General features: G+C 45.5%; 2 protein-coding genes and 2 long non-coding RNA genes across 8 annotated transcripts; 3 read left to right on the top strand and 1 right to left on the bottom strand.

The window, feature by feature from the left end:
- The first annotated feature begins 4,635 nt into the window (after positions 1-4,635).
- SLC10A1 (solute carrier family 10 member 1) lies at positions 4,636-23,808 on the top strand. The gene is made up of 5 exons (XM_060620157.3): positions 4,636-5,014; positions 13,754-13,964; positions 19,810-19,988; positions 21,562-21,758; positions 23,696-23,808. Exons 1-5 carry the CDS (start codon positions 4,659-4,661, stop codon positions 23,800-23,802), a joined length of 1,050 nt encoding a protein of 349 aa, XP_060476140.1. The 5' UTR covers positions 4,636-4,658; the 3' UTR covers positions 23,803-23,808.
- Positions 23,809-26,899: 3,091 nt separating this feature from the next.
- Positions 26,900-31,857, bottom strand: SRSF5 (serine and arginine rich splicing factor 5). Of its 5 annotated transcripts, XM_078448084.2 has the most exons (9): positions 31,695-31,856; positions 30,901-31,088; positions 30,657-30,801; positions 30,284-30,354; positions 30,059-30,157; positions 29,686-29,755; positions 28,370-28,443; positions 27,806-27,916; positions 26,900-27,718 (listed from the first exon to the last, which is right to left on the bottom strand). In XM_078448084.2, the coding sequence occupies exons 3-9, from the start codon at positions 30,780-30,782 to the stop codon at positions 27,451-27,453; spliced, it is 819 nt and encodes a 272-aa protein (XP_078304210.1). In that variant the 5' UTR covers positions 30,783-30,801; positions 30,901-31,088; positions 31,695-31,856; the 3' UTR covers positions 26,900-27,450. The 5 variants fall into 5 exon arrangements, with proteins under 5 accessions (XP_078304210.1, XP_078304211.1, XP_060476143.1 ...); XM_078448085.2 differs by lacking the exon at positions 30,901-31,088 and having other exon boundaries at positions 26,900-27,715; positions 31,695-31,857; XM_060620160.3 differs by lacking the exon at positions 30,901-31,088 and having other exon boundaries at positions 31,570-31,856.
- A 9,763-nt stretch (positions 31,858-41,620) lies between these two features.
- On the top strand, positions 41,621-52,954 carry LOC144616638 (uncharacterized). The gene is made up of 2 exons (XR_013556040.1): positions 41,621-41,675; positions 52,764-52,954. It is a non-coding gene; the product is annotated as an uncharacterized LOC144616638 (long non-coding RNA).
- Positions 52,955-54,268: 1,314 nt separating this feature from the next.
- LOC132670044 (uncharacterized) lies at positions 54,269-55,260 on the top strand. Its single transcript, XR_009606395.3, has 2 exons — positions 54,269-54,483; positions 55,022-55,260. It is a non-coding gene; the product is annotated as an uncharacterized LOC132670044 (long non-coding RNA).
- Positions 55,261-59,371: the final 4,111 nt, after the last annotated feature.

Below are 59,371 nucleotides of genomic sequence, written 5' to 3'. Positions count from 1 at the left end.
CAACGTTCTTGTCTGACGGACAGGCACACTCTGGGCAGTTACAGCAGACAATTTATCTGCTAGCGGGCAAGTCCCTCCCCTGCTTCCTCATTGGCTGAGTACTACAGAGGTTACAGCCTTACCCGGAAGTGCCTATGCCCATGTAAGGCAAAAACTACTCTGATTAGAACAAAAAGTAGTCTAAGGTGACACAGAGACTTTCAGTCCCTCTTTTGTTCTTTGGCGCATGCTTCTTGCAAAGCCCGTGAAAATAAGCCCACAAAGGGAGAGGGGAAGATCCAGGAAGTGAAGTGTCTAAAGGTTTGGGACTCCATTGAGGGGGTGAGGGGTGTTCATACATATTTCCAGTAGGATGGAAACCTGCTGTTAACTAGACAGCACAGCTTTTACTGTAACAGCAAATACTTGGTGCCCAGAAAGAGACAAGTAACATGCACTTGAGGAATCAAGAACGACCATTTATTTCGCACCAGTGCCGGCCCAGCAGTCACCTCCAAAGACTGAGCCCTGAGCCCTGGTGTCCGCCTCTTTCTATGGGTGGGATTGCAGGGGCTTGAGGGAAGAAAAAAGAAAGAAAGAAAAAGGTGGGGGCACTTATTGGTTGTGCTATGTGGGCAGCAGCGGATGCAGGAGGCAAACAAGATTACAGAAGCCAAAAGCATGCAACAGGAGTATCTGGCCTGGGACCTCTGGCTGGCCCCTTTTATCTGCTTTTACCAGCTTTCCTTCTCATTATTTGGTATTTCTGAAAAAGGAATCATCTCCCTTACTTCTCACGCTATGAACACTCAGACTCTCAATCCTGGGTGGGCACACGCATCCCACTCACAGCAATGCAAACTGGGCTGATTGCTTAACCTCTCTGAGCCTGACTTTCCTAATCCGTGAAAGGGTAGTGACAGTACCTCACATGCACAGTGACTTCTGGCTATCATTAATGTAACACAAAAAATCCTTCTGTCCCCCAAATTTTATGGCATCAGCATAGGTTCAAAGAAGACATGGAGAAAAGGTTGTCAGTTTCCTAAACGAGATTTTTTTCCTTTTCCGTGCAAAGCCACTTTGCTGGGGGCAAACAGACTAGATGAGAGGGGGTGGGTGAAGAGCGGGGAGGGAGGGCATAGCCAGGGCAAGAAAGTGTGTTTTCCCAAAGGGAAAAGTCCACAGTAGGAGGTAGAACCTCGGGTTTCTGAGAAGAGGTGAGGAGCTGGTGAATTAGTGTCCAGTTTACAGTGTTAAGGGGAGCTCTTGTTCTTTCTATGTGCACAACCTGATCAATAGATACATGTCCAGACTCTGGGTTGCTTTTAACAGATCTTTTAACAGATACTGATTGATTATGCCTCACCCTCCTTGGACATCAGACAACTGTGTAAAAAATAATATCTTTTTTTTTTTGGGGGGGGGGGGTGCTTCAGTGTCCCAAGTATGGTTGCACATGTTAAAAAAAAAGAATATTGGGTGCTTAGGTGGCTTAGTCAGTTAAGCGTCTGACTTCAGCCCAGGACATGATCTCCTGGTTTGTGAGTTCGAGCCCCACGTTGGGCTCTACACTGACAGTGCAGAGCCTGCCTGGGATTCTTGCTCTGTCTCTCTCTCTCTTTCTCTCTCTCCCTCTCAAAATAAATAAACTTTAAAAATGTTTGGAAGATCTAGGGGTGCCTGGGTGGCTCAGTCGGTTAAGCGTCCGACTTCAGCTCAGGTCACGATCTCGCGGTGGTCCGTGAGTTCGAGCCCCGCGACGGGCTCTGGGCTGATGGCTCAGAGCCTGGAGCCTGCTTCCGATTCTGTCTCCCTCTCTCTGCCCCTCCCCCGTTCATGTCTGTCTCTCTCTGTCTCAAAAATAAATAAACGTTAAAAATGTTTGGAATATCTAATTGGGTTTATTAAGTGATTCTCTACTTGCTCCATGTAGCAAGCAGAGAACTTGTATAAAATGGAAGGTTTTTATTGGAAGGAGGTGAGGCAGGAAAGTTATTAGCAAAAGAAAAGAAAGGATTGTTTCAGGCAAGATTACGTTTCCCTCAGGGAAAGGGCACTGGGATCTTATTATGCAGATATCTTCCTTTGCCTTTAGGGGCTATGGGGAGATGTAGAAGGCCCATGTGACAGATTACCTCATTGATGCTTACCAGAAAATTCCTGACTGATCATTTAAGACTACATTTCTGGGGGAGGTTGAAAACTGCAATTAGGTTAGGTAGGAAGTCCCGCTTTGGTGACTTGGCCTGGCCCAAGTGACATTTTGGGCCTGTGGTTTTCTTTTTATTACTCAGGATGTCTATGTGGGTGATAATCCTAGTCTTGTGCAGTGCACAGCCTGCACAACTGCACATTGAACTCCTGCATGAACTCAACCTTCTAGTGCTTCTCCTTTGCGTTGTTACCACCCATGGTCCCATATGGACTATAAAGTCCCTGAGGAAAGGAACATAGAGTTTTTTATACTCATACAGTACCTGGCATTTAGTTGATGATCAATCATTCTCCCCTAGTACTCTGTTAGGGGGCCTCTTCCGATCAGCTCCAGGGAGAGAAAGCACCGTCTTTCGGGCTGCTCCTGACCCTCCAGGTACACCCAATCCAAGTTGCACACACACACCCCATCAGCCTCCAGTACCCAACATTATGCCTGCCCTCCCCTTGAGACCAGATTAACTCGAACACCAGGAAATCGTTACTATCAGAGACTCACAGAGGGAAAGGGGCTTTGTAGCTGGGGCGCAGGGGTGCAAAAGCACCCGGCTCCAGGGGTCCCACACAGGCCAGGTTTGGCCACTGGCCACTGACAAAACCCAAAGGCTTTACCACCACCACGAGTGGTGGTAAAACAAGAAAGAAATTTCAGCAAGGCCAGCGCTGGGAAGACAGTGCACTGGCATCTCAAAACTGTCTCCAAAGGGCCAAAAATACTTTCAGGTTTCTATAGGAAAACGTTGGGCGAGGCCCGAAGGGTAGATGCAGGATAATCAGGTCAGTCATTGCCTTGGGGTCAGTTATACAGGGGCTTGCTGGCTCTAGGCAGCCCTTTATTGCTCTCAAGGGGGGTAGTTTCAAAGGGGGTGGTTTCAATTCCCTTCAGGGGATGTTTGGCCCTCAGGGTCTTTTGTCTGAGTTAAGAGATAGCTTGAAAAGAAGAACTTGATCAGTTAGAAAGTTTGAGGTCAGAATGGAGGTAGTTGAAGTTCTCATTCAGCCTCACGGTTCTGTGGCCCATGGTTGCGGTATTCAGTGCTTCTCAACCCCAGGAAGCAGCTTTCTCACGCAGGTGGTGGGAAAGGTGTGGATCTGGTCACCTAGCCTTTGTCTATGCAGGATTCCAGAGGCCCCAGGGGCCATTGTTGGAGAGAGCTCATTTTTAGGTGGTTCCTCATTCCAAACCCAAATCTGCCCCCCGCCCCCCAGCCTCCAGCCCTTCACACCCTGGTCCCTGGTCTGCCCTCTGCAGTCCCACACAAAAAGCCTAATCTCCTCTTTCAGTAAAAAAGAAACTACGAGACCCCCCTCCCCCCCGCGCCCCCCCCCCCCCCCCCCCCCCCCCCCCCGCCCCGTGGTTCCAACCCAGAAGAGGTGATTGTTCTTCAGAGGACTGCTCCTTTGTCCCACACCTGCGCTAGGATGGGGGAGGAAGGCTCAGGAGGCGCCTGAGGTGTTGGCCTCAGGTGCTTGCCTCTTTCTACATCCGGGCCCAGAGCCTGGCTCCCAGCCAGAGACACACAGGCACAGAGCGAAAGTAGAGCGGTCTGGAAATCAAAAAGGAAAGCCTGTGCATTCCTGCTTCCTTCTCAGCAAGTTGCCCAAGCAACGAGGCCACTGAGGCTGCTGGCTGGGACATCGGAGCACAAACAAATCTCCTCAGCCAGGATTCCCTGAGAGCTGCCTTTTAGGAAAAAAGCCCCCCAGGCTTCTTGAGAGCCCCTCACCATCCCAGCAGGCTCTGCCCCCTTGCACCTGTTCTGTCTGGGTTTGGGAATAAGATACGGGCTTCCCCGGGCACCTGTCAGCTTCCAGGAGAAGATCCAGGGACTTATCTCCTTCTGGAAGCCAGCAGCACACCTGCCCCTACCTTGTCCCACAGCGCCTTGAGATAGGCTACCTATGTCCGGGAAGGAAATGCAACACCCGACAGTTTCACTACATGGGTTTGGGGGCAGATGGAGGGGACCCGCTGGGCATGGGGAGGGCGTCTTCCCCGAATGAGGATCAAGGCATCAGAGACTGAACAGAGAACAAGAAGGGCCTGGCCTGGATCAGTGCTGGCCGTGGACGGGTCTCCAGAGACGGAATGCTTGTGGCACATGCTCGGTGGGCAGTGAAGGACAGAAATGGCCCTCTTGTCCCAGAGGCAGCCAAGTGTTAAAGGGGGGGGGGGGGGGTGAGTGACATCCAGGAAGGGTGCAGAGGTACAGAAGCTGGAAGAAGCAGGGAAGTCCAGGCAGATAAGGCTCTGGGTTCTCTCCCCTTTGGGGCCACAGCCAGAGGACAGAACAGCCAGTTGCATAATCCTTCTATTTGCCCAGAGCCACATTTTGTCCTGAAGCTTGCTGCCCTGGGAGGTGACGGAAGAAGGCACCCAGCAAAGACTGGGCAGGGAAGGGAGTCGGCAGCAAACGAGGGGTGTGCCGGGTGCCCCTGGCCTTCCGCCGCCACACAGGAGAATGGAGCCCCACAATGTGACTGCCACGCTCAACTTCACCCTCCCACCCAACTTCGGCAAGCGCCCCACCGACAAGGCATTGAGCGTCATCCTGGTGTTCCTGCTCCTTATCATCATGCTCTCGCTGGGCTGCACCATGGAGTTCAGCAAGATCAAGGCTCACTTCTGGAAGCCTAAGGGGCTGGCCATCGCCCTGATAGCACAGTACGGCATCATGCCCCTCACTGCCTTTGCACTGGGCAAGGTCTTCCAGCTCAACAACATTGAGGCGCTGGCCATCCTTGTCTGCGGCTGCTCACCCGGGGGGACCCTGTCCAACATCTTCAGTCTGGCCATGAAGGGGGACATGAACCTCAGGTAGGACTGGAGGTGAGGAGGGAGCAGGCTGGGCATGGGAGCTGCATTGGAGATGTCAGAGTGTAGGGGGAAAGCTGGGCTAAAGCCAGGATGAGGCGTGAGCGGGGACCAGGTGGATGCTAGGGCAGGGGGTGGTGGGCATTGTCGTCCAGAGTCTATGCAGGGCTGGAGGTAGGATCTGGGGTAGACCTTGGCTTAAACACCAAGTCAAAGGGGCCCACCTGGTCCAGGGGCCCCCTGAAGACTCCCTCACAGGTGGCCCACAAGGACTGTCTTGAAGGAGTAGTGATTTAAACCCGAGGGGCCTCTGGGAAACTCTGCCCACTTACCATGGTGGGCAAGTGGTCTGCTTTGAGACCAGAGGTCCAAAAGGGAGTGCAGATGGTCCAAGCCACCCTGGAACCACAGAGCACTTCCAATCCCTGCAGAATAGGCAAGACGTTCCAAAGATCCTTCCAACTATCCAGGCAGTGAGGGGTTCTTTTAACTTTCCCTGTGGGCCCATCTGGCACAGGAACGCATCTGTGCAAACACACAACCAGGCAGATCCTCGAGTTTCCCAACACTGGCACAGGCCATGCTGGGCCACACCTCAGCCCAACTGGGAGGGAAAACACCAGCAGTGTCCTCTCACCCAAAGCATCCGAGCAGAAGTTGGCAAAGGCTCATTTCCGCAGGGGCCAGCTGAACACCTGTCCTTCCAAACAGGTGGGACTCTGATCTAGAACACCTGCCAGAATGAGGCCATTTCAGTCCGGGGCTCCAGCCCCAGCAGCAGCCCACGCTGGCTGAGGGAAACTCATCAGCGAAAGCTCTTGCCTTTCTGTGAGGCTCAGTCCCCAGCCTGCCTCCTCTGACGTTCAGTCCTCAGTGGAGACCTTCTTCCATCCATGCCTGTGTTGGCCAGCACCCTACCAACTCCAGTAAGCAAACCAGACAACTAAGGAAACCCCGCCTGTGATGTAGAGCGAGACCACCGCTCTTTAAATGAAAAAAACAAGAGTGAGCTGGTCCTTCCTGGGACCCACCACCCGAGCTCTGGCCTCTCCACCCACGAGACTCAGCCCTCAGGGAGGTAGCTGATGGGAAGAGAGGCACAAAGAGGGGACTTGGCTCGTACGGTCTTCCCTGGGAACACGTTCAATGTTCAACTACCTGTGAGGAAATTCTTCCCTCTGTCTGATCCGAGTCCTTCCTGCTGCACAGCAAACCGTCAGTCTTCAGTCTGCCCTTTGGACGCGGCTCATTGCAGCCTCTGTGTCCTGAGAAATCCAGACTGTATCTTAATTCCGGTGCAGAAGGGGTGCAGGAAGTCGGGGGTCAGGGAAGGGGTATTCTCAGGGCTCTGTGAACCTGCAGAAACGGCAGAGCAAGGAAGGACCATGTAAAGAACAAGGAGACGTTTTTAAGTGTAAGTGACCAGATGTCCCAGCCTCATCAGCCAATGGGTGCCAGTGAGGTCTCTCCAGTTAGGCCTGCATTTCTGAGGTTCGAGACCCCCCCGGCCCAGCCTCAGTGACTCAGGAACGTGAGCCTTCATGCTCGCCTGCTCAGCCTCCCTGTCTGGGCCCGTGGGGACTCTCACTTCTACCAAGACTCCACAAAGACAATGTTGGGATGGCCACCTCCTGCCATATCGTCCCTGCAAACAGACAAACCTCCCACGCACCTTAAACCATGCCTTAGAGCCCAGTGGTGCAATATGTATCTCATCATCTACCTTCACAGCTGCCAGACTTTAAATTACAATTGGAGTTCATCTGGGACAACATGTTACATGTATTAGACTGAAATGATACCGATAATAAAAAACAGCCAGGCACTGCTCCAAGCACTTTCCATGAAATCCTCATACAGCATCCCGTGAGGAGGTGCTGTAAATAGTCCCATTTTAAAGATGAGGAAATTGAGGGGCGCCTGTGTGGCTCAGTCAGTTGAGCATCTGACTTTGGCTCAGGTCGTGATCTCACGGTTCACGGGTTCAAGCCCCACGTCGGGCTCTGTGCTGAGAGCTCGGAGCCTGGAGCCTGCTTCGGATTCTGTGTCTCCCTCTCTTTCTGCCTCTCCCCTGCTCATGCTCTGTCTCTCTCTCTTTCTCAAAAATGAATAAACATTAAATAATAATAATAATAAATAAAGATGAGGAAACTGAGCCTAAGAAAGGTTAATACATTTGTCCAAGGTCTGGGAGAGTCCAGATCCTGCACTTTTACTCAAATACCTTCATGGGGTGCCTGGGTGGCTCAGCCGGTTGAGTGTCCAACTCTTGATTTCCACTCAGGTCATGATCAGGTGGTGGGATCGAGCCCTGTGTCGGAATCCGTGTTGAGCACGGAGCCTACTTGGGATTCTCTGTCTGTCTGTCTGTCTCTCTCTCATCTCTCTCCCTCTGCCCCTCCCCCTGCTCACTCTCTCTAAAATAAATTTTTTTTTATAAAAAAAGGATTTTTTAAAAATCCTTTCAGGGCCCGGCATGTGTATAGATGAGCCAAGTGGCTGATGGGCCCCCTAAGCAGGGCAGATGCCACACGTCTGCTGTGGGTGTTCTGTGGGAGCCACTGTGACCGATTCAAGAGAAGGCATTTTTAAGTGAATCTCCATTTTTAAGTGAAATCTCCAAATTTTTCAATATCGGCAACTCATTAAAAAATTTTAAAACACCGTGCAAGCCAAAAAAACGTGTGTTCAGGAGCCAGCTGTAGCTCAAAGGCTGCCAGTACGAGACCTCTCTTTAAGTACAAAACGATAATATTTGCCACTGAGAGTTGGGGTGGGGGCGGTTAAGACTCCCATGGCATTTTATAGACGAGGAGCCGAAGTCCAGAGACCTGCCAGAGGTTTCCCAGAATTGGGGGGGAAAGTGTACAGATGTCCAAAAGCAGGGCGTGCGCAGTGCTCTGACAACTTAAGCAGGAAGGAGGAGTAAGGAACTCCACGTGCCCCTTTCCCTCTGGCCCTCCGTCCCCCGAGGGACAACCAGGTCCATGATGTGCCTACGGACCAGGCTCCAGTCTCCGAAATGGAGCCTGGTCAAGTCACCTCCCCTCCCTGTCTCTCAGGGTAAACTGAGGATCGCGACAGTCATAGACACCAGCAAGGTAGGAGGTGCACCCGGCACCTGCACAGCAGTCCCTTGGGGCCTGGTTTCCAAGGCACACCCCGAGGCACACCGCGTCCCAGAGCAAATTCCAGAACTCCTGACACACCAAGCCAAAGTAAGCATGACTCCTCTGCTCAAGGACATCAAAACAAGCACACTAGTTGTGCGTGGCTCTTCTCCTCAGAAGAGATAAATAGTAGCCCTGTAGCCCCTGTGCGCCCCTCCCCAATCTCGTGCCCCCTACCCACCCTGAGGGAGCACAGACCCTTTTATTCTATTGCTGCAGGCAGTACTTGTATATATCCATAGGCAAGATACATTGTTGTCCTTGTACGTTCTTAAAATTTGTATAAACAGTACCATACTGCCCTTATCATTTGCCAGCTTGCTTTTTTGAGATGTAGGCATATGAATAAAATAGCTACTTTGTGCCTCTGGACTGCAGTGTCCTTTGCTTGAATGTATCTGTTCTAGTGGCAGACGTTTCGGGGGATTTCTCGTTCTGCTGCTGTGAACAGTCTTGTACCCTATGCCCCTGCGCTGCCATGTGAGAGTGTATATAATAAAAACAGCACTTCTAGGTCGTAGGGTTCACACATCCACAAATGAGTCTCCAGAGTAGTCATTCCGGGTCACACTTTCCCGAGCAGTGTAGATAGATCCTTCTTCCTCCTTGTCTTCGCTGTACTCGGAGTTGTCAGACTCTGATAGTTTTCGCCACCTGGTAAGAGTGAAATGGGTCACAGCAGTGTTAAATGTGATCTCAAGAGAGGCTTAGCACATTGTCATAGGTTTATTGACCATTTGGCGGGAGACTGGTTCACCATTGGTCTTCCAGAAATAAGTCTTTGCCTATTTCTCTAATGAACTGTTGTGTTTTTCTCTTTGATTTGTAGTTATTTGTTGTTTTGACGCGTTGCAGTGGTCTACTCACAGTTTGGGGCTGGCCTTTATATTTTGATAATGATGTCTCATAACACAGAGTGCTTATTTTAATTTAGTTGAATTTACCAATATTTTTTCTTAGTTTGTGTTTGGTGGGGGGGTCCTTTAGGAAATCATTTACTACACTCAAGGTCATGAAGATATTCCCCTACGTTTTCTTTGACAAGTTTCAAAGTTATGCTTTTCACATGGAGATTTGCAATCAACCTAGTGCTTATTTTTACGTATGGTGTCATCTAGTTTTATCTTTTCCATATGAATAGAGAAAATTCCCAGTACCACTGAGTGAATTTTTCTCCAGTAAGTTGTACTGCCATCTCTCACATAGATAACATTCACAAATGTGCATGGGTTTGTGTCTGGGATGTCTCCTCTATTGGTCTATGTGGCTCTTTGCACGGGCACCAAATTTTCTTAATTACAATGACTTTATAAGTCTCACCATTTGAAAGGCAAATCCCCACACCATGTTCTTCCTGAAAATTATGTTAGCTATTGTTGGCCCTTAACTCTTCACTTGAATTTGGGGATTAGTTCTCGAGTCTACAAAAATATTTCTGGACTGTTGATTAAATTCATAGATAAATTTAGAGGCCATCTTTATAATATTGGGTCTTCCCATCCATGAAAATGATAGAGCTTTTCTTTTTATTTGGACTTTATTTTATACCTTTCTATGGAGTTTTATAATTTCTTCTATAAAGATCTTGCATATCTCTTTTAGATTTATTTCTAAACATTTTATATTTGTTTCTTTTTTTTTTCTTAATTTTATTTATTTATTTTGAGAAAGAGACAGAGAATGAGCAGGGGACGGGCAGAGAAAGAGAGAGAGAGAATCCTAAGCAGCCTCTGCAGATCCCAACGTGGGGCTTGAACTCACCAACAGTGAGATCATGACTGAGCTGAAGCCCAAGAGTCGGATGCTTAACTGACTGAGCCACCCAGGCGCCTCCTTCATATTGTTAATGTTTTTTAGAAACTCATGGATTCTCTTCCTTACTAGTTATGAATTCACTTGGATTTCCTCTGTTGACAGTCCAATCATTGGCATGTAATGAAAGTCTGGTTACAGTTTCTATTTCTTGTTTTGCTGTGCTAGCAAAGACATATATAGGATGATTTACAATAACTGTGATGGTAATAGATATCATTTGCTTTATCTTTCTTCTTAGAGGAAACTTTTTTTTTTTAATGTTTAGTTTTGAGAGACCAAGAGAGTGTGAGCAGGGCAAGTGCAGCAAGGAGAAGGGGACAGAGAATCCCAGGTTGGTTCCACCCTGACAGCAAAGAGCCCTATGTGGGGCTGGAACCCATGAATCAGGAGACCATGACTTGAGCCAAGGTCAGATGCTTAACCAATCGAGTCACCCAGGCGTGCCCTAAGAGGAAACTTTCTAATTTTTCACCATGAAGTTTACTGTTTGCTGTACTTTTTGATAGACACCCTTTTCAGGTTAAGGAATTCTATTCTGTTGCTAGTGTGCTAATTTTTGTAATGCATGAGCATTGACTTTTGTTGAATGACAATTTTCTGTATCTATCAAATGATACCATTTTTACTTTAATGTGATAATACAGTGATATAGGTCAGTGGATTTAGTCTAATGTTAACCCACTCTTACATTGCTGGGACAAACCCATCTTATTTTTTGTATTATTTTATAAAAGCATTGCTAATCTGCTAATAATGTATTTATGACTTTTCCTTCTTTGTTCACGAGAACGGCCCCTAACTTTCCTCCTTCATGATATCCTTTTGCAGCTTTTGTTCTAAAATTACACTATTCATATACAATAAATTGGGGCATACAATTTACAATACAAAAGGTTTCCCCCTTTTGTATTGTCTGTATAATAGTGAGACCATCTGTACTTTGAACATCTGGCCGAGCTCTGCTATAAAATCATATACATCATGTGGGGTTTGGAGGGTAGGTTTTCACTTCCTTCATATCCTTCAGCAATACTAAGGTTTCAGCTTCATTTTGAATTCGTTTTTGTAGTTTATATTTCCCAGGAAATTGTCCATTCAATCTAAACTGAAAAATGAAAGTACAAAACTGGCCTCAGTTTCTTCTAGAACTCTCTAAAATCTTTAATGTGTCTGCAGTTATGTTCCCTTTTTCATTCCTAATACAATCAATGGTGCCTTCTCCCTTTTTCCTGGGTTGGCATGCCAGAGGAGTCTTTTCTTGGACTTGGCAGAGAAACTACTCTTGGTTTAATTGATCCTCTCATTGTATGTAATTTTTGTACATCATTTCTTTCCTCTATTTTCATGAGTTTCCTTTGTTTTTCTCTAAGTTTCTGGGTAAGATACTTAGCTCGTTTTTACTCTTCTGCTTTCCCTATATAAACATTTAAGGCTCTAAACATTTTCCTCTAAGAATTATTTTAGCTGCTCCCCAGATTTAATTATTTTTTATTGAGCTATAATTCATATACTGCGAAGTTCACTCTCTTAGGGCGTATCATCCAATAGTTTTCCGTGTGCTCGCAAGGCTGTACAACTGTCACCACTATCTACTTCCAGAACATTTAAACATCCCCAAAAGAAACCAGTTAGCAGTCACTACACATTCCTCTCTCACCTGAGCCCCTGGCAACCACTAACCTATTTCATGTCTATCAATTTTATATAAGTGGAATCACACACTATGCAGTCTTTTATGTTTCTCCTTCCTCCACGTAGCACACTGTTGTCAAGGTTCACCCATGTGGTAACACGTAGCAGTACTTAACACATTGCTTTTTGTGGCTGAACAATATTCAGTTGTATGGATACACCGTATTTTGCTTATCCGTTCTTCAGTTGACATTTTTACTGTTTTCCACTTCTTGGCCGTTATGAATAATGCTTCTATGAACATTAGTATACAAGTCTTTGTGTCAACATACGTAACAATGTATGTTTTGATTCTCTTGAGTATGTATCTAGTAGAATTGCTGGGTCGTTCTGTAACTGTCCCATCAACAACACAGGAAGATTCCTGCTTCTTCACATCCTCACCAAACTTATTATCCATCATTTTTATTGTAGCCATACTATTGGGTGTGGTGATCTCCTCATGATTTTGATTTATATTTCTCTAATGACTAATGATGTGGAGCATCTTTTCATGTGCTTATTTGCTTATTTGCCATTGGTATATCTTCCTGGATAGTGTCCTTTGAAACACAAACATTTTTAATTCTGAAGAAGTTAAATATATCTATTTTTTTCTTTGGTTGTTTGTGCTTTAGGTGTCATTTAAAAAAAAATTTTTTTTAAGTTTATAGAAAGGGACAGGGATAGCGTGAGTGTGGTAGGGGCAGAGAGAGAGGGAGACCGGGAATCCCAAGCAGGCTCCGCACTGTCAGCACAGAGTCTGACGTGATGTTCGAATTCATGAAACCGTGAGATCGTGACCCGAGCCAAAATCAAGAGTCGGACACTTACGACTGAGCCAGCCATGTGCCCCTCATTTCTACGAATTATTGTGTAATCCAAGGTCAGCTCCCATGTGTTTTAAAACATGTGTGGCATCATTATGCTTTTCCAAATATTTTTTCCATTATGATTTTATATTTGACATGTGAGATAATTAGATCTTCTCTTTTCCAACAGTTCTTTTATTATGGATATCTCGGTTTCAACTCTCCTTTATAAGCATAAGACCTCAGTTCTGGTCCCTCCCTTGGGCAATAAAACCTAAGCCTCCAGATTCCCAAACACCCCCCTCCCTCCCCACTCCATGCGGTGCAGCTCCAGCCTGACTTCACCCACCAACTCCTTTGCATTCTGTCTCTGGTACCTGGAAACTTCCCTAATTTTCCTACAAGCTCAAATATGTGTTCATAGGTGTTTTAGATGTTCACAGAGGAAGGATTTTCCCATTATTAAGTTCTCAGCATTTTTTCAGGGTCTCTCCTCACCTCTGATGTCTTTTTTTTAAAAAGTCTTATTTAAGTAATCTCTACACCCCACATGGGGCTCCAATTCATGACCCCAAGATCTAGAGTCATATGCTTTTCTGACCGAGCCAGCCACGTGCCTTGCTCTGACATCTTATTCCTAATGATGATACCTCTACCTGTTGCTGTTCTTGATGGCTACATTCTGGCCCCGTTGACCTAGGCCATGCTTGATGTTCAGTTAAGCTATAGTTCACCTCTGTGGAAACAACAAATTAGTGCAGATAGTTAGGGCTGTGGGAGGGGAAACACACACTTAGTGGGGATTTCCTGGGCTCTTGCCAAGCCCTCATGACTAACATGCCCGCAAGAATGGAAACCAGAGTCGTATATTGTCACACGAATATCTGCAAATCCAACAATGTTCCCTAGCAGCTTCATTCTTTCAGGTGGCCTTTCCGGAAGGCCTCTCCCTGTACAGGGTCCTGTGACCAACATGTACTGGATTCCAAATAGAAATGGTAATAGTACAATTAGGATACAAATTAGAGCTGAGAAGATATATTATGACTCCGGCTTTGGAACTCACACTCTGTCGTAAATAAAGATAAAGCAGAAAGTAACAAACATGAGACTATCAACCTGTAGCCTGTATCTCTTAAGCCTACTGGGAAAAAGAAAGGAATTAATGTATGTAAAGTGCTTAGCACGGTGCCTGGCACGTAGCAGGCACTCAACAAATAGTCTATATTAACGGGCGCTGTCTCTTTCTACTCTCCCCTGCTTCTCCCACCCAGTATCGTGATGACCACCTGCTCCACCTTCTGTGCCCTGGGCATGATGCCCCTCCTCCTGTATGTCTACTCCAGGGGGATCTATGCCGGGGATCTGAAGGACAAGGTACCTTATGGAGGCATTGTGATATCACTAATCCTGGTTCTCATTCCCTGTGCCACTGGGATCTTCCTCAATGCCAAACGGCCACAATATGTACCCTATGTCAAGAAGGTAAGAACCTGGGGCCCCGTGCAGGGAACAAGAGCACCACCATCATCTCAATGTGTGGCTTGAACAGAGTCATTTGGGCTTTTTCTGTGTCCGTTTCCTTCCTCGTTGGAGAATGCAAAGGGTCTAGTACTGGTACACTTACCTCGTGGGCTGGTAATGTACATGAGAATCCTTTGGAAAAGTTAGGAGGAAAATTGTCTTTGTAACACATTTCATAACACGATTATCAGACATCATTATTTTAATAACCAAAAGGCTTGTATGATGCACCGCCCAGATGCTAAGTTTTATGCTACACACTCTGAGGCTTGATTGCCATCAAGGAGTCGGGTACTAGCAGAAAGTGGAGGAACACTCCACAGCACATGGGCAGGTGGGTGTGGTTGGATGTAAGAAGGTGGGGTTAGTGAGGAGCAGGGAGTCTAGAAAGGCTTCCTGGAGGGGACAGGCTTGGAAAGGGTAGGATGTGGGTCAGCCTGGGGAGAAGCCTGGATAGAGGACACTCGGGGGGAACGAGGGCAAACTTGGCTGACTTTATGAGAAGCCACAGAAGAGCCCAGGGCAACAGGTGGCGTACGTGCTCGTAGCATTTCAGGTGTGGGGTGGGAGGGAGAGGGGTAGGGCCCCAGAGGGCTGGGGGTGGAGGGGCACTGTGGTCACACTCAGGACATCATGCCACTGCCTTGCCCTCGGAAGAATTACAGACTCTTGGAGCGTCGCCTTGGTCCCTCTACCAACTTTGTGACCCTGGAGCTCAGTCCCAGTCAGTCTCCCCTCCAGCTCACTGCTCACCCCCCAGAGCCCCAGCTCATCCTGGTACTCCTGACACTCCGAGAGCCTGCTTTTGTCTCTGCCCTGGGTCCGATGCCTTGGGCCAACCTACAGGGCATGCTGCCTGGAAGCCCAAGGCTTGGCGGCAGTTTGGGGCTTGGAACAAAGAAGCTGCAAGTCAGGTTCTCAGGACTTTTCAGTTTTCACACTATCACCATCCAGGGTAGTTCTGCCCTTGTCCTGGCACAGTCCCCATACAGTGGCCACAGTGCCCCTTCCCACCCCATTGGAAGACCCGGAAAGGTCATTCCTCCTCCTTTCCGAGTTCGAACACCTCACCTCAGCTCTGGATGGCATCATCCACCCCCCCTACTCTCGCTTCTCAGAGATGTCCTTTCATCGATTATGGCCCCCAACCTCCAAAGCCTCCCCCAACTTCACTCTCATTTCTTAAGTCTCTGCATGTTTTTTCACAATTGGTGTTGACACAGGTTCACTGCTCTCCAATCTTAAAGAAACAAAGCAATCTCTACAGGGCTCCAACACTTCCCTTTCCTCCCCTACCTACACTTCAGGAAACATCCCTCCAGCACACCTTCCCCCCCACCACTCCCGCCAGGGCTGCTCTCACAGGTAACAGGCTCTCAAGTTAGTCTCAGCTACTTGAATCCCTCTTCTCTCCTCCTTGGTCTCCCATCCATTCAGCGTCTCGATGACCACCTGTTCTTTCTTCACCAAATCCAACAGACATTTCTCATCCATCCTTAACGTTTTAGCAACTTTTGGCATGGTTGACCACCGCTTCCCTCTCAGAAGCCTCCTCCCTCAGCTGGGCGCTCCTGCTTTCCTCTCATCTTTCTGGCACGTCTCTTTGTACTCCCTGATGAGTTCCTCTGGTAAAAGTTACTTCTCTGCCTTCGCCCAAGCTTTCTTTTCTTGCCAAATTTCCCAAAGCCCAGGGTCTCTCCACCATAGATCTGGTCCTTCTCAATGACCATCTACAAGCTGATGACTTCCAGAATATCATCTTCAGCCCTCAACCTTTTCCAACTGCAGGATCTACCCACCCATCCATCCATCCATCATTTAAGCAGGCTTCACACCTAGCAGAGTGCAACATGGGGCTTGAAATCACAACACTGAGTTGGAGACCTGAGCTGAGATCAAGAGTTGCATGCTTAACCAACTGAGCCACCTACCCACGTGCCCCCCAGGATCCATTTAACTGTCAAATCTTTCTACCTGAATGTCTCATGCATTTAAAACTCAGTATGTCTTTTTTGTTTCAAGTTACTTAAATTCCACTTAGTTAACATATAGTGTGATACTAGCTTCAGGAGTAGAATTTAGTGATCCATCAGTTCCATATAATACCTGGTGCTCATCACAAGTGCCCTCCCTAATACGCATCACCTACTTAGCCCATACCCTGCCCACCTCCCCTCCAGCAACCCTCATCTTGTTCTCTATAGTTATGGTTTGCCCCTCTCTTTTCCCCTTATGTTCATCTGTTTTGTTTCTTAAATTCCACGAGTGGAATCATGTCTTTTTTTTTTTCTTATTTTTTAATCACATTACACTGTAGTTCCATCCACACCATTGTAAATGGCAAGATTTCATTCTTTTTTATGGCTGAGTAGTATTCCGTGTGTGTGTGTGTGTGTGTGTGTGTGTGTGTATCACAATTTCTTTACCCATTCATCAGTTGATGGACATTTGAGCTCTTCCCATAATTTGGCTATTATTTATTTTTATTTTTAAAAATTTGTAATTTATAATCTGGCTATTGTTGATAGTGCTGCTATAAACATCAGGTGCATGTGCCCCTTCAAATCAGTTTTGTATCCTTTGGGTAAATACCTAGTAGTGCAATTGGTGGGTCCTAGGGTAGCTCTATTTTGAGCTTTTTGAGGAACCTCTGTACTGTTCTCCAGAGTGGCTGCACCAGTTTGCATTCCTGCCAACAGTGTAAGAGGGTTCCCTTTCTCCACATCTTTGCCAACATCCGTTGTTTCCTGAGTTAATTTTAGCCATTCTGACAGGTGTAAGGTGGTATCTTATTGTAGTTTTGATTTGTATTTCCCTGATGAGTGATGAACATCTTTTCATGTGTCTGTTGGCCATCTGTATCTCTTCTTTGGAAAAATGTCTATTTGTGTCTTCTGCCCATTTCTTCACTGGATTATTTGGTTTTTGGGTGTGGAGTTTGAGAAGTTCTTTATAGATTTTGGATACTAATCCTTTATCAGTTATGTCATTTTGCAAATCTCTTCTTTTAGTTTTGTTGTTTCCTTCACTGTGCAAAAGGTTTTTAGCTTGTAGAAGTCATAACAAATGAAAGGTGGTTCAAGATGGTGGCACAGAAAATTCTTGCAGTCACTTCCCACAGACACACCAAACAGACACTTATATATGGTCCGTATGTCTTAAATTAAAGCCATCTCCTCCCCGTTATTATCTCAAAGAATGGCATTCCATGTGCCCAGCTGCCTAAGCCACAAAACCATTTGGTCTTTTTCAATGTCCTCTCCATTCCGTCACATTCACCTGAAGAGGTGATTGGCTTTTCTGCTTTCTGTCGCTCACTTGGATCCATCTATTCCTCTCCACCTGTGACAACACTACCATCACTTGGGCCACTATCCTCTCTCACAACTGAAACGGCCTTCGAACCTGGTTCCTCGATCAGGTTCAACCTGAGGATGGAGACGGAAAGAACAAACTCCGTCACGTCTCTCCACTGCTTCAAACACCTCTCTGGTTCCATACTCTCTGCAGGATAAACTTTCAATCCCCTTATGTAGCCTCCCGGCTCTTCTTGATTTGCTAAAGCCAACCACCCACCCCACCCCCCCTCAAGTGTTAGCTCTTTTCTCTTTGCACATGTCCTTCCCTCTGCCTGGACCACTCCCCACATTAGCAGGGGAAGAAAAACCCAGAAATGTTTGTGTCTATCACTTAATTTTATTCAAGATAGTTTGTGGAGGTACAGGAATACTAAAAAGAAAAAAAATGTGAAGTGACCTCTGATAATCATTTAATCCAACTCTGTTCTTCCTCATCTTATAGGTGAAGAAGCCAAGGACCATAGTTAGTCACAACTAATATAAGAATATATCTCCTTCTTAACTCAGAATAATTTAAAATATTTTTAATATTTATTTTTGAGAGAGGGAGATGGACAGAGAAACAGAGCATGAGCGGGGAGGGGCAGAGAGGGAGACACAGAATCCGGAGTAGGCTCCAGGCTCCAAGCTGTCAGTACAGAGCCTGATGCGGGGCTCAAACCACAAACTGCGAGATCCATGATCTGAGCCAAGTCAGACCGTTAGCCAACTGAGCCACCCAGGCGCCCCCTAGAGACTTTCAAATCAAAATCACCCAATTTCTAACTGGCTCTGGCAAAAGGTATCTGCTTGTAAACACATTACCCAGTGGGAGGTCACATGTAGATAATGCCAAGATACAATTTCTTGGATGCTCTATTTGGAACGGCAATTCAAGTAATACTTTAACTCACCTAGGCAAGGGCTTATTCGAGTCCATGTGGTTAGGTCGATGAACCTCAGCATGACCTGGTCGACAAGCCACTTTTACAAGCCATCCACCTCCCTTAAATAAGGGAGTTACTCGCTGTTTGAGTGACTCAGCCAGTCCACCTATGCTTTTCCCGTAGCTGCTGCTACTGGTGAACTGCCTCACGGCGTCTGCTAACCTGTGGCTTACACTGCTGCCAGGGTGCTGTGTCTTTTAACACTTGCCTCTGCTCCTGCTTCCCTCGCTGTAGTTCCACAAACTCCCTCAACGAGAGGATCTGATTTGTTCGGTCATTCAGCAAGCTGTGGAGGCCACCTTTGTGGGAAGCGCAAGCCAGGTCATCTCCTGGGTCACCGGCAAGCTGATTTGATTGGCTGCCCACGAAATGGACATTCAGCACATGGCTTCAGTTAAGTCAGGTGGTACAAAAAAACGCAGTGACCTATGAAGAAGCAACTACCTATGGCCTCCGGTCTCACCGGCAGGTTGTGGACAAACGGCAAGACTGAAGTTTTTCAACTCTGTACCTCTCTCTACAGAAGGGGCACACCAATAGGGAGATATTAGCTCAGACAAGATGCTCTCCAAAGCCTTCGATCTTGACAATATACAGACCTCAGAAGGGAAATGCCTCAGAGTTCTCCCTCACACCCTTCCTTGGTACTCATGTGGCCTCAACAGTTCCCAATCTAAGCACTTTCCAACGTGGGACAGGACAACCAGGAAAAACCCTTCCTGGCAGCGAGGGACAAAGCCACTTTAGTGGATAAACGGACTCTTGATCAGCGATGTTTCTGAAGAAAGATCTTGATCGAAAGGGAGCAATGTGGGGTGTCTGGGTGGCTCAGTCGGTTAAGCCTCGGACTCTGGCAGGTTATGATCTCACAGTTCGGGAGTTTGAGCCCCCCATCGTTGTCAGCAAGGAGCCTGCTTTGGATTCTCTCCCCCCCCCCCCCTTGCTCTGTGCCTTCCCCATGCACATGCTCACTCAAAATAAACTTAAAAAGGGGGGAACAAACGTGCAAAGAAAATCTCATATGAAATGGAGCCTGGAAGTCTTGAAGGGAAAGCTCTCATACACTACCACTGGCCTAATGGAAAGCTTACTTTACATTCCCCAGCACGAGGAAGTATTTCTCCTTCCCAGCAATAGCCCAGCCAAGGAGAACTGCATGAAACAGACCCTCTCGGCTTCTTTTCCTCTCTAAAAGCAAGTCCCTGTCCCGTGTACTCAGGACTTGCCTATGGTTCGCCTTGGCTTGCTTGTCCCAAACTGAACTTCCTCTATTTCCAAATAAACTCATTTTGCTGGTAAACACCTGGCTTTAAGTCAACAGTAACAAGAATGTTAATTATTAGGTCTCTGTCCTCCAAGAAGCTTCCTAGCTGATTAGGAATTCCAAATAGATGGGAGATAAAAGGTTTTTTTGCACTCCCTTGGTTTCCACCTCTGATACCCACCACCCATGCTCCGTCACTCTGCTCCTCCCCATCCCCCACCACCCTAATTGCCTTTTCTTCCTGTTTTCATTTACAGGGAGGGACCATCACCATGCTTTTGTTAAGTGTGGCCATCATAGCGCTCTCGGTCATCAATGTGGGCAAGAGTATCATGTTTGTCATGACACCACACTTGCTGGCCACCTCCTCCCTGATGCCTTTCATCGGCTTCCTGTTGGGCTACATCCTCTCTGCTCTCTTCCGCCTCAATGGACGGTAAGTATTGTTTTAGACCTCTGTGTTCCATCGGCCTCATTCTTGTCCTGGTCTCCCAGGAAAAGGAGACCCAAAACCTAGGAGGCATTTTCCTGGCAGTATGTGCAAATGCACCCACTGAACCAGGAACCCTGGACTCGGGAGACATATTGGAGAGAAGGTATCGAATGGCTTAGGAACAAGAGCATCTAATACCCCAAAGAGCTCATGACAAAGTGCTCCCTCCAGAGCCTAGGCTCCACCTCCTGCTGAAATCTGGTAGGTAACAACACTGGAGCAGTTCCATGCCATCGTGGTAAGTGTTAATATTCCTCCTTCCCCACTCTTCCGCCCTTTCTGCCTAGGCTTCAGTCTTGACAAGGACACCACTGGGTGACAGCTCTGCTAAGTGACCCTAAGAGTTTTAGTGGTTGTGGACCTCTGCTGAGTCTAATCCAATTTCACAAACTCAGGGGCTACTTGCAGGGACAGTCGGCCTGACAATCTGGTGTGGGATAAAGAAACCCTGTCTAGAGTAGCACATTTCAGGAACTTTGCCTCTTGTCAGCCCTAGACAAATGCTGCTGGAGTCTGAACATTAGTAGCACTCTAGTACACCACCCCCCCCCCCCAAAAAAAAACCACTGCCTTAAAAATACAACTTATAAAGTTACCCATTTTAAAAAACATACTAATAAAAAAATTACTATAGAACATACGTAGCATGTGGTTATACAGTTGAGTCAAAAGGCTGTCAATGACTTACTGTACATTAAGAGTGACAGGTAATAAATGGCCACACAATCAAGGACCATCACAGTAGTCTCGACCCCTAATAAATGTGTTTTCAGAATTTCTGGTAAGACACTGACCACAACTCCATGAATTCAGTATGTATTCATTAGATGTAAACATCCCATCCCGCCTCCCCTTTTTAATGTTTGTTTTAAGAGAGCAAGAGGGACAGGAGGGGCAGGAGAGAGAATCCCAAGCAGGCTCCTCGCTGTGAGCACAGACCCCATGCAGGGCTTGATCCCACGAACCGAGAGTTCATGACGTGAGCCAAAATCAAGAGTCAGATGCTTAACAGACTGAGCCACCCAGGTGCCCGTTCTTTAGTCCATAAAACGAAAGCAAAACCATGAATATGTTCCAAAGATATTGGGGCTGAACCAAGTTTGGTTTTTAATCATTAAGTGTTTTGGACTCAAAGATACCCAAACCAGAAACTAGGGAACTGGACAAGGGGCCCAAGCATTTCAGATCATCTTCTGTATGTTCACACTGCAACTGCCCTGTGTGTAAACCCAACATACAAGCCAATGAATGATAGTGGCTCACATCTTCCCTTCATCCCTCATCATCCAGCCATTCTCCAAATTTTAATCTGGTAGGCCTGCAGAAGCAAGTGGTGAAACCCCCAAGCTGCTCAAAAATTCTCACGAAAACTCCCGGCCACAAAACTACTAGTCACCACTGACTTCCATATTCATTCAATGGGTCTTGGGTGATTTGGGAGGGAGAAGGGCCAGTGTCGCACCCTCCTGTCCCTTCTGAGGGCATATAAGGTTGCTTTGTTTTGAACCTAACACAGGTGCAGGCGCACTGTCAGCATGGAAACTGGATGCCAAAACGTTCAACTTTGTTCTACCATTCTCAATGTGACGTTCCCCCCTCAAGTCATTGGGCCACTTTTCTTCTTCCCTCTCCTCTACATGATTTTCCAGCTTGGAGAAGGGGTTCTTCTCATCTCCATCTTTCGTTGCTATGAGAAAATCAAGCCTTCCAAAGGTGAGTACTGAATCCTTCTCCTTTGAGTTCTCCCATATCCGACCTGATCCTTTCCAGCAAGTGAGTCTCTGGCAGGGACCTTTGCAAGGGGCTTCAACTCCTATCAAGTCACTAGGAACCAGGTAGCACCAAGAAGTACAAAGGGACTTCAAAGAGCCAAGGCTCTTATAACTCCACTCCATCTCTGCCTTCTAGCTAGGAGAATCAACTGTGGACAGACTTTGCACTTCTGGGAGTAAGGCAAAGGGGAGGCCATGGAAGACTCAGGATGAAGAAATGGTCTTGGATATTAAATAGCTATGAGGTGTTAGTTGTGTGAAATGCCCCTATTCACAATCTGGAAAATGCAGTGTTTCCTAGGACTAGGTTCTCCGGTCCTAGAACCAGGTCAGACCACAGTACCACTGGTACTCCTTTATGAAGAAAAACATATTGAAGCAATGCAATCGAATTAGCCAAAATCCAAAAAAAGACTCCCAACTCTGGTTACACAGTAAATAAAACTTAAATATAAGCTTATTAAATAGCTATCACAATAGTTTAATTGATACTTTAAAACCTGATCACTATTGAATTACTTTCTAAACAGCACCTCCTCTAAGATGCTCAGAGCATTTTGCATTCTCTTTAAACTATAATAAACCTCCAGGAAACCCACTAAGTCCCTTCCTTTAAGTGGATCGTTAATGTCTTTTTTTTTTTTTTCAAGTCAGGAAACTTTATTTGGAATGACATTTTCAGTATTTTATAATTCTAAACGTATTATATTCATATTATAAAGTATATTCTTAACCACTCAAATCCTTCATTTCCCATGAACTTGAGGGCTCCTTCAAGATGTTTTCTACACCCTGGGGATAGACTTAGACCATAGGAGACAATTTCCCCTGGTGATTATCTTCTGGTAGTAAAAGCAAACAAACAATTAGCATATAACCATATCAAGCAGCCAAAAAGAAACCAGTAAGTAGCTGAGCATACTTCAGAACTTTGTTCAAAACTACAGTGTTGTGGAAAAGAATCCCCTCTAATGCTCACCTGAAAGTGACTCAAATCTGTTGCCCCTGAAGTCTGAAATCTCCACCCTCTTGCAAAAGCAGTGAGAAGTGGAATTTTCTAAACTAACCAACAATGTTCCCAAGTTTGCAGGGCTACAACACACTTAAGACCCTCTTCAGAGCCAGTGCACTGTAAGGGTTGATGCGGCTGTGCTGAGGGGGGAGATGCACAACTTTTCATGCTTCTGAGCCCTGTATCTACTACAAAAATGGGGACAAGATAGGTGAATCCCGACTCCTATGACCACGACTCCTCACCACCTCCATACAGGCAGAAAGAGGGCTAGGCCAAATACAATGAGGGGGCCATGGAAACTCCACACTTAGAAGACCTCTTAAAGCTATCTCCTCCCTGCGCTTCCTTGCAGAACGCAAGTCCGTTCTGCTGAACGTAAACTCTCCCACTGCACTGTCTGTGCCAAGAAGTTGGAGAGGAAGTGATTTAAGAGTCAATAATTTATTAGATTGATAGGTAGTATTACCATTAGGAACGTTCAAGGGAAAGCAAAATTAAGTCATGGGAGGGAGCACCTGGGTGGCTCAGTCAGTTAAGTGTCCGATTCTTGATTTTGGCTCAGGTCATGATCTCTAGATTTTTGAGTCTGAGGCCCCCATCAGGCTGTGTGTGGATAGTGCAGAGCCTGCTTGGAATCCTCTCTCCGCCCTTCCCCTGCTCATGCTCTCAAAATAAACAAAACTTAAAAAAAAAAAATTAAAGTAATGGAAGGATGCATGGTAAAAGAGATGGGGGTGGGGGGGAACCACACAAAAACATATAGAATACAACTTAACCCCTAGGATGTGCTGTCTTCCACTGAATAAGCTTTTTTATTAACAGTTACTCTCCTTCCCCACCCTTGACCCTCTTCAACTTTCCAGATAAAACAAAAATGACCTACACAGCTGCTCCAACTGAAGACACGATTCCAGGAGCTCTAGGAAATGGCACCCACAAAGGGGAGGAATGCTCCCCTTGCACAGCCTAGCTCCCCCAGGGGACTGGATTCTGGTCAGAGGATATTTCAGAAAGCCAGTGTGATAGAGTAAAAAGATGAAAGGAACACCAGAAATGAGAGTCTTTCTCCAGCACTGCCAGCAGAAACTATCAGAACTGACAAACCTCGCCTGGTGGGAGGACACAGAGGGAGTCTATCTGAAGAGCCTCGCCTAGCCCCAGCTTAAAAGTTGATACCTATTTAAAAAATAAAGACTTGTGCGGTGCCTGGGTGGCTCAGTCAGTGAAGTATCCAACTCTTAATGCTAGCTCCGGTCATGATCTCATGGTTTGGGAGTTCAAGTCTGGCATTAGGCGCCATGCTGTCAGTACAGAGCCCGCGTGGGATTCTCTCTGTGGCACCCCCTCTCAAAAAAATTAAAAAACTAAAAAATAAATAAAAGAATTCTTCAATGACAGTCCTATGAGGGCAAAAACCAAAACTGCCTTTTGCCCCTGCATCTCCAAAGTGTTCCATAGGCATACGAAAGGCACTCAATTTCTCAACTAGGCAACAAATAGGAACTTTTACCTAAAATCAAATATCCAAATCCTGTTCCAACTTTTGTGACAGAAGAGGGAAATAAATGCTCAGTGCTCCCAGATTTAAACTTCAGAAGTCCTTTCTAACCTTAAAATTTCTCATTCCTTCCCTTTTGAAACCCTATTTGGGGATGGGTTAAAGCTCCTAAAAACACCAACGTGATACTACATGTACAAAAAACAGACACAGAATGCAAATGCAATTAAACAAGACTGGCTCAAAATCTCACTCGTAATGAAATGAACAGACATTTCTGGAGAATACCATCGTAAGTAGAGGGGGAAAGCCAGGAAACAAGAAAACACAACCAACAGAAATGTCCACTAATCTAAAAGTCTAGCCCATCAATTCATGAGCTATCAGTGGTTTTCCTATTATATCCCCTCAAAACTCAGAGAGCTGCAAGCTACTGCAAAAGGGGTGGTTTCTCCATTTAAATTACATTTCTAAAATTTCAAATTTCCTATGAAATGTTTTACATAATGCTCATATACAATCGTTAGATTCATGAACATCTCATCCTTGCAAATAGCAGACCGTGCCTAATTAAGATTTTTCATGCCATTCAGTATAAGTTCAACTGACTGTAAACCCAAGTTAATTTTAAGGCAGCGTCTGGCCAATGTCCAAGACCACCAGTACTCCCAATACCACAGTAAGTTTAAGAATCACCAGTTTGGGTCACTAACATGCTCTTAATCTGTGAAAAGGTCTACGCACCTACCACTTTTACATATTCTCTTAAACTTAACTGTTCAAATGATTTTGTCTACCACCCAGCCGACATCACCTGCTAGGAAACTTGGTTAAGCAGAATAGTTTTTTCATGAAAGGAAGGCTGGGCTTGGGACCTACTACCCTCAAATTGTCCTTTCAAAGGACTAGATTTTGAGGACTAGATAAAAGGAACATATAAAGAGAAAAGTTAACACATGTCCCACAAACTCTGGCCCTAAATTTGCTTAGAATAACACACTCCTCTATTTCTCAGGTCTTGGATCTGGGAATTCAGGTTTATTTGCTGGTTCAAATTAACTCCCAGTCACCTCCCATTTGCTCAAAGGGCCTTATATTTTATTGCTTCACCGTGTAACAAATGTTTGTTAGTATTAAAATGGTAAGCCACGGATATCATTTACTGAAAAACTATCAGAATAGAGTCAACTGGTAAAATATCAAGAAGTATCTACACCATACTACCCAGTTATATCTATCATACCTAAAACAAAAAAATTGTCTCCTTCCATTTGACATTAACTTCTGGCGGACTTGCAGCCTTCCGAAGCAACCCAATAAAAGAACCTGGGGCGCCTGGCTGGCTCAGCTGGTGGAACACACAACGTGACCTCGTTCAGAGTTCAAGCCCCACGTTGGGTGCAAACATTGCTTATAAAATCTTTAAAAAAAAAAAAAAAAGGAAAAAAAAAACCTAGGTTCCACTGCTTTCCACATGCCTCCACCTCAGTAAACAAACAAGCATACTAAACTCTCCCTAAAATCCATCTCATTCATGGTAGAAGGTTCGGCTTCCCCATTCTCTGGCCTCAATTTCTAGTCTGGGGTACGAGAAGCAAATGTATACCAAAAACCTTTCAAACCTATCCCCCCAAATGGAGTCCCACTACCCAATGCCCACACTTTTGGTTGGAAAGCCAACTGGTACTTCCAACTGTTTTCCTCAGAAAACCCCTGCAAGGCTAAGGCAGATTTGTCTACACTAAGAAAACGTGGTGCTTGGGTTCTGGGGAACTGGACTCCAATGCCCATACTAGTTCACCACTTACTTGCTCTTCTTTGGCCCCAATTTCGCTCCTAGAAGATGCGTTCTTGTATGTAGGAAGTAACTGAGATTCAAGAACACACAGGGAAGACAACTGTCAGAGTATCTGGCTACTACGTGTCACTCACTGTTACCATTTATCTAACTCAGCACTCCTGCATGGGACCAAGATAATCTAAGTAGTCTCTAGAGAGTCCTAGAAGAGACTATTAACAGCGTTCATCATCTACACATATAGGCTCCCAGAACAAAAACGGGTGTAGAACCTTCAGCAGTTTTCTCTAGTAAACTGTTTTCCCCTTAACATACGGTCACACCCACATCACAGCATTGAAAGCAAGAAACACGAAACCTCTTAAAGCACTCTTGTACATGGAATTAAAATAAGCTGTGATCACCTCTGACCTTCAAAATTACATACAACACATAAAAACAATTTTTATAATTTCCTTCCCAAATTATCGTTCTCTTGGCTACGGAAGCCTGAACAACCTGATGTCAATACAATACAGTAATAAAGAGAAAGAGCATGGAAGGTCACACACAGGAAACCAAAACAACAGTTACCATTATTTTGAACAGTTCACAGTCTTCTCTGCCCCAGTTTTGACTAGCCCTGAAATGGCAAGATTTAAATTTTCAAAAAATTTAAAAAACCCACCACACCAAACTCCAGGATTCTCTATAAAGGCATTTTAAATGTGCTGAATGTAGATGGGGAGGGAGGAGTAAACCGCATTCGTCCTTCAGACAGACAGACAAAAGCAGTTTTATAATCTTTTATTATCAATAACAAACAGCTGCTTTAACGTGTCGTCAGGCAGCTGTTAAAGGGTGGGTGGGAGGACACCCTTGACCCTAACAAGGAAAACTCAAGCCTTTATGTACAAGCAAATTTAGAGCTCTTTTAAGTGTCCAAAGCTATTAATTAGTTTAATTGAGGCATTAAACTAATTCTGAATTAACATATTTGAATAACCAAGAACTAAAATGTTCAAATCTTTTCTAGTACAAAAAAATTAAATTTGCTTTAGTTATAAAAGAGCTCTCTCAATATACACAAACTATACACTTCAGACATTCACAAAAATGTGAGCAGAAGGCTTATCAAAAGACATTTAATACAATTAGTTTTCAACAACCCCTTGGTGGTCCACATCTACAAAGATATCCAGCCCAACCCAACCCCCCTCCAAATCCCACCCCCAACCCCCCCACAGAAAAGCACATACTTACCAGAATTTTTAGCAAGTATGGTTTGGGAATTTTTGTGTGTGTGTTTTTAAAAAAGGCCCCCAGGGCAAGTTATTTACAGTTTAATTGCCACTGTCAACTGATCTGGACCTTGACCGGGATCGGGACCTGGACCTCTGGCGATCCACAGATGCTGGAGACTTAGATCTACTTGAAGAACCACGTTTCTGGCTCTTTTCAGGCACAGGAGACCTACTAACAGAACGGGACTTGCTCCGGCTCCGGCTCCGGCTCCTGGACCGGCTGTAAGACTTGCGACTCCGGGAACGAGATCGGCTACGAGACCTAGAGGAACTCCTGGTTCGGGAACGAGACCTGCTTCGTGACCTACTAGGAAGGGAGGAAAAATACAACATAAGAAGCAGTCCCTACAAACCTATTAACTAAAACTTTGTCTTAAAAATGTTAAAGAGATACCTGTGCCTTTTGCTGCCTTCGATTAATTTGATTTTTCTCCCATTTATTTCCTTTCCAGAAAGTTTTTCAATAGCATTCTTTAAATCACCATAAGAGGCAAATTCTACCACCCTACAATTAAAAAAACAAACAAAAAAAAGCCCTTTATAAAGGTACATACATGTTATAGCCTAGTCTCACACTACACACAGCAAACTAAAATACCTTCTCTGTGCACCTTTTGTTAATACTACATTGTCTGAGATCTTAATGGAGAACAGCATTGCAACAAGGTTTCTCAACCTTTCCAAACAACTGAAATTGTTAATTCTCAGTTGTGGAAGGCTTTCCTATGCACCATCAGATGTTTAGCAGCATCCCTGGCCTCTACCCAGGTGCCAGTAGTGACCTCAACCAGTTACAACCACCAAAACTGTTGTCCAGTGCTCCCTACTGAGCAAACTCCTCCTGGATTGAGAACCACTGCACTACAGCATGTCCAAATTTTATGTTCTCTAAAAAAAATCCCCAGTAAAATTTTCAGTATGTTTTAAAAGGCAGTTATGATCTCCAATACACACTCACCCTTCATTTAATTTAGGTCGATGTGCATCCGCAAAGGTTACTTCCCCAGCTTGTCTCATGAAATCTTTGAGATCCTTAACACAAGACAATCGTGTCAAGCAAAGAAAAGGCGACGTGACACACAAACAACCACATGGTATAAAAAACAAGACTACTGGAAGAGAAGATGTTAGATAAAGTACAAACATGGCATTTACCACACTTGTATTCTATCAGAATTGAAAAATTATCTAGGTCAGGGCACGAAATAAGCAAAAAAGCATATTGCTTTTAAGCAAAATGCTAGAGGAAATTCAGATCTTAACATTAAAGTAGTATTAGTCTATACTGAGCTCAATACATAAGAAAAAAAGCAAAACAAAAAACAAAACAAAAAGAAACAAAAAGAAACAGTACATATTTTAAAAGTAAAGACTAAAGTAGAAATTTTATATTAAAAAAAACAAAACAGAACATTTACAAGACACCAGTTATTTTGTGCCCCATATGTCATTAAAAAAGTTTACTTTACCTTTATTATTATTTCCCTAGGCTAGTCAAGCAGCAAACCGTTAATCGGTCGGAGAAACCTTCATGACATATGCCCGACTGGCTCTTCGCCACCCACTTGAAGGACACTACCCAATCGATGGAAGCCTTTAATCGCACAGCCCTCCCTATTAGCAGACTACAGGCGGATGCAGACATGTTCTACTCTTGTGCAGTTACCAAGGAACACTTTACTGCGATCAGGATTCCAACGACCACCTAATTTCGTATCTTTCAACTCTTTTCGACCAGGACCTCTTATTCGGAAGCGTTACAGGAAGACCGCTCTCAACTTAGGGATCAGATCACGTTATCAAGGCTCTGGGATCGCTGCAACCTGGCACTTCAAGTTTAAGTGCACCGATTACGTCTAGACCGGCAAACACAGATCTAGAGGTGGCCAATTGATCACTGTAGGAGCTGACTGGCAAAGTCAACCAGGCCCAACCAAGAGTGACCAAGACAACGATTAGGATAACCCACAGGCACTCCTCGTCATAAGGCCAACGACACAGATAGGCTGGCAAATAAAGGGTTTAATATTTGGTTAAAATTGATTTTAATAAACAAGAAAATATATCCTCAAAACATTAAACATTTGATCACTAATTATTAAAGTTTGAAATATCCCCCAATTACATTTAATTAAAATTTTAAAATTACAATTAAATCCATTTTAAAATTAATTAAAGATAAAATTACTTTTAATAAAACATAATAAAACATTAACTGCCCATTAATTCTTAAAAAGCCACATTAAAATAGCTCAAAACTGTATTTCAACAAACCTGCCAGCTGACTCTTGAAGATAAATTTTCAACTATAAGCCGATTTTCTGTTCTTACAGGTGGAGCATTTCTGAGGAAGAAAATGAGTACTCACAATGGAAGAAATGCAGCAGTGTGTACCTACTGTGTTCGACTGTGGACAAGTTCAAGCAACGAGACAGAACAAGTCATTCAAAGGACTCCCATCAAGTTTCTACATTATTTTACAGGACTTACTACACGCACTAATCAGGAACAGTGGATTAACATATGAAAAGGAGAAACGATTACTCAGTAAGTACCAGAATCACTTATTGCTAATGGTTCTTAAACATTAAAAGCTCCTCCTGCGGTAAAGATTGTTCAAAGCAGCCATCCACCATCTATCACATACCGTCTATCATTTCGAGGTCTGCGACTACTAAAACGGTCAGAATAGCGTCCTCTACCTCTTCCACCTCGAGATCGAGCCCTAGCATGTTCAATAGTAACCCTACAGGAAGGGGGAAAAAAGACTCCGTTATCTCCACACAAGCCACAAGAGATCGACTTTGAAAAATATCCCAGCTGATCTAGTCCATCTTACGGTGCTCACTGGTTACAAAACTAACGTTCTCACCTTTCACTGCAGAGTTCTTTTCCATCAAGTTCATATACAGCATCATCTGCATCCCTGGGATCCTCAAATTCCTAAAATGTAAACATGGGGGGAAAAAAAAAAAACAAACAGACCAACCCCCTGCTTAATGTGGCTCTAAGATATATTCTACAACATAGTAAGAGCACTGCAAACGTGTGATAGAATGACTATCTTAAAGACAGTGATCAGGAGTGGTTTCCCTCCAACCAACAGCGAGGTTATCCCTCAAGAAAATTCACTGCTCTGAGAAGATACAAAGTTTTCCAAAGATACCCTACCTGAACTCAGTAAAATCAAAACACACTGCTCATCAAAATCTTTAGCGACTTAACAGTAGTTCTAAAACACTTACCACAAAACCAAAGCCTCTTTTCAGATCAATATCTCTTATTCGTCCATACCCCTTGAAGAATCTTTCCACGTCCTTCTCCCTGGCCGCGGGATTTAGCCTCCCGATGAATACTCGACAGCCACTCATGATATCCGGCTAGTATTTCCTGTTAGAAAATGATTCGATTGAAACAATACCAGTGAATGTCAGAAGAATGCCTAGTTAAGGGGCCAAAAACATAAACGGCATAAAATAAAATGTTTACCCGGTGATGTTATAAACAAGATTGCCAAGAGTGCCTCTTATTAGGCCAGGTCCCTTGCAGACAAAATTAAAACTCGGCTCCCAACACGATCCTTCCCTGGGCCCAGACCGCAGCAACCGCAACGCCCACTGCCGCCTCTGGAACTGCGCAGCCGCACTCTCTCCCTGGCTCTTCTGGCCCCCTCCCATCTGCCGCAGTTAGGAAAGGCCGAGAAGTGCGGGCGGAGCCGACCCCGCCCTCCGCAAGGCCAGCCCAATGGTGACGGGCCGCGCGCGCGTCGCCGCCTCCCAGGAGCGTCACAGCGGGTGGAAGCCGGATTCTCGCGACGCCACCGCCGCGCCTGCGCAAACGGCGGCGGGCGGACGCCGGCAGCCACAAAATGGCGGCGGCGGAGACAGCGGTGGGGGAGAGCCGCGCGTGCCAAACGCCCTCCTCCCACCCCCTCCCACGACTCCATAGTTCCGGAGTCATTGTGCCCTCCCGCAGAAAACCCTAGCCACACCCCCGAGCAAAGGTCTCCGCCCAAACTCGGGGGGTTCGGGAAGTAAAGAGGTAAGGAGGCAGGGAGGAGCATAGACCCCTGTGTAAAAATGACCATAACCACGACCGCCCTTCCACCTTCAGTTCCCCTCAAACAGTACCCAAAGGGAGACGTGCCCCAGCGCCCACCTCGAATAAACTGCGCTCATTGGACGCCGTCCTCCGCAAAGAGAGCAGCCCTGGCCACTCACGATCTGAGCGGCCATGAAGAAGCCTCGATCCGAGAAGCCTTTCCCTCAAAGTGAGTCACTCACCTACCGGACAGGATCTTTGGCAGCTGAGAGACCAGAGAGGTCCGTAGTCTGCGACGGAGCCGTCTGCCTCCCCGCAAACCAGGACTAAACTCGTCTACGTCTTTCCAAAACTGACGCACTTAGCTGCTCCTGCGTTCCACAAAATGGAGGGCGCGCCCCTGCGTCACTTCCGGTACCGCCCCGGGGACCTCCCCACTGAATCCAGGGATGACGTTTCCGCGGAGCCGGAAGTTTACGTGCAGTAGGGACCGCTTTACGGTGACCGCGCCGGCGACCTGCATCAGCGATGGGCGGGGCCGAGGGGCGGGAATTGGCGTGGGTGTGGTCGTCAGGTGCCAGAAGCTGCACGGGGCACGGATGAAGGTGTTTGCTCCTTGAGTGGGGCTCGTCAGTGTCTCTCCAGCATTGTCATTGCTAGAGCAAATGGCACTTCTTTTTTAGCTGAATTTTTTTTTTTTTAAGATACTCCGGAGAGTACTGGGTAAAAGAAACTCACGTTTTGCAAAAATATTTGGCCATCTCTGACTCCTTGCTTCCTGCAGTTTATGCTTGTACTTTGGAGGAGGCTGCTTAGTGCACAAGTGAATATCTTAACCATACCATACCACGGACGTGTGGTTTATAGTAGGAAGACTAAAGAACTGCAGTGTTTTTTAAATGGAAGTTTTTTGCATGATGAAATACTAAAATTGGGACTGCAGCTAGCAGGCCATCTTGAATTGGGGTCAGAATGCAGATTTCTGCGCTAGAACTGAACCGGTTGGGAGATGTTTCAAGCTACTTTTAAAGTCCAAATGGTATTTGGTTAACCCTCCCTGTTCAGGTTTCCGTAATGTAACACATAAAGTGTACCATTACTCGGAAACAGAAAAGATTGTGTTTTCAAAGTGAGGGTGAAATAGCCTTAGGCATCTTTAACTCCACATTTTCCCAGCGAAGTACTCAGGTTGAGAAATTGAGGCATAAATACAATGATTGTGAAAGGTTACTTTTTTTTAATGCTTTTAGGTGGAAACGAAGGCATGCCATTTTTCAGAGTGTCCTGTATCTAGGGTTGCTGTTTGCAACTAAAGTTACACAGAGATGAAGTTAAAGAAGAAGAGCTACTGACGCTTTTTCTGATCTCCCAGCCCTTAGAAACTGTAGGTTCGAATTTAGATAGTTTGTATGGGATGAGCTCCACCATTTAAACATTTGTTTATTTTAAAAAGAGCCTTGGGGACGCCTGGGTGGCTCAGTCAGTTGAGTGTCTGACTTCAGCTCAGGTCGTAATCTCACAGCTTGTGAGTTCGAGCCCCACGTCGGGCTCTGTGCTGACAGCTGGGAGCCTGGAGCCTACTTCTGATTCTGTGCCTCCCTCTCTCTCTGCCCCTCCCCCGCTCACAAACGCTCACACTCGCTCACGCGCACTCTCTCTCAAAAATAAACATTAGGAAAATAAATAAATAAACATTAGGGGTGCCTGGGTGGCCCAGTCGGTTAAGCGTCTGACTTCAGCTCAGGTCATGATCTCACAGCCGGTGGGTTGGAGCCCTGCATCAGGCTCTGTGCTGACAGCTCAGAGCCTGGAGCCTTCTTCGGATTCTTTGTCTCCCCCTCTCTCTGCTCTTCCCCTCCTTGTGCTCTCTCTCTCTTTCTCTCAGTAATAAATAATCATTAAAAATTTTTTTAAAAAATAAACATTAAAAAATTTTAATAAGTAAATAAATAAAAAGCCTCAGTCAGTATATAGCAAAATTGTGAACTTAGTTATCTATGGTATGGGTAATGAGGATGGATTTAAAAGAAAATAATGAGTTTGTTCAAAGGAAACACCTTTAGGGGTGCATGGGTGGTTTGGGTTAAGCATCTGACCCTTGATCTCAGGGTGGTGAGTTCAAGCCCTATGTTGGGCTCTATGCTGGGCACGAAGCCTGATTAAAAGAAAATACCTTTAGCCGCTAGCCTGATAAACACTGGAATCCTGTAATGTACAAATTGTCCCAAACCAGCATTTATTTAGTTACACTTGTTTACTTTCTGCATAATTAAAAAAAAATGGTCTTCCAGTTATTTTCTATATTTTCAGTTGAGTGTGGAAGCAATTGCTTGTGATTTCACTCACTAAATGCTATTTTTGCTGCAATAACAAAGTAATCTAGAAAAAGTTTTCTGGGAGTGAAAAACAAGAATGTTGGTGCTGTACACCATGAAAAAAGTTGCTGTCTTCAGCCCACAGCATTTGATTTTCTTCAGGACTATTTTTTTTTCAGTAGGCATCACACCCACCATGGAGCCCAACATAGGGCTTGAACTCATAACCCTGAGATCAAGACCTGAGCTGAGATCAAGAGTCAGTTGCTTAACCGACTGAGCTACCCCAGGACTAATTTTTTTTACAAAGCCTGTGAATCTTAAAAATAAGGGGCACCTGGGTGGCTCAATCAGTTAAGCATCAGACTTTAGCTCAAGTCATGATCTCACGGTTCATGAGTTCGAGCCCCACATAGGGCTCTGTGCTGACATCTCAGAGCCTGGATCCTCTCTCTCTGCTCCTCGCACACTCATGCTGTCTCTTTCTCTCTCTCTCTCTCTCAAAAATAAAGAAACATTAAAAAAAATTTTAATCTTAAAAATAAAACAGTAATTTGGCCATAAAAATGGGTTTATTCAGGAATAGTGGAGAGTTGTAATTTGGGACACAGAAGCTGCTGAAAAACCATAGGCACGTCCAACAAAGAAGAGGAACAGCATGTTTTTTGAGAAGCAGGAAGAATTTGGAATGGGTTGTTTTGAAGGCAAGTCTAAAGTTCGTTAGAGAAAAGCATGGTTTCTCAGCAGCTAAGTTGCAGGGGTAGTTGTTTTCTTATAGAAGATGCAGTGTGCGTCTTTTCTGTGTGAGGGACTGTGATGATTCTTCTCGAGGTTTCTTCTGTTGGGGTCTGTAACTGACACTTCTTCCGGAAATTGCAGAGGAATGCTTTGACTCCCACTGCCTCCCTCCAGACTCTAGTGAGGTTTCCCTTCGTTAGTTTTCACAAGGCCTTTCTCGATTTGTTTAGTGCTTAAACGTTTATCATCTCCACAAAGGTAATTTTTCATTAGTGCCTAGTGACTTAATCTACTGGTTTTTTTAAATGACTTTTTGCAATATTTGTTTTTTCCATGACACTCGCTTAGTAAGTCTTCCTACCAGCTTGTTTCTTACCAGTTCCTCCAATAAACACAGTCGTCTTCCGTGAGCGTGATTACTCTGCCTCCTGTGTGATCCTACAAAATTCTGCATGTGCCCCTATAATTCCTGCATAATGATACGCCTTATTTCTGCTTTTGTTTCCCAGAAATACCTGGCACAGCAAAGATTCAGTATCTGTAGACCTGGATTTTCATTACTATTTTTTTTTTTTCAGGTTGTCCTGCTCCTATATTAGTGTTTCAACCAAATGGTACGGCATCTTTTTCCTCAGACACCCAAGTAAGTAGCAAATTCTTTAGTAAAGGAATAAGAAGATGCAGAGAAATCACAGATTTAAATAAATACAATAAAATAAAGGAAAGGAAAGGAAATAGAGTTTATTGGCCATCTCTTTTGGGGGTCTTTCAGCCTAACTATAGGATGTTTCATTCACCACGTTCCTGATCTCTAACTCAGGAGTCAGCAAATTATGGCCTCTGGGGGGTAATTCAGCCTGCCACTTGTTTTTGTATGGTCTGAGGGTGGTTTTACATTTTTAATGGTTGGGGTTGGGGGAAGGTGATCAAAAGAAGACTTCATGACACATGAAAATTAGATTCAATTCAAAGGTCAGTATCCATCAATAACGTTTTTAAGAACACAGCCAGTCCAGTTCATTTACTTAGCGTCTATATCTGTTGTCCTGCTACAAGGGCAGGGCTGAATAGTTGTAATACACACCATATGAACCACACTATCCGGCTAATATATTTACTATCCGGCTCCTTACCGAAAACATTTGCCACCCCCTGAGCTAACTGATTCTTAAACTTTAAACTGTTCTACGAATGCTCCATCCAGCTCCCTCCATCAGATAATAAAATTGTAAACAAGAACGGAGGATTCAATCTTTATTTTTAAATAGAGTTTATGGTATTCCAATTATTAAAAAACACATACGCTTGGGACGCCTGGGTGGCTCAGTCAGTTGAGTGCCTGACATTGGCTCAGTCATGATCTCACAGTTTGTGGGTTCGAGCCCCACGTAGGGCTCTGTGCTGATGGCTGGGAGCCTGCATCCTGCTTCAGATTCTGTATCTCCCTCTCTCTCTGCCTCTCCTCTCCTCGTGCTCTATCTCTCAAAGATGAATAAATGTTTACAAGAAAGAGAGAGAGAAAAATACCTGTGCTTATTATCACAAAATATACAACAGGAGAAATAATTGAAAGACGAGAAGAACACTCAGAATCCCATCTCACCAAATCAACCTTGGATTATGTTTTCCTGTATTTCCTTCTCGTGTTTTCTTTCCTGGGTGTTTAATATATGTTTTATTTTCCAATTCAAAAGTAATACATCGTCATTTAAAAAAAAACCATAGATATTTTTAAAAAGATGTCAAAAGGCTATCTTTGTTTTTCAAACCCCGAAGGATAATTACTTGGCTTTTTCAATAATTTCTCTGTAGTGTTCTTCTATATATACAAATGCATTTTTAAAATATGAGTCATCTTCACATATAGAATTTGGTATCATTTGGCATGAAGATTTCTTATTCATAAAATATAATCATGGGCACTTTCCATGTTTCTTTAATGTATTTATGATCAAAAGTGTATATTCAAATTTGTGGCTGTTTTTCCACTTAACATGACCCAACCACATGACTGGGGAAAATGCTCATTCTGACCGGTAACTCTGTTTTTCTGAAAATGTCCTAAAGATCACCAGATACTTTCCAACACAAAGAAAAAGTATTGCTTCCTTGTTCCTAGCTAATTCTAAATATTTTTTGAAAGGCTTTTCTTAAATCTCTCTTGGAAATGTATGGTTTTAAAAAATGCTCCATTTTCTACTGATTCACCCCTACATCCCTATCTGACTTCTTTCAGTTGCCACACTGTGATTTTTTTGTCGCTGTTTTCATTTTGTACATAATAATCAAAAGTCCTGTGAACCTTCTACTTTAACCTGAGTGCTCTAACCTCAACACCAGATGCACACTAAAATCACCTGACAAGTGTTCATAATATTCCACTGCCTGGGTCCCTACTGGCAGAAATTCTAATGTAATTGGTCCGGACTAGAGTCCTAGTTAGTTAGTAAGGGCTGCAGGTGGCTCTAATACTCAACCAGGAGACCTAGAGGAATGCTGCCCGAGGTCTAGGAACTCACTTTTTGTTCTCCATAAAATCCACCTATCATCTAGTTCCATCTTTCCTCCTCCAAGGACCCATATCTCACTCGGGTTATGGCTGGAGCCCTGATTGGGACAGTCATGGGGAAGCAGATTTGGGACAGAAATGATCATAACACCAAGATAAACTTAAATTCAGAGCACCAAGCATAGCCTCCTTACCACACCTCTTAATATTGGCAGCTCCCATTTTCTGAGCCACTATTGTGTGCCAGGCATTGTGCTAGGGACACTGCACACATCACCTCAGTCACTCCTCACACAACCCTTCATGTAGCCATATAACATTTTAATTTTTTTTAATTTTTAATTTTTTTATAATTATCTTAGAGAGAGAGAGTGCGAGCAGGGGAGGGGTAGAGAGAGAGGGCGACACAGAATCCGAAGCAGGTTCCAGGCTCTGAGCTGTCAGCACAGAGCCCGATGTGGGGCTCGAACCCACGAACCGTGAGATCATGACCTGAGCGGAAGTTGGACGCTCAACTGATTGAGCCATACAGGTGCCCCGGCATATAACATTTTTTAAATGAAGAAACTGAGGCTTACAGAATCCAATGATCTCTTCTGCCCAGAACATCCCACTTTCTGATTTTCCTGCCAAGGCCCTTCTCACAAAAGCTGCAGCATGACCCTCATGTGAGGCCTCTCTGTGCATTAGGGTGGCCCCAGAAACCCCAGAAACAGGAAGCACTTCTGTGCACTTCTGGCCCACTTTGCAGGACTTTGCAGAGTCCTGACCGCCAAGACCAGAGAAGGTTGCAGTGAGGTCGAAATCGGAATAGGGAGAGCTTCTTTCTCCACACAGGGTGAACTGAAGGAGAAATAGGGCAGTCTCTTTACAAAGAAAGGGAAGAGAAGGTTAGTATAAGGACTCCTGAGAATGTTTTCTTAGGGATACAAAGTAATCCCCACTAACTCAGAATTTGCTGAACTGTTGGCGAAACTTAGCAATTCTTTGTATGTCCGCAGCGTAGTGCTTATGTGATGCCAGCCTGTGCTGTGAGTTAACACCCAGTTTAAATTCTAGCTTTTTGCGTCTGCTGGCAATTATTCTCGAACTCAATGGCTCTTTAAAAGAATCACTTGGGCGCTTTTTCAAATGCAGATCGCCAGTGCCATTTTCCCAGCGAAAAGCCTGATTCAGGAACGCAAGGCTCAGGAATCTGAATATTTAACTGGTACCCAAGTCAGGTGGTTCTGAACTACAGTTTGCAACCACTAATCAGAACTGTATTGTGGGTCCACTGCTCCCTTTCTCGTGATCTCAGCGGCCATTCCGTGCTCTGTCTCCTCTTTGCAAGCAACCACGCCTCCTTCCTTGTTAGCAGGTGTATTAAATATCACTGTATAACAAATTACCCTAAAAGTGAATCGCTTAAACAACAAGCATTTATTCTCTCATAGTCCCTGTGATCTGAGAAATTCAGGAGTGGCTTGACCGGGTGGTTCCAGTTTAGAGTCTCTCTTGAAACTGTAGTCGAACCGTAGGCTGGGGCCACAGTCTTTTCTGAAGCCTCAACTGGAAGGGGGGGGGGGGCGGGATCTACTTCCAAGTTCACTCCCACAACTCTTGACACACCCCGGACCCTTGCTGGCTGTCGGCTGGAGACTTAGGTTCTTTCCCAGGTGGGCCTCCCCATAGGCTGCCTGAACGTCCTCAGGACGCGGCAGCTGAGTATCCCAAGAGGGAGTGATCTGACAGCGTGCACCTCACGTGGAAGCTACAGTCTTTTTACAAACCCACCTTGGCAATGACACCCCATAGTGTATTCGTTCGCTAGGGCTGCCATTACAAAATACCGAGAACTGGGTGGTTTACAACAAGAGAAATGGATTCGGTCACAGTTCCGGAGGCCAGATGTCCCAAACCGAAGTGTCCCCAACTCGAACTGCTCTAGAGGAGGATCCTTCCTTGCCTCTTCCCAGTGACTGGTGTTTGCCAGTAATCCTTGGTGTTCTGGCTGGTGGCAGCAGCACTCTGTCACCATGGAGTCACATGGCCGTCTTCTCCATCTTCCCCCTGTGCACATTTGTCTTTGTTTGAACTTGTGTCCAAGTTTCCCCCTGCCCTTTTTAATGTTTATTTATTTTTGAGAGAGAGAGAGAGAGAGAGAGAGAGAGAACTTGAGTGGGTGAGGGGCAGAGAGAGAGGGGGACACAGAATTCGAAGCAGGCTCCAGGCTCTGAGCTGTCAGCACAGAGCCGGACGCAGGGGCTCGAACTCACGAACCCCGAGACCATGACCTGAGCCGAAGTCGGACACTCAACTGACTGAGCCACCCAGGCACCCCTCCCCTTAAAACTGTTTTTCAAGAAACCCTCCTCTGAACCTCTGTCACTTGTCAACCTGCCCCATCTCACCTTTCCTAAGCCAACATGTTTCTTTACAGAGCAGGTAGTCTTTATACACGAGGTGCCACTTTCTCAAGCTCTCACTCACCTGCAGTCAGACTCCCCCCCCCCCCTGCCCGCCCCGTTCCCCTCCCTACCACCCCCACAACTGCCCTCGAGACATTCACTATTCACCTGATTGCAAAATCCAGTGGCCTGTTAGCAACACTCATCCTCCGCAATGAAAGCGGTGTTCACCCTCCCCTCACTGTGCGCCAAGCATAGCACTCAGGACTTCGGATTAAGTAGCCAATTCCGTCCTCATGCAACTCACTAAAATCAATTCACACCCTCGTTTAAAAAAAAATATGTGGAACCCAAAGCTGAAAGTCACACAGCTGGAAGCGGTGGAACCCTGAACCAAACCCAGCACGCCTCTTCCAACTCTGTGGTTCCAAAGGATTTCCTTTCCAAAGTTTACCCAAAGGGGAAATCTATAACCTCATAGCATTATTAAATCAGGAGAGAACATTTCACATCACAGGTAAGTCACCCTGGCCGCATTTTGGTCTCTGTCTTACAAATGTGTGAGCTCGAATGTGCCAGTGGTTGCAGCCCTTGCAAGTAAGGACCGAAGCATCTAGGCTGTGTCACACGGGACACCCGCAGGCCAAACATGCGGGCGAAGCCCTGAGCCAATCGGCTAAGCCTACAGGAGCTGCAATCGTGTGTGCTGGAATTTCAGTCCCAACGCCTACCCTGGCAGCTCCAGAGCTGAATTACGGCCTGGCGCATCCAACAATTTTTGTTGAGTGACTCTATGACTTTCAGCATGCTGCCGGACCTTTCTAAGCCGCAGTTTCCTCGTGTCCGAAATAGGTCAGTAATAGTACTTAATTCATAGGGTTGTCATGAGGATTCAGCGAGGCAGCGTGTGTAATGTATTCGATCCGGAGCCTGGTCCATTCAGCACATTTCAGCGGTAGTAAGTCATACAGTAAACAATGTTTCCTCATTCAGAAAGGACAAAAATTGTAGAGGAGGTTAGGCTGCTCTAACAGAGAGAACCAACAAGACTGAGTTGAAGAACATGGACGTTTCTTTCTCATGTCCCCAAATCCTCTGTACGTAGAAGATAAAAGATTGCAACGTCCCAAAGACCAAACCATTCAAGGGGTTTATGAAAACCAGAGAGAACTGGACGAGAGCCCACCATTGTTTGTTGACTCCTACACCCACTCCGTCCTCCAAGCTGTCAGGAACTGGGACCAACCAATCGCCGAGCTCTTTCCATCTTTAACATCAAGGGGGAAGCCTCAAAAGTATTAACTCTCCATACCCATTTATAACAGAGCCATTGTGGCAGGGCACACAGGAGAGATCCCCCAGAGAGGGACACACCCCAACCCCCACAAGATCAGCCCCAATACTGGAAATTATGCCTTCTCTAATGCGACAATTAGGGTCGAGACACGGGGCCAATCCAGTGCTGCACAACTGACATCTGCCTCTTTGACAAGTCAGCGTGCCTACTAGTGGCCAAGTTTAGCCAGAAGAAATGGATGCTTCAGCTACAGAGCTGTAGAGGGGAATGAGAAGCTCTACCGTGTGTTTCTTCCTGATCATTGTACCTCAAGTAAACAATCTCCTATTTTAGGAGCTTGGGTACTGAGTATTTAAGTTAAATTCAATGCCCATGGCTTGGGTGTAATGTGTAATGAGCTTCCGTAGAGATCTGGTTGAATCCGCAGTGAGACACTGCAAGGAACCCAGAGCTGCAGAGACTGGGGGCCTGATGGAAAACCAGAAGCCCAGCATCTCCAGGGTTAGCACAGGAGAACTAGTGCAGCTTCTGGTAGGTCTGGGGCTTCCAGGCTATCTTGGTTAGGCTGACCCTAGTTCTCTCCTATGTTTTTTACCACCCTAATTCCTGATGAAGGCTCATGTGCTCCCAGCCAAGGACCCTCTTCAGAACAGTAGGGCATATGGTAGAAATAGTTGAGTGTTCCTCAAAGCAGAAGCATGGTGGGGCGCCTCGGTGGCTCAGTCGGTTCAGTGTCCGACTTTGGCTCAGGTCATGATCTCACAGTTCGTGGGTTCGAGCCCCGCCTTGGGCTCTGTGCTGACAGCTCCGAGTCTGGAGCCTGCTTCAGATTCTGTGTCTCCCACTCTCTCTGCCCCTCCCCCAATCTCTCTCTTCTCTCTCTCTCTCAAAAAGTAAATAAACATTAATTTTTTTTTTTAAGTGGAAGCATGGAAAGAAGAGGCTGGAGGTGGATGGAGATAGACGGGATTACGGTAGGCTAGCTACCATGTTAACGAGCTCAGACTTTATCCAGTGAACACTGAGTAGATGTAAGGTTTTAAGTTGACAGGGACCCCCATAGACGTGACATGGAAATTGATGAAGTCATCCAGGTTTTTGTTGAGGCCAAGATTCTAAGAACAGATTAGGAATGTATTTGCCATAACATAAATCAGTCCTGCGGATGTCACATACGGCATGGTCACTACAGTTAATAACACGGTATCGCATACTCGAAAGTTGCTAGGAGAGCAGATTTTAAAAGTTCTCATCACAAGGAGGAAAATTTCTAACTATATGTGGTGAGCAGAGTTGTGATCATTTAGCAATATATACATATGTTAAATCATTATGTTGTACATTTGACGCTAATATAATGTTAAATGTCAATTATATAGCAATAAAAATAAATTTTTTTAAAAAATGTATTTGCCTTGGAAGGAGGCTTCCAGTGACCAGTGAGCCCTGGAGATTCCAAGCATGAACACTATGGGGACGAGAGTTCAGGGGAAATGGGCTGACCAGAGGCTTACAATCAGGGCTGGGTTTCAGGGATATGATCGACTTGCCTGGCAATTCCGGCAGGACCCTGGTGCAATCAGTGTGTATTTTCTCTTCATTGGGTGCATTTGCAAATGTCAATGTGCCTCACACACTCTGGATTTGTCCACCAAAGAACACGTTCTTACTCTATTGCACTGAACATTTTTTTAAGCTGTTAATTTGTTCATTTATTTTGAGAGAGAGAGGCCTGACTCGGGGCTCAATCTCAAGACCATGATATCGTGACCTGAGCCGAAATCGAGAGTGGGTCGCTTAACCAACTGAGTCACCCGGGAGCCCCTCACATTTGATTTTAAATACATGCTTCTTCTGGTTATGATTATAAGGCATGTCAAGTGCATTTTTAGTGTTTTGTTCAGTAAGCCATTGGCCAACCTTGACCTAGTCTGGAATCTGGGCTGTCGTCCCCACACTTCCAAGGCATCTTGCCTTTCTCTAAATTCCGTGGCATCCATGCTCTCTGTCTCTTCTAGCAGTTGTCACAGGCTGCCCTGGAACAGGATTGTTAGCGGCTAGATTATAAATTCTTTGATGTTAGAGACCCTGTTTTATAAATCTTGTATCCCTCTCAGCACGAAGACAGTCCCCCATATACAGTAGGCAGCCACACAAACCAGCCCACAGGGAACACCACCTTGTTCTTGAGGAGCGTTATGTCCTGTCCTCCTGATCAGACTCTCTGGGCAGATATGTTGCTGCTGCCTGAAGCCATCCCGTAGCCATTAGCAACTGGCTCATCGTGGCTCAGCGAGGTTCTCTCTACCTTAGGAACTTTGAGTTTGGAACTGAGAGACCCAACGCTGAGGCATCTTAATGGCAGCACGCCAGAAGGAAGCTGGCTTCCCAGTCTGTGGCCGAAGCACTCAGAAAGGCTTTGGTGCTGGCTCCTCCTTAAATGAACTTGTTCCAACCTCCTGGATCTCATGAGATCCCCAGTACTTTCCACTGATTTCCTCTTTATGCTTGAACTGGCCTCTGTAACTTGAGCACAAAATAGCCTAACACACATCTTCCAGTGCAAGCAACGAGAGGTGTGTTTATCATTAAGTACTCAGAAGTGTCGAAAGAAATCCCGGGGCCAGGATGTGTCCGGGTCTAGGAAGGCATCTGGAAACAGGAAGTGGGAACTGTCAAGAACCCAGAAATACAGACTTTCTCTTTCCTTTCTCTCTCTCTCTCTCTCTCTTTCTAATTTCATTTGTTCTCTCCCTGCCGCCTGGCTTTCCCTGCCTCACGATCCATATGGCAGAAGCTGGCCACGCCATGTCCCCCAGTTTTATATCTTCTTCATCCAAAAGCAGATCTCAGGACGAGGGCGGAATCTCTTAGTCCCAATTCCAAGTTCCAGGGAGAGAGAAATCAGATTAGTCCAGTTTGGGCATGGTGTCTATTCTCATCCTGGCAGAGGAGATAAGGTCACATGGTACAAGCAGAGCTATCAGAGAGCCTGCCTCTTAGGTGAGGACGAAGTGCAAACAGGGTCATGGTGAACAAGGCTGGCCACCTACGTGTTGGACAAATGAGCCACTCAACTTCAAAATGGCCCAGTCTGCCTTAGATCCAACTTACAACCACCCACCACCCTTCTACCCGAGCAGGCCCAACCGGCTTATCTGTCTTCCTACACCAGGCTCTGCTTTGGCAAAGATGTGTGAAACCACCTTATTTGCCTGAGTCATACATATTTTTTTCACTATGTCTGATGTAGGAAGATACCCTAGTAATTACCTACCGTACCTGGTGACATTCAGGAATTGTCGGAGGCCTGCTATGTGCCAAGTATCATGCAAGGATTTTTGGAGACTTAGCTCATTTGGCTTTCTCAATACCTAATGTGGGTATTGTTAACACCATTTTAGGGAAGAGGAAATATGTTCCAAGAGCCCTGTTTCCCAAGTTCAATAACTATTAGCGACAGTGCGAAGATTCAAACCCAAGTTTGTCTAAACTCAAAGCCCATTTGCTCTTTCCACTGGATCAAGGTCAATTTCAGTATGGAATGGAGAGGCCAGCAGAGTGGGGCCACATCTCTTAGAAAACAGAGGATAAGGGGTGCCAGGGTGGCTCAGTTAAGTGTCCAACTTTGGCTCGGGTCACGATCTCACAGTTCACGAGTTCGAGCCCCGCGTCGGGCTCTGTGCTGACAGCTCGGAGCCTGGAGCCTGCTTCGGATTCTGTGTCTCCCTCTCTCTCTGCCTCTCCTGCACTCGTGCTCCGTCTCTGTCTCTCTCTCTCAGAAATAGACAAACATTAAAAAAAAAATTTTTTTTTTAAATGTTTATTTCTGAGACAGAGAGACAGAGCATGAGTGGGGGAGGGGCAGAGAGAGAGGGAGACACAGAATCTGAAACAGGCTCCAGTCTCTGAGCTGTCAGCACAGAGCCTGATGCGGGGCTGGAACTCACAGACCGTGAGATCACGACCTGAGCTGAAGTCGGTCGCTCAACCAACTGAGCCACCCAGGCGCCCCCCCAAAAAAATTTTTTTTTAAATAAAGGAAAGAAAACAGAGGCTGAGAGGGAAACAGAGCTCTGGCTGAGGGACTGTCCCGTTGAGTCTGTTGTCCTGTTCTGCGGCTCGGGCACTGACTCCCCACAGCCCTCACTCAGCGAACTGCCTCCCCAACCCAACCTCCTCTAGGAAAATCGGGCTAATGAGGAACACAGTAATATGACACTAGCAACAAGGCCTGAGGTTCTGTGCAGTCATTTATCTTTCGAGTCTCCGAGCATTTTACGAGTATCACCTGTCCCAGGAAGGTTTAAAAGAGGCTGAATTTAGGGCAATGCCAATAATAATAATAACAGCTTACAGTTACTGAGCGTTTACTGTCCCTGACATCGTGCCGCCCAGACCTCGTGTGCATTCAACCACGTAAACCTGAAAACAAACCAGGTTTTCATCAGAGGTGACTGACACTGAGACTTTAAGAAAGTAACGTCCAAGGGGGTCACACAACCGGCAAGTGTGGAGGGACCCACGCCAGTTCTCTCAAAGAGCTCGAACTGACTCTGCCGTGACAAAAAGTGCATACTGGATACGTCCCCAACGAAAACTTAGGGACACACCTAGAAATGTTTCAGAAAGCAATCTATCACACAAGAGGGAAGGCGAGGCCAAGGGAAGGCAGCCCTGGGTGTGATGGGTCATGAAGAGCACCCCGAGAGCCCAACGGTCAAGGTTATCTTTTTTTTTTAATTTTTTAAAGTCTATTTACTTATTTTTGAGGGAGAGAGAAAGAGAGAGCACACACAGGAGGGAAAGAGAGAGAGGGAGAGAGAGAATCCCAAGCAGGCTCCGTGCTGTTAGCACACAACCCCACACAGGGATCCATCCCACGAACCATAAGAACATGACCTGAGCCGAAAGCAAGAGTGAGATGCCCAACCAACTGAGCCACCCAGGCGGCCCAAGGTTATCTTTACTTAGAGTTTGAAGCTGCATCAGCCGCTTGCCCCGCCTGCCTGTGCAGGACCACCTGGAGTATGTGAGCCCTTGGGAACACACCAAGACTTTCCAAGGGATAGCTGGGCATTAGATTCCGTTTAAGGGACCCACCTGTAATTCTAGATGCTTGTCTTAGCCAGTCTGAGCTGCGAGAACAGAATACCATAAACTGAGCGGCTCATAAACAATAAAATTTATTTCTCGCAGTTCTGGAGACGAAGTCTAAGATCGAGGCACCAAGAGATTCCTTGTCAGACGAGAGCCCACCTCCTGGTTCATAGATGAGCCAGCCATCTTCTTGCTGTGTCCTCACTTGGAGGAAGTCGTGAGGGCACTGTCCGGGGTCTCCTTAATAGAGGCACTAATCCCATTACCTGATCATCTCCTAGACGTTCGACCTCCAAACATCATCTCATTGGGGGTTAGGATCTCTGCATCTGAAGGAGTGGGGGGCAGGGGCAGATACAGACATTCAATCCACAACAGCTCTCCTTGCCAATCCTTTGCTTTTAACTGAATTGGAGGAGGTTATAACCAAGTTGCCAGCCAACAACTTACTAAGTATAATTTTAATCAGTCATAAAATCATTTTTGACATATTAACTCATAAGGAATTTTACAAATTGAGTGACATTACTTTAACAAAACTGCATCCATTCCCATCGGCATAAGCAAAATTCTTAGCACTTACATATATAAATGTCTCTTTCTTGCAATGACTATTATTCATCCAAGGTTATATGGGAAAAGCAGCCTGACCCACCTCATTAAAAGATGTCTTTCCAGTAAAATTACTTTTGAAATGGAATAACTGTCAAAAATTGTAATATATTTATTGTGGTGGGAGCTGGTGATGGGGGAGATGGAAGAATTCACCCAAGGAAGAACAAAAGAGATAGAAGTTTATTGAATACATTGCAACAGAGTAGCGGGCAGGACAACCACAGAGATTTTGTCTGCCAGGAGGTGGTGGTGAGGGACTATAGCAATAGGGTAGAGTGAGGGAATATGGGATGTATGGAATTTTCCCTTTTTTTGGTAATCTTAAGAACTGTGCCTGGTTGTAAGTAGCCCACTGATTGGTGAGGGCCTAGGGCTTAATGAACCTGGCTGCATCAGCTTGGTGGCCGGTGGTTACCGTGGGCCCTTCTGCCTTGTTCAAATTTCCATCACTAGAAGCCTCTAAACGCTGGGTGGTTCAGTCGGTTAAGCCTCCGACTTCGGCTCAGGTCATGATCTCACAGTTTGTGGGTTCAGGACCTGCATTGGACTCTGTGCCGACAGCTCAGAGCCTGGAGCCTGCTTTGGATTCTGTGTCTCCCTCTCTCTCTGCCCCTCCCCTGCTTGCACTCTGTCTCTGTCTCTGTCTCTCTCTCAAAAATAAAACAAAACATTAAAAATTTTTTTTAAAAAGGAAAGGAATGATACAAATTTCTGTCTTAGAAGAGCTGCTTTCCATGTTTTAAAATGATCAGGATATGAGGGCTGCCTGACTGGCTCAGCCTGCAACTCTTGATCTCAGGGTGTAGAAATTACTTAAGTAAATAAAACTTTAAAACAAAATAAAATGATCAGGATGGGTAGCAAATTGCAATGGTATGCAGATCTCAATGGATCTATTTAAGAGTGATGTAATCGTTTCGTTTTGGAATGTCAATACTGAAAATGCACTAGAAATTCTACCCTCTGTAACTATGTCAACTGATGATGTCAACTGATGATGAAAAGTTTCCGCTGTCAACTTAAAAATGCGGGGACAAGTCCATCATTTTTCAAAGTTCCTTTTAAAAGCAAAATGCACAGTGAGATTGGAAGGCCACAGGCGGGAGCCCCGCGACACTCAACACGGGCACGTGGGGAAGTAGATCCAAAAGAGTTAAGTGTAGTGGGAGTGACCTCACCTCAGGGAGAGACTGGAGCCTGGCCTCGTGCTGAATCTTGTCCCCTGCTTCCCCATCGGGTGGCATTCTGTGACGCGGATGGCTTCTCTAAAAGGCCATTTCCCCCTCCCTCTTGTGGGGTTGCCAAGCCTATATAATCGCCTTCAGAGTCAACAGCTCTGAACCTCAGAATTAGACTCATCGAAGGGTCTGGTTAACAATGCGATTTCTGGGTCCTCCTCAGACCCATGGAATCATGTCTTCTGGGGCTGAGAAAGAAACTGTTCCCAATCCAAGCTGGCATGGCATGATGTGGTCTGGTATGAACAGCTGTTTCCTCCCAGAAAAACTTGGCATTCCTGAGAAAACACTGAGCAATTTTCTGACGGACTTTAACTGGCTTAAGAACCTTTTCTGAGAACTTCACCTAGCCTACAACAGTCTTGGGAGAAGCCTACGGAGATTTAACCAGTGCTGGGAGGTTCTAATAACCTTCAACCAGACACTCTTCAAATCTCTTGCTGTCCACAGTCTAACAATGACCATCTAACCCAGCACTGTGTGACAGAAATATAATGCCAGTGGCCAATTCTTTCAAAAAGCAAAATAAAAGTCCCTACAACCCAGCAATTGCACTACCAGGTATTTATCCATGGGATACAAGGGTGCTGTTTTGAAGGGACACATGCACCCCAACGTTTATAGCAGCACTATCAACAATGGCCAAAGTATGGAAAGAGCCCAAATGTCCATCGATGGATGAATGGATAAAGAAGATGCGGTAAATACATACCATGGAATAGTACTTGGCGATCAAAAAGAATGAGATCTTGCCATTTGCCACTACGTGGATGGAACTGGAGGGTATTATGCTAAGTGAAATTAGTCAGAGAAAGACAAATATCATATGACTTCACTCATATGGGGAATTCAAGATACAAAACAGATGAACACAGGGAAGGGAAGCAAAAATAATACAAAAACAAGGAGGGGGACAAAACATAAGAGACTCTTTAATACAGAGAACAAACTGAGGGTTGCTGGGGCGGTTGGGGGTTGGGGGAAGGGCTAAATGAGCAAGAGGCATTAAGGAAGACACTTGTTGGGATGAGCATTGGGTGTTATACATAGGGGATGAACATTGGAATCTACTCCTGAAATCATTATTGCACTATATGCTAACTAATGTAAATTAAAAAATTAATTAACTCAAAGAAAGCAAACTAAAATAAAAGAAGTGAAATTAATTTTCATAACAGTTTAACGCAAGAAATGCAAAATATTATCATTTCAATATGCAATCAATATAAAAATTATTAATGTGATATTTTACATATTTACTTCTTCAAAAGCTGGCATGTGTTTTGTAGTTACAGCATGTCGCTATCAGACCGGTCACATTTCAAGTGCTCAGTAATCCCGTGTGGCTGTGACTCACATTGGACAGCAGAGATTTAATTAAAAAAAATTAATTTTAGCATTTTACTTATTTTGGGGAGACACAGGGCGAGCAGGGGAGGGGCAGAGAGAGAAGGAGACACAGAATCCGAAGCAGGCTCGGGCATCTCAGCCAAAGAAAGTAGGAGGGGATTTTCACAGAGTTTGGGGCATATGCTGAATGGTTCGGGGAATGAACGAGGGTAAGCAGGAGCAGGTCTGGACTGAGTGCCATCGTGAAGTAAGGACTGTTTGGTAGCTGAGTTTTGCAGGAATCTTTGTCCAGGAGGCAGGAGGAACAAGAGTGTTACTGGTAACAAAGTAGTAATGATTCAAAAGAGGGGTTATCGGGCCTTCGGAGCATTGGTTTAGGCTCTGTTAGAAACTTGAAGTCTGATGACCCTCAGGGCTAGGGAGTGAATTCAGAACTTTGTTTCCTCGCTATAAAATGAAGCTAGGGGCACCTGGGTGGCTCAGTCGGTAAAGTGCCTGACTTCGGCTCACGTCATGATCTCACGGTTTCTGAGTTCGAGCCCCGTGCCGGGCTCTGTGCTGACAGCTCAGAGCTTGAAGCCTGTTCCAGATTCTGTGTCTCCCTCTCTCTCTGCTCCTCCCCCACTTGTGCTCTGTCTCTCAAAAATAAATAAATGTAAAAAAAAAAAAAATTAAAAAAAAAATGAAGCTAACTGTGGAACGTTGCATCCCGAAACCCTTCACTGGAAACTCTGCGCTTAGGCTGGAGGTCAAAGCTGCCCTGTGTTGTGGTGACCTGCCTTGCTCAGAACCTTCAGGACCTTTTCTGGAAAAGATCCCAAGTAGCAAAGTTTCTCATAGTCTATGATTTTATTAAATTTTTTTTAACGTTTATTTATTTTTGAGACAGAGAGAGACAGAGCATGAACGGGGGAGGGTCAGAGAGAGAGGGAGACACAGAATCCGAAGCAGGCTCCAGGCCCTGAGCTGTCGGCACAGAGCCCAAGGCGGGGCTTGAACTCACGGACCGCGAGATCATGACCTGAGCCGAAGTCGGACGCTCCACCGACTGAGCCACCCAGGCTCCCCAATAGTCTATGATTTTAGAGAATAAGATTTCTCAGCCCTGTGTCTTGACGTTAAATAATATCGCCATCAATTTTTATGGTTCATAGTCATAACAAGAGTTAAGTGAGATCATACATGCAAAGTGCCTGGTGCATAATAAGGGCCCAACAAATGTAGCTGCTGTTAGTATTAGGATTGGTGTTCGTATTAGCGTTAGTGTTTGCATCAGCATTATTCTTCCACGTTTCCTGTGAGACCATTCCTTTCCTTCGGCCACACAGGCTGCTGCCTATTTAAAGGGGGACAGTTTTTAACTGAAATCTTAGCCCACGCTGGATTGCTCCTTAAAGAAACATCGCCAAGGCTCCTGGGGCAGGACTTGGCGTATTCTAACACTGTCCACAGCAGAGGTTGTCTTTTTATGAGCGATCGCTGCTTTCTTTTTTTTAAAATTCATTTATTTGAGAGAGAGAGAGAGAGAGAGAGAGAGAGCGCGCAAGTGGGGGAGGGGCAGAGAGAGAGAGGGAGAGAGAGAACTCCAAGCAGGCTCCAGCAGAGCTGGAGGCAGGGCTCCGTCCTCTCACTGCACCGTGAGATCACGACCGGAACCGAAATCCAGAGTTGGAAGCTTAACCGACTGAACCACCCGGGTGCCCCGACTGCTTTCCTTTTCCGAGAATTCTGTCTTTGCCGTCAAGGTGTCGCTTCTGGACCGTGTTTTGTTTTTCATGTACAATTTGCCTAAAGGCTCCTTGGGGGAAGAGAACCTTATTTTATCAGGAGCCAAGCACATGTGTCAACCCTGCCACACTAGATCAGAGTCACTTGCCCGGACCACTTATGTGTGCACGCACACGCGCACGTGCGCACACACGCACACAGACTATCAAAGGCTCCCCAGGTTCTGTTGGCTCTTTTGTTTCTTCTACAACACCCCCACCTGGCCCCCCACCTCCACTCTCCTTCGCACCTGAGGAAACAAAGTCGTTTTCAGTGTCTTTGTCAGACGGGTTCTTCCAGCTCCATGACCTTCTTTCTCTGACGGGAGCACCTGGTTGCCCTTCTTGCTCTCAAGTGCAGTGATACTGGGGTTAATAACATAACATTTTATTTATTTTGAGTGTCTTAATTCATTTTAAACAAACTGCTTATTTTTCTACACGCATCTCATCAGAAAAAAAAAAAAACAACTCTACAAAGAAGAAGAATCCAAATATCTCCACAAGCAGACCCCGCATATGTCACCAATGTGTTGGCATTCTTTCTGGCTTTCTCCCTACGTGTGTGTTCTTTTGTCAAGTCAAAACTGGGGGCGGCCGGGTGGCTCAGTCGGCTGAGCGTCCGACTTCGGCTCAGGTCACGATCTCACGGTCCGTGAGTCCGAGCCCCACGTCGGGCTCTGTGCCGACAGCTCGGAGCCTGGAGCCTGTTTCGGATTCTGTGTCTCACTCTCTCTCTGACCCTCTCCCATTCATGCTCTGTCTCTCTCTGTCTCAAAAATAAATAAACGTTAGAAAAAACAAACAAACAAAAAACTAGGATCACTTTTTTTTTTAACATTTTTTAAAAAGTTTATTTATTTTGGGAGAGAGAGCACGCACAAGTGGGGTAGGGGCAGAGAGAGAGAGAGGGAGAGAGAGGGAATCCCAAGCAGGATCCACTCCGTCAGCACAGAGCCCGACTCAGGGCTCACCCATGAACCTCAAGATTGTGACCTGAGCAGAAATCAAGAGTTGGACACTTAACTGACTAAGCCACACAGGCACCCCAAAATTAGGATCACTCTGTTGGCAGGGTTATAACTTTTTTTTTTTCACTTAGCAAGAATATACCACAAACATCATACTCAAATAGATGTTGGGGTTCTTAACCATTTTTTTTAATGTTTATTTTTGTGAGAGAGAGAGAGAGAGAGAGACAGAGTGTAAGGGTGGGGAGGGGCAGAGAAAGAGGGAGACAGAATTCGAAGCAGGCTCCAGGCTCTGAGCTGTCAGCACAGAGCCGGGTTCACGGCCTGAACTCACGAACCGTGAGATCACGACCTGAGCCGAAGACGGATGCTTAACCGACTGAGCCGCCCAGGCGCCCCTCAAATAGGTTTTGGCACCGTGATTTTAAGTGACTGCTTATCATTTACGAATTGGATTTGCAGTGTTCGAAGACCTGGTAGTTTTTTCTTCCTCCTTGGGATGTTTTCTTCAAAACCAGAAACACCACCCTGAGCAGGTGAACAGTAGGTTGCAAAAGGTTTCGAAGCATGGGACAGCTGTCTTCAGTAGAGACTGCACCCCAGGGCTGTGGAGATTGACAGATACTCAAGTTCACGTGAGGTGAGCGGCCAGCTTGGACAAGGAGACCGATAAGGAGATCTAGGGCAGGACTCACTCTAGAAAAGCTGCTGTAAGGTGACAGACCCGGAGGCAGAGGGCATTGCGGAGGGGAAGCAGAGGGGGAGCCCGCTGCTCTGTGCAAACGCCTGGTCCGTTTCCTGGAGAACCGCGTGGCTGGCTTCCTCCTGCCTCTCTCGCTCAGGCGTTGGGTGCCCTGGCCTCTCTGTCATCAGCACCGGGCCCTCTGGGAGCAGCTGCCTACAGTGCACCTGCTGGAGGCAGGCCCTTGGTGTCCCCAGGGTGTTCCATGCTCCGCAATGGGGATGAGGTGGAGAATGTTTTTGCAGGGAGCGTTTTTGGTTAATTTGTTAATTTGTTGTAGGACAGGCCGGCAAAGGTGAAAACGCACCAACAAACAACAACAGCAAAGAAAACAAGGATTGATCATCTACACACAGAACTAAAATTTCTGGCCCTACGGGCTTTTTTGCATGTTTTTTGGTTTTGCTTCCTTCCGTTTTATTTTGCTTGTGCAGTATTTAAAAACCAAAATAATAAATTCCTAATATTTTATCTAAAACCAAAGTTATTGGGGTGCCTGGGTGGCTCAGTCAGTTGACCATCTGACTCTTGATTTCGGCTCAGGTGTTGATCTTACAGTTTGTAAGATTGAGCCCTGAATTGGGCTCTGCGTTGATAGTGTGGAATCTGCTTGGGATTCTCTCTCTCTCTCTCTCTCTCTCTCTCTCTCTCCTTCTGCCACCTCCCCCCTCAAAATAAGAAAATAAACTTTTTTAAAGTCTTTAAAAAAAATAAAATAAAAGCATCTGGAGATATGCCTTCCAACTGGTTGGCTGTGGGTACTGACCAAGTCACCACCCCCTCCAACCACTGATCATTCCTTCACCCCTCTGCCCGGCCCCAGGGATTTGAGCTCAGAACCCTTGGTTATAGATCCACAGAATGTCAGGAGGCCATTTAGTCCAGAGGTTTCCAAACTGTGGGTCTCCACCTACTAGTGGCTCTTGAGATCACTTTATTTTTAATGAACTAGAATGGAAGAGTGAGCATGAGAGAAGATTCTAGGCTCTCAAAGGACACCGTAGGTACAGTGTAAGATGTATGACTACAGTGAAGGGCAGTCAAGAAGGCTCAAGAATGGCTGACCTGGCCTAGTCCTCTCATTGTACAGAGAAAGAAATTCAGGGCCAGAGAAGGTGAGTAACTGACCCAAAGTCACACAGCTGCTTGTCAGGGAGCTAGGAGGAGGAACGGTAGCTCCTGACCCCAGGCCACCAGCCTTGCCTAAGGGTTGGGACCACTGGACCCAACTGTGGTCAAACGAGGCTCAAGACCATCCTCCTGACTTACTCGGGGGGGAAAACCTCCCAGGTTCCCACCGCACCCTCCCTTAAGACAGTATTTGTCAAAGTGGGGGACCACCTATTCCATAATCAGCCCGGATGCTCGTGAAAGATGCAGTTCTGGCCTCGGCGAACCATCTGACCTCTCTAGACCCCAGTTGCCCACCTGTAGAAGGGAATCATGAGAGCACCGCTTTGCAGGAGTGCGCAGAAGTGCTCGCGTACAATTTCCGACATAATGGTGGTGACTGTTCCCTCTTAATTCCCAAGGATGACAAGCCAGTTACTGTTTTGAACCCTGGGGGGGCAGAGATGAGTCAGCCGGTCCTCCTCCTTAGGGAGCTCACAGTCTAACCAGTGACATACTGAATCCTTCCTCTTCAAACCAAGGCTCCTGCTCCTAACGATTCAATGACTGTGCCACTTCGTTTTCCAGAACAAGAAACTATTTGTACCACAGAAAGGAACCTCTTCTGGTTGAGGGTGTTCCCTACGCGGTAGATAATAAAGCTGCCTCGGTTTCCTCATCTGTAAAACGGGCTTTCTCCATTCTCAGGGTGAGGAGAAGCGCGTATATGGGCCGTGTGCAGAGGACAGGGAAGCTCTCCGTGAAGGTGGCACTGGTGGGGACCAGAAGTCCTGGGAGCAGAACCCCACACCGGCTTTCCCTCAGGAGAAGCCCGGTGAACCTGGCTGGATCTGGCAGAGGGAGGACACCATGGCCAATGAAACAACCGGGTGGGAAACCCGAAGGCCCCGCTCAGCCCACCTGGCCAACACCAGCAGGCAACACCCTGCCCAGACCTGTCTCTGTCCAGAAGGGAGACGCTTCCCTGAGCCATCCCTCCTCTGAAACCTGCACCTTTGACCTTCCTTTCCAGCTTCGACTTCCAAGCTATAGGACACAGGGAGTTAGTTCTCCTGGTGTTTCCAGGCCCCAGGTGGCAGACAACCCAGCACCTTTGCTGGGACAGCTGCAGGGAGCGCGACGGGGCGGGGGGGGGGGGGGTGCCCAAGGAGGTGCCGCCCCCGCCACCCACCCCTGGCACCAGCGACAAAGCCGTCCTTGTTTCCACCCTCCCACAGGTGGCTTCAGCTACAGGCTGCCATTCGGTGAAAGGTCTCTGAGTCATGCTTTCAAACGGGAGATGCGCCCCTCTGCTTTGGCAGGCTTTCTTAATTTAATGCGTTTAAGTTTGAATAAACGTAAAGTGATTATTTCAACTAATGAATGCAAATCGTTAACTTAACCCTCACACAGTCCTGTCCTTCTTAGTCCCAGTTGTTAGAGGAGAAACCCAGGTGGCCCCCAGCAGCAGACCCAGGACATCTGACCATCAGAGCAGATCAGTGTTTAACAGCATCCTTCTCGCTACAACAAGTATTTTCCTCAAGAATCGTGGAAGGAAACAAATAATAAGAATGGCCAGAAGAGAAACATAGACAGTGAAGTTTTCCTTGTATTAAACTTCGTATATCAATTATATTGATACATAAAGCGTATTGATATATATATATATTTGATTTCACTTTTTTACTCCTTATCAAATTATTATAGCAACAATGTATGATTTGTTATTAATTTTTTTTAATGTTTATTTATTTTTGAGAGAGAGAGAGGCAGACTGCAAGCAGAGGGAGGAGCAGAGAGAGAGGAAGACACAGAATCCGAAGCAGGCTCCAGGCTCTGAGCCATCAGCACAGAGCTCGACGCGGGGCTCGAACCCACAAACCGTGAGATCATGACCTGAGCTGAAGTCGGTCGCTTAACCGACTGAGCCACCCAGGCACGCCAAGAATGTATGATTTGTAACAGAGAAAAACCATACACAGATCCAGTCCCCTAAGAAAACCACATGTTTATTTCTCCATCATCCACTGCCAGCCTCCAACCATATGTGCACATATCTCTACATGGCTCTAATGACAGGAAATCTTCTATTTTTATGCCTTCTTTTTGTTGCCTGCCATATTATAAGCATTTTCAACATGGCAATAAAATCTTTATAATGATGGTTCAAAGCGGCTGCATGGAACAAATTAGAAGTGTACCAAATGAACAACAGTGTGAGGGTGGTGGGGGTGATAACATAAACGTAACGACTCAGTATTTTTTTGTTTCAACAACTAAAGCAATGCGTCACATTGCTCAGTAGTAGAGATATAAAATCACTTTTGTGAAATTTAAAATAAAACGTAAAGGGGCGCCTGGGTGGCTCAGTCGGTTAAGCGTCCGACTTCAGCTCAGGTCATGATCTCGCGGTCCGTGAGTTCGAGACCCGCGTCAGGCTCTGTGCTGACAGCTCAGAGCCTGAAGCCTGTTTCAGATTCTGTGTCTCCCTCTCTCTGACCCTCCCCCATTCATGCTCTGTCTCTCTCTGTCTCAAAAATAAATAAACGTTAAAAAAAAATTTAAAAAAAATAAAATAAAACGTAAAAAAACATAAATATGACATTACAGAAGGAAACAATAGATGAAGTACTTTTTAATTTCTTCAACGTTTGGATACGTTTTTGCTTGTTTTGTTTTGTTTTACAAAAAGGGAAAAAACATGAAGAAATATTTCCGATTGAATGAATAAATGAGCAAGCACATGAACAGATGAACCAGTCCATTTGTTGTATCCTCTGGATTATCTCTGCTAAAAAAAAAAAAAAAAAAAAAAAAAAAAGAAAGAAAGAAAGAAAAAAAGAAAAGTCTCATATTCTGTTACTGTAAGTTCTTGGTGCAGGCACACACGCACACGCACACGCACACACACTGTTGGATACAGACCTCTCATTTTCACGGACCCCCCCCCCCACCCCCTTCCTTACGTTTATCACCGGGATATTTTCTTGCCGGAGGAGGATGAGTGGAAGTGAGCACCGAAGTATATGCTTAGTGCGCCACCCAGTGGTCGAGTTGCATGGCACGCAGTCTCTAGAGCTGAGACAGGTCACAGATGTCAGAAAGCTGTTCAAATGCTCTGAAGCAGGTGTTGTCCCTCATTACCGAATCCATTTCTAAGCTTCTAACAAATGTATGAGCCCAGATCCATTTCTAACCTCTACCAACGTTTTTATTGTAATCTGAAAGAGGACTATGTATCTGAGCAACAAACTATCCACATGGAACCAGTGAGAACAGAGCTTGGCATTAACATTAAATAAACACACCGAGAAATCAATATAACATGTGTCTGTGATAGTGCAGGGGGGCATCTTGGCATAGGGCAAGCCGCAACTGACAAAACTTTAGGGAGAAATAGGTAGGCCGACAATTGTGGTTTGAAATATTATCACCCTCCTCCATGGTCAAGCAGCATAATTAATAAGACTGAGCTATTAGATGTCTATAACCCTCATACCTGGAACAAATAAATGCACATTCTTTTTGAGAGATGCAACATTTAAAACAATATGGTAAGCTCATAAATCTACAGATTCCAAAGGATCCTTACCATTCGGACTATATTCTTTGATGACAAAGCAATAAAATTAGAAATGTATGACAAAAGAGACTTTAAAATCTAAAGACAGGCAAAAGTCTAGGAAATATTTGGGGGGGGGGGGGTAGTGGAGATAATAACTTCAATTTTTTAAGAAAAAGTTTGGTGATTGGGGCACCTGGGTGGCTCAGTCAGTTAAGCGTTCCACTTGGGCTCAGGTCATGATCTCAAGGTCCATGAGTTTGAGCCCCGTGTCGGGCTCTGTGCTGACTGCTCAGAGCCTGGAGCCTGTTTCAGATTCTGTGTCTCCCTCTCTCTCTGACCCTCCCCCACTCATGCTCTGTCTCTCTCTGTCTCAAAAATAAATAAACGTTAACAAAAAAAATTTTTTTTTAAAGAAAAAGTTTGGTGACCTCTAAAAGAACGGAAATACAATCTCATGGTTTCCCAACTAGACAAGAAAAAAAAAAATAGAGATTATAGAAAATTGGCAACATTTTCAATCCAAATGAAAGTAGAATGAAATAAAGAGGAAGAACATTAAAAAGATAATACAAAATGAGACAGTAGAAATAAACCCAAATGTATTAATAATTGTCAGAAAGACAAACATAATAAACTCAGATATTGAAAGAATTTATCGCATCAAAGTCCTAAAAATCCAATAAAATTCTACTTACGAAAGAGACCTACAACAAAACAAAGAAATTGGAAATAACCAAAACAAAGACCAAAAACAACGAAATTGGAAATAAAGGGATGAAAGGGTGGCTTAGTAGCATAACAGAGACAAATAAACCATATGGTATTTTAAAAAACCTGAATAATAGATGAAGGGGAAGAGTACATAATAAAAGAATATGCCATTAAGAAAAGAGGACATCATAAACCTTGGCAGATCGAATAACATAGCTGAGTCCCTTAAATATGCACACGGGGGGCGCCTGGGTGGCGCAGTCGGTTGAGCGTCCGACTTCAGCCAGGTCACGATCTCGCGGTCCGTGAGTTCGAGCCCCGCGTCGGGCCCTGGGCTGATGGCTCGGAGCCTGGAGCCTGTTTCCGATTCTGTGTCTCCCTCTCTCACTGCCCCTCCCCCGTTCATGCTCTGTCTCTCTCTGTCCCAAAAATAAATAAAAAACGTTGAAAAAAAAATTAAAAAAAAAAAAAATATGCACACGGATTCTTTAACCCTCCTCCATTCAAAAGATGGAGCCTCACTCCTCCGCCTTGAAAATGGGCTGAGCTTAGCAACTCACTTCTAATGACCAGCATGTGGTGAAGTAACGGAATGTGGCCTCCGAAGCCGCATCAGAAACGACCTCGCAGCTTCTGCCCTGCACATAATCGCCCGCTCTGGGGAAAGCCCGCAGCCGTGCCATGTGGACACTCCAGCAGCCCAGGAAGGGTCTGGGCAGGGAGAGAGACCACACCAAGCTGCCAACCACGGGAGTGAGCTTGGAACCAGCCCTCCAGCCCTGGGCCGCACCTGCAGAGGACAGCGGCCCCAGAGAGGGACCCCAAACCGGAACCACCAAGCTAAGCCATTTCTGAATCTCAGACTCAGAAGCTGTGAGATTATATTGTTGTTTTAAGCCATTCAGTTTGGGGGGGTTACTTGCTATGCAGGAACACACAACTGATAAAATGGCCTCAAGTTGTGGAAAGCAAAAACAGCCATCGTGACAAGGAGAAATAGACAAATCCCTAAGCCTCGTGGCAGATTCTAACAGCCTCTATCATATATGGATAGATCGTGCAGAAAAAAAGTGTAAGCATGTTGGAAGATCGTAGTACTGTTAGCTCATAGTTACTGAGAACTTAGGTGCTGAGCACCATTCAAAGTATTTTTGCTTGGATATAGAAACTTGCACCAAAAAATAGAGAGCATACATAATTTCAAATATCGAAGAGCACCACAAATATCGACCAGTTATAAGACCACAAAGAAAATCTCAATGTATTTCAAATAACCTGTTTTACTAACCACTGTCTCTACTAAACACAATGCAATTAAATTAAAAAGCAACAGGGGGCCTGGGTGGCTCTGTTGGTTAAGCATCTGACTTCGGCTCAGGTCATGATCTTGAGGTTAGTGAGTTTGAGCCCCGTGTTGGGCTCTGTGCTGACAGCTCGGAGCCTGGAGCCTGCTTCGGATTCTGTGTCTCCCTCTCTCTGCCCCTCCCCGCTCACACTGT

The sequence above is a fragment of the Panthera onca genome, chromosome B3 (assembly GCF_046562875.1).
Source record: "Panthera onca isolate mPanOnc1 chromosome B3, mPanOnc1 haplotype 2, whole genome shotgun sequence".
Taxonomy (NCBI): domain Eukaryota; kingdom Metazoa; phylum Chordata; class Mammalia; order Carnivora; family Felidae; genus Panthera; species Panthera onca.
Note: the sequence above shows the minus strand (reverse complement) of the source record. Positions and strands in the feature narration are given on the sequence as shown.

Coding starts and splice junctions, on each gene's coding strand:
- SLC10A1 (XM_060620157.3), top strand. CDS start 4,659: ATGGAGCCCCACAATGTGACTGCCACGCTCAACTTCACCCTCCCACCC. Junction 13,965..19,809: donor ATGTACCCTATGTCAAGAAG/GTAAGAACCTGG, acceptor TTTCATTTACAG/GGAGGGACCATCACCATGCT. Junction 19,989..21,561: donor CTCTTCCGCCTCAATGGACG/GTAAGTATTGTT, acceptor AACCTAACACAG/GTGCAGGCGCACTGTCAGCA.
- SRSF5 (XM_060620160.3), bottom strand. CDS start 30,782: ATGAGTGGCTGTCGAGTATTCATCGGGAGGCTAAATCCCGCGGCCAGG. Junction 30,355..30,656: donor AAAGAGGCTTTGGTTTTGTG/GTAAGTGTTTTA, acceptor TTTACATTTTAG/GAATTTGAGGATCCCAGGGA. Junction 27,917..28,369: donor CGACCTAAATTAAATGAAGG/GTGAGTGTGTAT, acceptor TTTTAATTGTAG/GGTGGTAGAATTTGCCTCTT.